Source organism: Miscanthus floridulus, chromosome 14 (genome assembly GCF_019320115.1).
Source record: "Miscanthus floridulus cultivar M001 chromosome 14, ASM1932011v1, whole genome shotgun sequence".
In the NCBI taxonomy this organism is placed as follows: domain Eukaryota; kingdom Viridiplantae; phylum Streptophyta; class Magnoliopsida; order Poales; family Poaceae; genus Miscanthus; species Miscanthus floridulus.
Genome location: NC_089593.1, coordinates 2,795,628 through 2,867,160, shown reverse-complemented (window position 1 = coordinate 2,867,160; position 71,533 = coordinate 2,795,628). Strand labels below are relative to the sequence as shown.

At 45.2% G+C, this 71,533-nt stretch overlaps 3 protein-coding genes and 4 pseudogenes across 3 annotated transcripts; 3 read left to right on the top strand and 4 right to left on the bottom strand.

Annotated features, from left to right (window-relative positions):
- The first annotated feature begins 947 nt into the window (after positions 1-947).
- LOC136502895 (wall-associated receptor kinase 3-like) lies at positions 948-1,701 on the top strand. The gene is made up of 2 exons (XM_066498146.1): positions 948-1,310; positions 1,408-1,701. The coding sequence occupies exons 1-2, from the start codon at positions 948-950 to the stop codon at positions 1,699-1,701; spliced, it is 657 nt and encodes a 218-aa protein (XP_066354243.1).
- Positions 1,702-11,210: 9,509 nt separating this feature from the next.
- On the top strand, positions 11,211-16,561 carry LOC136504694 (trigger factor-like protein TIG, Chloroplastic). The gene is made up of 13 exons (XM_066499664.1): positions 11,211-11,545; positions 11,723-11,806; positions 12,347-12,475; positions 12,945-13,033; positions 13,177-13,360; positions 14,057-14,147; positions 14,490-14,644; positions 14,823-14,915; positions 15,138-15,230; positions 15,373-15,453; positions 15,527-15,676; positions 15,815-15,910; positions 16,173-16,561. Exons 1-13 carry the CDS (start codon positions 11,282-11,284, stop codon positions 16,248-16,250), a joined length of 1,587 nt encoding a protein of 528 aa, XP_066355761.1. The 5' UTR covers positions 11,211-11,281; the 3' UTR covers positions 16,251-16,561.
- Positions 16,562-20,278: 3,717 nt separating this feature from the next.
- Positions 20,279-21,791, bottom strand: LOC136502697 (BTB/POZ and MATH domain-containing protein 2-like; annotated as a pseudogene).
- A 542-nt stretch (positions 21,792-22,333) lies between these two features.
- Positions 22,334-23,010, top strand: LOC136502894 (uncharacterized; annotated as a pseudogene).
- A 13,442-nt stretch (positions 23,011-36,452) lies between these two features.
- On the bottom strand, positions 36,453-41,472 carry LOC136502893 (uncharacterized; annotated as a pseudogene).
- Positions 41,473-48,345: 6,873 nt separating this feature from the next.
- On the bottom strand, positions 48,346-54,259 carry LOC136502892 (BTB/POZ and MATH domain-containing protein 2-like; annotated as a pseudogene).
- A 3,549-nt stretch (positions 54,260-57,808) lies between these two features.
- LOC136505442 (uncharacterized) lies at positions 57,809-61,437 on the bottom strand. Its single transcript, XM_066500594.1, has 8 exons — positions 61,323-61,437; positions 59,633-59,751; positions 59,478-59,530; positions 59,147-59,206; positions 58,860-59,060; positions 58,676-58,786; positions 58,410-58,595; positions 57,809-58,239 (listed from the first exon to the last, which is right to left on the bottom strand). The coding sequence occupies exons 2-6, from the start codon at positions 59,649-59,651 to the stop codon at positions 58,772-58,774; spliced, it is 348 nt and encodes a 115-aa protein (XP_066356691.1). The 5' UTR covers positions 59,652-59,751; positions 61,323-61,437; the 3' UTR covers positions 57,809-58,239; positions 58,410-58,595; positions 58,676-58,771.
- Positions 61,438-71,533: the final 10,096 nt, after the last annotated feature.

Here is a 71,533-nt window from a genome sequence, read left to right as displayed (position 1 = left end):
ATGCTCCGAAACTCCACCTCCATTTGCACTACAGCTCCATGGAGTTGGCAGCTCCATGGAGTTTTGGAGCTGGGGTGTTTGGCTGGAAAATTGGTTGGAGTTGCTGGAGTTCAGCTCCAGAGCCATGCCAAACAGGGCCATAGTACTACTTGGCTTATCAGTCAGCCAACAGTGTTTTTCTCTCACATCAAACCAGCCAGCAGTACTTTCAGCCATGGCTTATAAGCCAATCCAGCCGAAACGAATAAGCTGTTAATTAATTTGTGGAAACCTAGCAAACTCACTTTGAAATTAGCTAACACTCTCCTGTTGCATATTACACCTACATTTGAGACGAATTTCAGTCAACTCCATGTGTGTAAATATTCTGGGCTTAAGTGAAAATTGGAAGGAGAAAAAAAATCGAAGACGTGTAAGTTCCAAAACATAGGGCGTTGTTTGAAATGCATGCATAGATAGGAGTATCGATCCAGACCAAAGTGCAATTGCTCAGCAGAGCCGTTGCACAGCGCGGCTATATATTAACCGGTGTATGCAAGCTCTTGCATTATCCACGCATCCATACCATAGATTTTGCTAAGCTCTAGTGCACGGAAAACAACACCATGACCACGCCTTTGCAGTCGCAATTCCATTCGTCCCAGCTGCTGCAAATTCACCTTCTACTGCTACTTGTAGCAGGGGCACCACCGGCTCTCTTGATCCAGCAGGCGGCCGCCATTGCCGAAGCACAAGATGAGCTGCCAATCATCACGTCCGGGCTGCCAGGACAAGTGCGGCAACATCAGCATCCCTTTCCCGTTCGGCATGAAGCCCGGGTGCTTCCGGGAGGGCTTCCAGGTCACCTGCAACCACTCCTTCCAGCCACCTCGCGCGTTCCTTGCTTACAACGGATCAGGCATGATCACGTTGAGACGAACTACTCGGAGGACCCAAGTAACCATTCCATGGTGGACCACTACAATAATACTAATCTGGTCGTCTCTCCCGTCGAGCTCATCGACATCTCCATCGCCAAGAGCGAGGCGCGGGCATCCGGCGCAGTCACCTCCTTCTGCCGCGTGAATGCTACCCAAGGGTTCATGAGGAACCAGATGGTTGTCCTGGGATCAGAGATGAAGGGGCCGTTCCTCCTGTCGGCGACGCGCAATGTCCTCATTGGGGTCGGATTGGTAGCTCTTCCTATGCTGTTCAAGTACAGCCCCCTGAGCCCGGCGAAGGAGAACATCCTTGCCTCCTGCCGTGCAGATCTCCTGGGCAACCTGCAGTTAGCGGACAACGGGTCCTGCTCTGGGCGCGGCTGCTGCCAGGCCTCCATCCCAGCAGCCGGCGGCGCCCCCCCCCCCCCCCCCCCCCCCCCCCCCCCCCCTCTTCGGCTTCGATGTCACTGTGGCCGCCACGACCCAGAACACGGAGACCAGCCCGTGCTCTTACGCCATGGTGGCCGAGAGTTCGTGGTACAACTTCTCTACGTCGGACCTGCTGGACGGCGGACACACTACCAGCAAGTTCTTCCACACCAGGGGCGTGCCATACGTGATCGATTTCTCCATCAGGGACGCCGCCGGCGCGTCGAGTCCGGCGGAAGGTCAGCAGCCACCTCTGGTTTACGCGTGCGTCAGCGGCAACAGCTCTTGTGCCAACGTAACCAACGATGGCTACATCTGCAGGTGCTTGGAGCATTACGAGGGCAACCCTTAGGTCCCTAATACGGTCTCCAACAACCGGCAACCAAAATACAAGACTTATTCGTCCTTTGATAGCGCTACAGGCAAAAGATTTAATACCTATTTTTTTGTCTTCTCCAACAATAAGACCCAAAAGACAACCCTTTCTACAAATGGGTCTTCAGGAGAGAGGATACTCATATTTGGATTATGCCTCTCCTGGCACCCAAAATGGGTCTTCCATATAGATACTCTGTTGGAGGCTATAGGTATTGTGTTGGAGACCAATTTTAGGTTTGAGTTCCACAATGAGTCTCCTCTTGGAGACAGCCTAATGGATGCCGAGGTAGAGTAGTAGAGAGATACTCTGCTTAACCGTACCAATAATTGGCTTCTATCTTGTCTTTAATCTGTCTCTCTACTATATGTTATATACTTTTCAGACATTGATGACTGCAAGCGCCCTGATTTGTATCCTTGCTCGAGTGAAGGAATACTAGTCCATCACGCGTGCCCTTGCGCTCGTAGTATATTAGGGCGATTATCATATACAGATGTAGAATATTTTTGGCAAAGAATCTGTTTCTCCTTACCATCGCTGACTAAATAAATTCAGTTTAGTATGTTTAGAGGGAATGCTGATAAGATGAGTAAGTTAATATATAGACGCATGTAACCTGAAGATCCAAATGGGCAAAAAAGGATGAGCGCATACCTGGTTGATGCTGGTACCATTGAGAATCGACATATTGAATATGTAAGAAACCAGGATAGCAAATGTAATCAGGAAATGACATCTGCGAAAAAACGTGAACAAACTGCACATATGAATACATTAGTGAACCACTAAATCTAGAACCATTCTTGACACGTCAACATGACAACAGATTTGGCCAATTTCATTGAATGAAACTGAAAGGTGTGGAAAATCATTGTAATTCAAACATACCTCACAATTCAACCACCAATTAGCATAGATGCAAATCGCATCTTTGCGCATTTCCCTGGTCCAACTGGTTGCTGATTCCCACTGCAGATTGGATGCCTGTGTACACCATCAGTCACTACTCCATGTCTCAATTTTACTATAGACTGATGCTTTGTCAGAGGTTAGATGGATGGACAAGAAAATAAAAGAAACAGAGGAGATCATCAAACAATAACCACAGAGCTGAATGACTACTCCATAGACCGACTGGTTCACATCAGACCTTTAGATATGGTTGGGCAAGTAAATATTAAAAATTATTTATAGCTCATACAAGGATAATTGGCACAGTTGAGTCACCACTCCATGTCTGAATTTTATCTACTCCATGTCTCAATTTAAGTATAGACTTATGCTTCATCAGAGCTTAGATGGATGGGCAAGGAAATAGAAGGAACAGAGGAGGTCATCAATCAACAATCAACAGAATGACTACTCTATAGACTGACTGGTTCATAGTAGCCAAGTAAAATCCACATTGATATATGAATGAAAGAAGATTCCAGGCTGTTGTCTAAGGGGAAAAATCAATTCATTGAAGCTAAACAATGCACTGCAATAAATTTGGCTGGAACCAGCAGGTGTGAAGTATTTCCTGATAAAATGACCACGTTAGTATACAATCACCAATATTTGCAGGAGCACAAGAGACCTGAAGAAAAGGATTAAATTTCTGGAGATGCACCTTTCTCACCTTGTCATTGTGGCTGAGCATGTACATATGGATGTGTAGGAGGCCAAAAGAATATAAGACATAAAAATCATGAAACATTGTCCTTCGAAGCAATCTGTATTCAACATTTTGACTATGGAGGAGATGATTATTAGCGCATCGCAGGAAAGTTTCCATATTAATTCAACGAGCCCAAAAAACTGTATGGCAGGCAAGTTTAGTTTTTTTTCCCAGTTTCCAAAAGAAAAAGGAGGAAAAAGAGAACTCGTTTGTGCATCCTAGAGCCTAGCTACGGAGGAGATGATTGTTAGTGCCCAAAGGAAGGAGATTTAGCACAACATGTCCACGCAGTAAAACATTCACATAAATCAGGCTGAATAAATGAAATCATGTATTAACTCGGGTTAAAACCAATGGACGTATAGTTGGAGGAGCCAAACTCCCAGAACCTTTTTCACAAGGCCAGCTTGGAGCCATACTCGCACAATCAAAGTCTATGCTGCGAGATATGAGCTTCATCATGATAGATAGAGTGAGGGCAAGAGAGAGAGGAGACCTAGGAGTTTACCTCGTCGTCCACGCAACCGCCGCTGCTATCGCCGACGAGCGTCTCCACACGGGAGCAGGGCATCGCCGCCAGGAGGCGAGGTCGGCGCTGGGCGAACGTGACCTGCAGCACAGGCAGCTAGGGTTTACTGTAGCACATGAGCAAACGCGGAGCAGAGGGAGGAAAGAGAGGAGGGAGCGCCGGAGGGCAGCCACGCTGGTGGCCGTCGGAGGGCAGCCACGCGCGGTGGCCGCCGGCGGGGCCCACTCGCGCCGTGTCGTGGCTGAGGATGGCCGGTGCCGCGCCGCAGCCTAGGGGCGCCATCGTGCCCTGCAAGCGCCTGGTGCCGTGAGGGCATGGCGCGACGCGAGGGGGAGAGGAGGAGGAGGAGGCCGTCACAGCCGCCGTGGCCCGGAAGTGGCCGTCCCCAGGCACGGTGCCGCGTGAGGGAGGAGGACGAGGGCTGAAGCCGCCGGCGCCCTGTCCGCAACGGGAAAGAAAGGGAGCGAAGAAGAATCTAGAATGAGAATCGGAAGCTCGCGTATATATTTGGTGGGCTGGCTCCGGAGCAGAAGCCGAAAAGCCGACAGAAGACAACAAGGAAGCGAGAGAAGCCAACTAGAAGCACGAGAATCGGTTGCCGTCGAGAATCCGCTTCGAGCAATCTGGGCCGTCGAATGCGAAATCGGATGGCAGGGGAAATTTAGTGTGACGTGGATGGCCTGGCTGGCAGCTAAACTAACCTGCTTTGATATATTAGACGCAAGAACAGGCCCTTAGGGTATGACTGTCCATGCAAACCTGGAATGAAAGGAGACGGCAAAGCAGGAACCTGCCAGGACGTATTCCCGCTAGCAGCAATGGCTGTGGGTAAGCACATTAAGCTAATAAGCCTAATACACGCATTTTGTTTCGGCCATTTCATTTAATTATTGGGGGGTGCACTATATTATGTTTTTAAGATCTCTTTGATGGACAAGCTTGTATAAAAGTGCGTGCGCGAAGCTGGGTGATCAGGGTGAAATGGTTTCCACTCGAGCCAAGCATGGCTCAGATAAAGCATGCATCATTATGCAAGCAACGAATAAATGTAAAGAACTAGCGTATCTATGTTGCAATGCCTAAATTGGATTCTAAAATAATACCGTCATATAACACCTGCGATGTCAAGGAGGCAGTGGTATGGGTCTCTTAGTGTTTGCGTAATATAATCGACCAGAAGGGTCCTACTTCTTCGGGCCATCTAGAAGCCTGTTCACACACAAAAGGAATAAACGTGGGATAAATGTTGGGCAGTTACAAACAAGAATCAATAGGAATTGTAGTAAATAACATCCGAGTAACTCTCAAACCTATACCAGAAGATAGTTCATATATTCAGAAAAGTTCCGGTACAAGTTTCATATTTTGCTGAGTTAAAATGAATTAGTTATGAATGTTTGAAGATAAAAACATTTTCTAAAATCCAGGAAAATAGAAAGTGTCAGGGGACGGTACTTGACAAGTCTGAGGTTGCCAATTGGTAGAAAAGGAGGAGGGATATATGGCGGTATAGAAAGGTACCACGTGGCACAGCCTGTCACATGATGGTGGTTTCGGTCACTGATAGGCAGGGCCCACCTTGGGTCCAGCGGTGAATAGTGAATGGTTGCCTATTTATCAGCCAGGTTTTCTGACATGTGGGCCACCGATGGATCCCACCAGTCCACATTGCAGTTGGTGTGGCAGCTTGCGTGGCGCTGAGGCATCGTCAGTGGTCGTGCCACCGCGTGAGGGTGTGGCAATGTTGTTACAGCGTGGGTCCAAGATGATGCTAGCGGGAGCAGGAATGGCCTGAGAGAGGGTTCAGTTTCTTCGTGGGAAAGGAAGTTTATAGGGTGTTTAATTTGAGGTCTCGTGTAATTCTAGATGAGGTGATGCATCATAAGTTTATTTCTTAAATTTAGTGGAATGGCTCCGTTCCTCGTACCAATACTAATTATTAATTTGAGAGAATAAGGTGGTGATGCATCAACCTATTCCATTTCACAAACCAAACAAAAAAGTGTGGAATGAATAGATGATGGATTGCATGAAACCAAACACACCCTTAGGGTGTCCCCAACAACCGCATGCAAGCTAGCTATTTGCGTATGTGGATAACATAGGAATATTGAAGGGGTGTTTGGTACGGCTCCTCATGAGGGGCTCCTCCGGAAGAGCCTCATGGCTCCTCCAAAACGGCTCTGGCTCCTCCGGATGAGCGTCTCCTCCAAAACGGCTCTGGCTCAACTGCTTCTTACTGAAAAATGGCTCCTCCAAGAAAACTTTTAGCAGGGATCCTCTGAAGGAGCCGGAGCCGGAGCCGCAGAGGAGCCCTTTCCAACAGGCCCTGAAAAACTCAACGCTAGCAGATGTTGGTCGATCAGCTTGCACGTCTCTCAATGAAACCCGCAGTGTCCATCATTCTGACCCACCTATGTAAGGTGTGCAGCTAGACATTTATCTATTTGTTTTGATTGCACTCCTCGCCTATCGATTTCACACCGCCGTTAGACTGTCTCCAATAGCTAACCCATATGGGCATCTAAAACCAAAATGGCTAGCAGGAGATCCAAAATCAGCCTCCAGCAAAGTACCTATACGGGAGACCCATTTTGGGTTGCCTGAGAGGCACAACCCAAATATAAATATCCTCTCTCCTAGAAACCTATTTGCAAAAAGGATTCTCTTTTAAGTCATGTTGTTAGAGAAGATGTCGAATGAGTATTGAACCCTTTGCCTATAGCGCGCGCTACCCAAACATTAAATATATCTTGTATTTTGGGTGTTGTTGTTGGAGATAGTGTTATGGATGCCCTCAGGCGATGGAGCGGGGCAACTGAGGCAAGGTGGGATAGCTCCAGTACTCCACACGTTTGGAAGAAGAAAAATAGGAGTATGGTTATTTGGGAAAAAAATCAGTGGGTACAGCCGCACGGCAAATGTATGCCCGTAGACACATGTCACGAATCTCCATGCGGACGGCCTGCACTTAATATTTTTCGGATCAGTGTGTGGGGCTGACGGCGGAATCCACACCCACATGTGAGCATGGGCTTCGGAGGTCGATGGGCTGAGGCCCAAGGGACTTGGCGTGTTGGCCAGGAACAGGAATCGTGTTAGGCCCAAGGGACTTGGCTGGTTGGGTTTCGCGGCTGTGCCGAGGGTGGAGAAGAGATACAGGGCCACTTATGTAGCTTAAGTTAAATTTGAGTGTGAGCTGAGATTGAACTTTACTAACTTTTCTTTTTGAAAGAAAAGGAGATTAGCTATTGATTTCTTCTAAAACTTAACTCGGTCATACACATACTATGCAAAGTTTTATCTAAAAATATTTAGGTTAAGATCTTGAAATAGGAAAGAGGGGGATGTTTTGCAAAAGGTTTTGAGCTAAACTACATGCAATACACATATCACGAAAACCTTTAAAAGTTGGTAATTTCATATTATATAAAACACGGATTGTTACAAATATACATGTCGTATTTAAGTTCGATTGGAAAACATTACATAACCATAAGGAATAATTAATATATACATACATCTATATCTCTGTCAACCCTGTTATTTCTGAAGAATACTGTCTTCGGACCTACTATTCTACATTTCTACAAAGATATATAGGTTTCATTCAGGATGTCACAAAGTGGCAACACGAATTGTAAGTCATCCTTTTGCAACTAATGGGTAAATCAAGAGTCAATTATTGGGATCCATTGTCTAATACGAGGGTTAAGTGGGAGAATGTTGTTAAAATTAGCATCATATATAACGACGGGAAATGGAATTTAATCAACAAAAAAAAAGTAGCCGTCGCAATTGAGATCCACTGCCCAAAAGAATCCATTATTCTTGATAATATAATTAAAGCTTCAGCATATATATATAAGCCGTTATTAATAGCAGACGTCGAATTGTGGAACATGTGCTTTTATTGTAACGACGGGAAATGGAATGTAAATCAACAAAAGTAAGCGAACAATTATATTTTTATTGCGTATTCAAAACTTCTTAGTTAACATAAACCGGTTGAGCAAATATTGCTTGTATGAAATATAGGAGTACAAAATTTGTCTTTTTGGTAGCGCTTTTGGTCGTGAAGTAAAAAACTACCACATGGAAAAAGATTACTAAACCAATACTAGAAAAAAAACGATAAAAAATAATCAAATATACCACTTCCAGACTGCAAAAGTGCACAGCTAGTTACTTAGGGTGTGTTCGGTTTGAGGAATGAGGTGTCCATCGTCTTCTCACTCCTCATTTTTTGTATTTGGTTCGTGGAATGGAATGAGTTAACCCATCACCACCACGTTTCTCATAAGCTAACAATTAGTACATGCATGAGGAATGAGTTGGTTCTACCAAAATTCATGGGATGAACTCATGATGCATTACCTCGTGATGCATGGAGTGACTCCACGAACCAAACACACCCTTAATTGTCACTTGCACGCCGCCTCATGGTTTTTGTCATCAATCATTCATGACTAGCTTTTGAAACACAAATGAGTTTTAAAGTCTTGTTTTTCTATAGCTGCGCTTGGGTCAAAACCCGCCAGAAATAGCATTTCTAGTAGCTGGAGTTACGGCCTGTCCCGGAAGATAGAGCCATTTCTAGTGGCTGTCCAAAATACCAACCACAGCTCTAAATCGATTTTGGCACTAATGTAACCCACCACTAAAAATAGATGTCGCACATAAAAAATCATTTTTTTTTCAAAAAAGATAAGATAGACAAATTTTATATCAAAGTTATAGAACTTGGTGAGATTTAAAACTTTGTAATTGATGATGTTTTCCTTTAATATCATCTAGTGACCTAAATATAAGTTTTAATTTCTCATATTTGGAATTTTTTTAATTTTTGAATGACCTCGGATGGAGATACATCCTATGTACCAAAGTTATAGTGCTGAACAAAATCTAAAAATTCGTAGTTGAAAATTTATTTATAATCTTTTACGGGCTACAATAATCAATACAAGATTAGTAAAAGTTGGTGGTCGTGGATGGAACGGTGGCTATCGGCAGGGGCCGAAATTATCAACGACACCCGCAGAGGTTTCAGTGGGCGCCACCACAGGGTCCAATGCAACATCATGCACCGGTACCTCTGCCTGTACCAAATCAGCCGGTGAACCGGCAGCCGCCGGTGGTTTCAGGAGCACAGAGCATATTGATTTCCAAGGAGCACAGAGCATATTGATTGATAGCTAAAAGGAGGACATGCGATTGGTGTACTGACCATATATGGGATTTCCATTGGCTGGCGCAGTGGTACTGTGAGACGTAGCAACCCTTCAAGCAAACAAGGCTTGAGCTTGTGCCGAATTAAAGCTAACAAGAGAGACACTGATGGAATGTAAATTTCAATGAAGAGGATTAAAATAACGTGAGAAGGACTCACGTACAGCTCTGAACTTTGGTTGGGCTCGTCGATTGCTATGTGCTCTCTAGGGACGTCGCACCGGAGGATTTTCCTCGTACAAGCTTGCTGGTGGCAAAAACTGCTCGGCTATGCGTGCTCCTCGACGACGACAGCAATCAGCATCTGCAGCAGGCGATTCGGCCGTCAGGAGGCTGGGCAGCGGCCGGTAGAACTTGTAGAAGCAAAAGCAAGCGTGAGAGAGGAATTGAAGGGAGTGGGCACGGAGCGCCTCTGCGCGACTGCGCGTTTCTCACCGCAACGCGGCCGGACAGGAGAATCTCCAGGCGGCGCGTGCGTGCGGAACAAGAGCAGGGGGACAAGGCTGTATCGAAGGGACCTGTGCTTCACCATGCAGAGCTCTTCCCCGTCGCCATGGCCGTCAGTCCGCAAACCTGCTGACGCACGACGAGCCGCCTAGGCCGGCGCTGATGATCTTGAAGAATCTGGCGAGGCAGAACATAGAGCAACCAAGGTGCATGAGAAACGACGACTCGGCCAACACCACGGGCTCCATCCGGGGCAGCGTGCGGACACTGTGGATGACGCCGACGTGGCGTTGCACCGCGCCGCGATCCCGGACCACCGGGGGGAACAAGAGGGACGGCGCCGACCGGGAGTTCGAGCTGTATGTGACGGAGAGGGAGTTGAGCCATGGAATTGAGGGGGCATGGGGTAACGTAAGATCTCGTACGACGGAAGGCTCATATGATACGGTGTTTAGATCGAACGGTTATTAACGAGAGAGTATAAGATCTCGAACGACGAAAGGCTCATATGAAATGGTATCAAGATCAAACGGTTGTGAAAGAGGGATAGCCTAAAAAACTCGTTCTTTTATAGTGTGCACCTCAAGTCCAGTGAAGACTGTAAACCTGCTGACGCACGACGAGCTGCCTAGGCCGGTGCTGATGATCTTGAAGAACCTGGTGAGGCAGAACATAGAGCAACCAAGGTGCAAGAGAAACGACGACGGGCAACACCACGGGCTCCATACGGGGCAGCGTGTGGACACTGCAGACGACGCCGACGTGGCGTTGCACTGCGCCGCGATCTCGGACCACCAGGGGGAACGAGAGGGACGGCGCCGACTGGGAGTTCTAGCTGTACGTGACGGAGAGAGAGTCGAGCCATGGAATTGAGGGGTGTGGGGTAATGTAAGATTTAGATCAAACGGTTATTAATTAGGGAGAGTAAGATCTCGAACGACGGAAGGCTCATATGAAATGGTGTCAAGATCAAACGGTTGTGAAAGAGGGATAGCCTAAAAAAACTAGTTCTTTTATAGTGTGCATCTTGAGTCCAGTGAAGACTGTAAAACCTGCTGACGCACGACGAGCCGCCTAGGCCGGTGCTGATGATCTTGAAGAACCTGGCGAGGCAGAACATAGAGCAACCAAGGTGCAAGAGAAACGACGACTCGGCCAACACCACGGGCTCCATCCGGGGCAGCGTGTGGACATCGCGGACGCCGCCGACGTGGCGTTGCACCGCGCTGCGATCCTAGACCACCAGGGGGAAACGAGAGGGATGGCGACGACTGGGAGTTCTAGCTGTACATGACGGAGAGGGAGTCGAGCCATGGAATTGAGGGCGCGTGGGGTAATGTAAGATCTCGCACGACGGAAAGCTCATATGACATGGCGTTTAGATCGAAAGGTTATTAATGAAGAAGAATAAGATCTTCTACGGCGGAAGGCTCATAAAATTATATTAAGATCAAACGATTGTAAAAGAGGGATAGCCCCAATAAAAATTTTTGGAAACTCATTCTTTTATAGCGTGACGATGAAGATGATGTCGTTGTTGTGATAAATAAATATATAATAATCATTATATTATATACTATATAAATACAAAACCTTGTCTTATCCCCCCTCCCCCCACCCACACACGCCGGCCACACAAACTGCCAAACCGGGTCGTCCGCTTCACTCTCTTCCGCGCCGCGGCGACCATGGAGCTGTCCACCGTCGCCGCAGCAGTCGCCTCCGCCGCCGCGCGCCCGCACGGACCTTTCTCCTCTCCCCGCGCGGTCTCCGTCTCCGTCTCGTGGAACAGTCCCTCGCTCGTCTCCACCTCCCGCTGTCTCTCCACGCCCTCGCGACGGCGGCTGCGGCGGCGGCTCCCCGTCACCTCGGCCGCCGTGGAGCTCCGCGAGGCCGCTTCCGGTGGCGGGGACTCGCTCCGTGTCACCGAGACGCCGCAGCCTGGATCCAGTGTGAGTTCCCCGCCTCCAGCCTCCCCTTCCTTGTCTCGCCAAGTGCGATTGCTCGGTGAATGAAGCAGGGCGCCTGTTCGAGCTTGTATCGCAGTTTAGCCCCACGGAGTAGCGTGAGTCACGGTGCAAAATTCGTGCTTGATTTTTACGGCAACCTGTGTGTGCCATTCTTCGCAGGTTAAGTTCAGCGTGGAGGTGCCTACTTCCATCATCCACGACTGTTACCAAACCACGCTACAGGAGTACGCCAAGCGTTTCAAGGTATCATTTCTGTGCAAACTGGCTGCAAACACGTAGACGAGTACACACATATGAAATTTCTAAACACATTGCTTCCTTTCCGACTATGAGTTTGATTATGTTGCAAATGTTTCCTGGCACAACAAGGCATTAAGCTTTATTACTTCAAATTTTTATGGGTACATGTGTGATCATGTACCTATGAATGGGTCATGCTCTATGCAGTGCTTAGCACACTGATAGTTTTGTGGGCGTGTGGCCATGTGTATATTCAACATTCTCATGAAAATTGGGCCTCATCCTTTTTGTGTATAATAAAGCACTTTGAAACTGAAAACAGTCAGCCGTGCTTGCAAGTTCCTGATTTTGTCCACTTGTGCAAAATTCATTTCAATTTATCGTAGCTACAATAGACATCATTCAAGGAAATCAGAGTTACAAAGTGGGAGAGATATTACCCTATACAATGTTTCTTCAGAGAAGGATGCTGTCTGTCAGTTGTCATGTGATGCTATATATTATACAGTCTGTTCTGATGTTCATGCTGTTTCTTCTTGACAGGTTCCTGGATTTCGGCCTGGGAAGATCATTCCAGAAAACATTCTTATAAACTATGTAGGACCGCAACATGTACAGGACGCCACAATTGAAGCTATCTTAAAACATACACTTCCTCAAGCACTGTCCTCGGTAATGAACTCTTAGTCCTATTTGGGGAAGCATCTCTGACGTCTATCATGATAAGCTGTTGGTTTGAAAGTGCTCATGGAAACCAAAATGTAGTTATGGTAATCTATATTTTTATTATATCATCAGTCATCGGAGTGATGGTGATGATGATATGATGAATCTGTCGGTTATTATATGATATAGCCATGTCATCTTGCTTACTGAACAGACAACTGGCATGGTGATCTGCAGGCAACACTATCTACTAGCATTTATGTAGAAATTCGATGTGCACCTTTTCTGTACTCCAGATATCTCCGAAATCACTTCAGCAGTCTGAAACTCTGAATATCTTGTTGAACCATGACTTTTCCTCCCTCCCTACCGGCATATATATATATATTTTTTGCAAGACTACCGGCATATATTGTATGACATGCACTTACTACTACATCTATCCAGCTAATGTCTTTTTTTTTTGGGGTGTAAGGTAGAGGAGAGGGCATTAGAAGATTCTGTTCGCATTCTGACTCAGTTTGATGATATGAGAAATTCTTTCTCTCTCGACGATGTGTTTAGGTAGACAGTTCAGCCATATATATGACCTACTCATTTCATTTTTTAAAAATAAAATTGACAGTTCTCAACAAATAAGTTCAATGCTAATATACTATCATGTGATCTTGAGGTCATATACTTTGTTAATGTCAAATTTTGGTCAGATATGATGTTGCTGTGGATGTTGTCCCTGAAGTCCGATGGTTATCCGAAGACAAATATAAGAACCTCAAAGTTGTCGTTGAAATAGATGAAGCTGTTGATGCAGAAAAGGTGGCAGAAAAAGAGCTTCAGCGATGTCATAAAGCTCTGGGCTTACTTAGAGTTGTGGCTGACAGAGGCCTCCAGGTAATTCTATAGGCACTCTAGTATGTAACAAACTAATGACACCTTTAGTATCAGTTAGTTATTCTTGTAATCAGGCATGTCTGTTTTGAAGCGAATCCTGGGCCCACTCATTTTACTTGAAACTAGGCACTTTCAGTAACTATTGCATTATTCCCATATTCTTTGTGTTCCTCTCATACGTTTATATCCCTTATTTCTTATTTTGTCTCCACTCTGTCGAATTGACCTTAAATACTCATAGTACCAACCAGTATAGGCAATACTGTTCAAGACTGGTAGGACCTGTGACTGGCTAGCTCTCAGCTGAAGTGATAGGTTGATAGCCCTGGTTGTTCTGCCTCTGAGAAACAGATACTGACCCTTCCTGGCAATTTCCATTGAATTATTTCTATCGACAGTCAAATTTGCTTTGTTACAGTACAGTCCTGATCTGATATTGGCGCCAATACTCGTTTTATGGCATAAATCCATTTGCTCAACAAATGGTTGTAATATTTATCTGTGCAAGATGCAACTGGAGTCTAGAGTTCTTTGTTCCCTTTCCCCTTCAAATGTTTCCTTGTAATCAACAAGCTTTATTTTTGAAAAGCTACTAGCTTCAACAAAGGTGGAATATTTAATTAAATATACTTTGATGGTTAGCATCAACCCAATATTGTGTTATCTAACTGCATTCATTTTCTTGGATATATGCAGATTGGTGATCTGGTGGTACTAGATATATTTGCAGAAAGCATTAACAGTGATGGCTCTAAAGGTGAAAAAATTTCATCGGCCGAGAGTACAGGTTTGTCAATTTTTCACGCATCTGACTTGCATGTTATTTTCATAACTTCGCCTTTAAAATTTATTATGAGTTATCCCTTATTAGAAAAAATGGTATTCTAAATTCTAATGCTGTATATAGAAATTATTGTGCCTAAAAGAAATGCTGTCATGCCACACTTGTTATGTTTGGTGCATCTATTTCCCTGTAATTTGATGTAGTGATGTGAGTGGCTATTAAATATATTTGTCTGCTGAGTTTTCTTTGTGCACCAGTTAGTATGCTAACTGAGACAACTTCCTTGCATTTCTGTTTTTTTTTTTTGAAATCACAGTGCTATATTATACCTACTATGATTTTCAGGTTTCCACTTGGACACTGAGGAAACTAATAACCTTGTTCCTGGATTTCTTGGTTCATTAATTGGGATTCGTCCTGGTGAAGCTAGATCATTTCCTATTCAGTTCCCTGAGTCGTTTGAGCAAGAAAGTCTACGAGGTGTCCATGCACAATTTACTGTGAGTGTTATTTCTAAAAGAGCACAGTCAAAGATTTGTGTTCATGCTTTTCACTAATCACTTCACTTTATGCTTTATCACACACACTTTACAAGTTACAAGATCAATTAGTATCAGCAGAAGGTGTACTAATCACTGCAGCTGGTACTCACAATCCCATTTTCAATGTATTGTGTAGGTTGTGTGTAAAGAGCTCTTCTACAGAGAGTTGCCAGAAATGGGTGACTCACTTGCTGTAAAGCTTCTTCCAGGATGCACTACCATAGACGAGGTTTGTATTCTGTTCCTGTAGTAACGTATTCAATCCCGATAAAAAAAAAAGTAACATACTCAACTTTCTTGGGCATGTGCCAGTAAACCTGTTTTTTTGAAAATTAGTGCCATTTGATTCTAGTGCATCTATTCAAATATTATCTGTAAACTGTGAACAGCATATAGTTGCTGGTTAATTATCTTTTCTGTCTTAGTACTCAGCCCCTCCTGACTATTGCAGGTTCGAGAACGTATTTTGGAAAGATGTAAAGAAGTAGAGAAAACGGCCATAGAACAAGCAACCGATAACGCAATCCTTGATCAGCTCGGGAAGGTATTGCTCTTACTTGTGAGACAGCCTATCAATTCTGAAGTCTTGGTGCAGGGTAGATCATTAACATGTTATGCTTTCTTCAATTATTCAAATTCTTCCAAGATCATTTAAATTTTCACTAATCTCTCCTTGGTTGGCTTAGTTGGTTGAGGTTGATGTTCCTCGTGCCTTGTTTCAAGAACAAGGCCAACAACTTTATGGAGCCAAACTTCTGCAGCTTCAGGTACTAAACAGTAACAATCAACTAATTTTCAACCGATTCTTTCTGAATAATGTAGATTTATTCATTCCTGCAGGCAGAAAGGAAGCTAGATAAAGACCAGCTAGCATCCTTATCGACCCAGAGGTCAGTTCGGGCGTACCTAGAAGATGAGAAGGAGAATATTACAAGAATCATTAAACAGATGCTGGCTATTGGTGATGTTTTCAAATCTGAGAATTTACAGGTAACAATAATACCTGGGTTTCGTTTTTTTTTTTTTTGTGTGTGTGTGTTAGGGTGATGCTAGCAAACCTCCTAGCTTTCGCCTTTAGTTGAAGTATCTTTTATCAGCATTTACTAATAACAACAAATCATCATGCAGTACTCAACTGAACAGCTCATCAAGGAAGTTGAAAACTCCATAGCAGAGTTCAAACGGTACAATCAAGACTATGATGAGGACAACATCAGGCAGCAGGTATTTAATTCCTTGATTTTGGTATTTCTGGTTGTCAGTTCCTTCACTAGACGTCTAAACTGCAGCCTAGCTATTTTTTTGACTGATTTAACTGCAATTTTGATTTTCTTGATATTATATTTAGTGTATTTTCATCTCACAAATGTCAATTATCAGTGAATCATAAGTTCTATGCTAAAAGGGATTATCTGCCTAACCTTATCTTTTCCCATGAATGGAAAACCTCATTTGTATTATTTCTACGTGGGATTCAATGATGCAGGTCCAGGATGTTCTAGAGGCAGCGAAGGTGCTTGAATGGCTCAAGGAGAACTGCACAGTCGAGTATATCAGGCGATGAGTCTCTGATGCTGCTGGGTCAAGGCTCTCTGAACGTGAGAAATATGGCTGGTGTGGCGGTGGGCAATTTTGTGAGTGACCTTGGTCCTTGCCAACCAACCCATGCAATGAAGAATCTTGGCGCATAGCAGTCCAGTACAGTGATTAAGAATTTGTTTCTATATAGCATAAGAAAGAAGTATACTATATTTTGTAAGTAGAATGCAAGTTCGCAGAAGTTGTATCCAGTTTTTAAGAGGTTGTAATCCACATTGCAACAGATCAGTCTTACAAATATACAAATCAAGTGAATCAAGAGTTCTACATCGGCTCTGTTGTGCCGTCCCCCTTTTCCAGTTCTTCAGATTGGATGTGATGTGTTGGACTATGTGCACGATGGCTTTCTTTTGTCTCCATGAAAATGTGGAATTGGATGCATGCTTGGCAGGTTGCTACTGCTTTCCCGTGGCTTGCAATATATGCTGATGAGCAACAACTCAGTTACCATTTTATGGTACTTTAGAAGCTATTTTGCATAAAAGTTATATGGCTCAAATATCTAATGAGAAACACACATGACGCGTGTGGCGTGTGCGCACGCACACACAAGCCACACGCGCAAGCACACACACAAGCCACACACCCACGTACGTGCGCATACGCACACGAACCGGCCACACGTGCGCGCGCACGCACACACAAGAGCCACACGCCTACACACTCAAGCGCACACGCACGCGCACACATCTTTAATTCAACCAGTGTGTTGTGTTTTTACTGGCTAGAATTCAATAGTTAAACAAGGCGAAGATGGGGGAGAAGGGGGTGCAAACTAAAGATGGCAATGGGCCCGATCCACGATTCTCCCGCGGGGAATTTCCCTATTAGGGTATGGGGCCATTTGATCCCCCTTGGGGATCGTGCGATGATCAGGGACTCCTCGCGGTGGAACCAGGTCTGCTGCTTCATGATGAACGCCTCGACCACCTGACGGAATGCCTCTCCATCGTCCATTTCCAGCTCCACCGGCGCCGCCGCAGTCGTTGCCACTGCCGCCGACTGCCGTTGCCGCCGCTTGCCGTTCTCCAACTTGGTCGCCGCAGCTCAGGCAACGCTGCCCTCATCATGCTCGTACGGCCTGCTGCGCCACCGTGGGTCTTCTCCGACATGGTCCGCAATGGGGGCTAGGTGCACAGCGTCTTCACGTGCATCGCCTCCCTGTCCTCGAACACCTCCTCCGGCAGCGCCACCTCCTCCCCAGGAGGCTCCGCCCTAGTCCCCATCCCCAATCCTCGCTTCCTCGCTCTACAACAACGCAGTTACCATTTTATGGTACTTCATATGCTATTTTGCATAAAAGTTATATGGCTCAAATATCTATTGGGAAACACACACGCGCACGCGTGGCGTGTGCACGCACGCACGCAAGCACGCCCACAAGCCACACACCCACGCACATGCGCATATGCACACGCATAGGCCGCACGCGCACACAGGAGCCACACACCGACACACACGCATGCGCACACGCGCTCGCACGCATCATTAATTCAACCAGTGTAGTGTGTTTTCACTTGCTAGAATTGAATAGTTAAACAAGGCGAAGATGGGGGAGAAGGGGCGCAAACTAAAGATGGCAATGGGCCCGATCCCCGATTCCCTGCGGGGAATTCCCCTACTAGGGGATAGGGATGGGGTCATTTGATCCCCCATGAGGAGCGGGGGTTGATCAGGGACTCCTCGCAGTGCAACCAGGTCTGCTGCTTCGCGATGAACGCCTCGACCGCCTATAGGAACACCTCTCCGTCGTCCATCCCTAGCTCCACCGGCGTCGCCGTTGTCGCTGCTGCCGACAGCCGTTGCTGCCACTTGCCGTTCTCTGACTTGGCTCACCGCAGCTCCGGTGAAGCCGCCCTCATTGTGCTCGTATGGCCTGCTGCGGCTCTGCAAGTCTTCTCTGATATGGTCCGCTAGGGGGCTGGGCACACATAGTCTTCACGTGCACTACCTCATTGTCCTCGAACTCCTCTTTCGGCGGCGCCACCTCCTCCCCGGAGGGCTCAGCCCTGGTCCCCATCCCCAATCCTCTCTTCCCCGCCCCGCAACAACTCAGTTACCATTTTATGGTACTTCAAAAGCTATTGTGCATAAAAGTTATATGGCTCAAATGTCCAATGGGAAACACACACGCGCGCACGGCGTGTGTGCGCGCACACAAAAGCCTCACGCGCAAGCACACCCACGCATGCGCGCGCATACGCACACGCACAGGCCACATGCGCGCGCCCGCACACACTAGAGCCACACACCGGCACACGCACACGCACATGGGTACACACACATCTTTAATTCAACCGGTGTGGTGTGTTTTCACTTGCTAGAATTCAATAGTTAAACAAGGTGAAGATGGGGGAGAAGGGGTGCAAACTAAAGATGGCACTGGGCCCGATCCTCGATTCCCCATGGTAAATACCCGTATTAGGGGATGGGGCCATTTGATCCCCCATTTGGATCGGGCGATGATCAGGGACTCCTCGCGGTGGAACCAGGTCTGCTGCTTCGTGATGAACGCCTTAATCGCCTGTCGGAACGCCACTATGTCGTCCATCTCTAGCTCCACCGGCGCCGCCGCTGCCGCTGCCGCTTCCGCTGACCGCCGTTGCCGTCGCCTACCGTCCTCCGACTTGGGTCGCCGTAGCTCCAGCGACGCCGCCCTTGTCGTGCTCGTACAACCTACTGTGCTGCCATAGGTCTTCTCCAACATGGTCCGTCGTGGGGGGTTGGGCGCACACCATGTTCACATGCACCGCCTCCTTTTCCTCAAAGATGTCCTCTAGCTATACCGCCTCCTCGCCGGAGGGCTCCGCCCTGGTCCCCATCCTAAATCCTCACTTCCCTGCCCCGCTACGATGTGTACGAGAGATGAACCAGAGAGCATACCACTAGACGTCCATAGCTCCAGGCCCATCTAAAGGCTTCATCTCGATTGCGGGCACCCTTGCGTTGATGTATTCTTCCTTTGTAGGTCTAGTCGGTTAGGTTTGCGGGCACCCTTGCGTCCAGAGCATACCACCAGACGTCCATATTCTTCCTGACGCCTTTCTTTCTATTCTGCTGTCGTTTAGGTTCCTAACCACTTCCTCTGTGGTTCTGCAACCAACACTATAGGTTCTCCCGTAGCTGCATTGTATAAGCCGTTCTTTCGGCTCTTCTTCTTAATGAAATACATGTAAAGTCGTGTTCCCTAAAAAACACTAGTATCCTAAGTATTGGCAGGACCCATGGGGATTCAAGACCAAGTGGGTCATGCACGAATTCTGCCTCGAGAGAAAATGTAGACACAACAATACCACCCTATGCTTCAATCCATGGTATGACACTCAGTCTACTTGAGGAACGTTACTTATATAGATATGATATGTATACTTGTGCTGAAAAATATTTTACAATTTATTATGTGTCAATAAACTTTATGGGCGATTATTTTTTGTTTTATATATGTGTAGGCTGTACAGCGGGACGACGACTGAGTTCATCTCATTCTCCACGGTGTGGGACTCGATCACGACCGTCAGCACGCACCAGATCGTGAGGCAATCCCTGTCGAGGTACAGCGAAACCATGCTCTTCGGCAGCAAAAGCTCTAGTTATTTCGTGGCAGTTTTGTTGGTTGCGAACTCATTAACAAGTAGCTCGTATAGTGAGAGATCATACTGTGTGTGTGAAACGGGCATTAATTTTATATTGCAAATAAAAAAGGACTGTTATGTGTGATACACACCCATGCATGCATACACGCACAATGCGTGCACGCGCACACACACTTCTTTTTCACTTAACAAAAAAATATAATGGAAGGATACACAACTTATTTCTTACTCCCTCCATCCAAAAAAACTTATGTTTTAGGATTTTAGGACAGATTATGTTACTACTGTAGCTACTACCATAGTTGAGGAGGAACACTCAGGGAGAGGCACAACAGCAGCACAAGCACATGACTGACTGTAGATAACTGAACACTGACTAAGAATCAGTATCACTCACTTGTCACTGGCACTGCTTATCACTCCAAATGCAGGACACCTTGTCTAGAATCTCCTTCATCACCAATGGAAAGCTTGCAATGAGATGATTGAATCCATCGGTTTCCATGATTGGGCCAAGCATGTTCGGCGAGGCCATAAACCACTACTACAGAAAACTTTACCGAGGCGAGCAAAAACGATTAACCGAGGAGGGCATCGCAACCGCCTTGGACGAAAGGTCACGGTAAATGACACCTTTTCCAAGGCGATTGGATGCCCGCCTCGGTAAATCGAATAAAAAACAAAAAAAAGGAAAACCCGTGGATAAGCCCGCCGAGCCCATCCACAGGCCGCCACCGCCGTTGCTCGCTGATCGGGGCGCCGTCGTTGTCGTTGTCGGATCCTCCACTGGGGGGGGCACCCAATAGAGGCGCGCGGAGATGGCCAGATCCAGGAGCAGGGGGCGGATCTGGGCCACCCCGAGGCCGCTCCGCCCCGCCGTGCCGCGCCGCGCCGGAGAGAGAGTGGAGGGAGGAAGAGAGTGGTGGAGTGAGAGGTGAGGGAGAGGAAGCCCCGGTGAGGAACGCCGCCCGCCCACGCGCCTCTATTGGGTGAGGGAGAGAGTGGAAGAAAGAGATGGATCGGGTGAGGGAGAGAGTGAAAGACGACTAAGGGAGGGGGAAATGAGTGAGTGAACCCTAACTCTTTGTATTTATATAAGCCTGGTAGGTGGATTGGTATGGGCTTTTGCTGGGCCTAGTTTATATTAACCGACCTCTGAAAATGACCTAATTTTTGGAGGTGGCGGTTAATATATTTTAGGAGGCGGTTATTTTTTACTCGCCTCCGTAAATAGATTTTGCAAGGCGGTTAAATGTAACCTCCTTGGTTAATAAAAACGACAGCCTCGATTAAACCCAGGCATTAACCGAGGCGGTTCCAAATCCTGCCCGCCTCCAAGGCCAATTTCAAAATGCCACACAAAAGATTTTTTGTAGTAGTGAACCCAATGCAGGCTCATCGCAGCTGGGAGCAGTTGTGCTGCTCTGCTAAAGCTAGCGTCGTCGCCACTGTTTCCACATCAATGGCTTTGCTGAGCTTACTTTCGCATAACAACCTTAGCCTCTCCACTCCATACCGGTCCGCGGCAACCTGCAAGTGCGTGATCGCCGGAGTCCGGCCATCACTGCAGCTATCAGGCAGACTATCTGCGTAGATAAAGTGAAGCAGAGCCTCGAAGATTGCTGGCTCCATGTCATCGATCTTGATGAGATTTTCAGCTTTCTCCTTCATTGGACCAAAGAGCTACGCTCTAAACACCGAAGAGCGGAAAGTCAGGACACATCTATGGGCACGGAACAACTGGCCATCCACAGTGAATGTGACATCCGCCCCTTCGCCATCGCTCAGCATCTCTCGAAGTCCTGGTGCAGTCTAGACAGCGGGACGATGACAGAGTTCATCTTGTTCTCCACAGTGTGGGACTCGATCACGGTCGTCAGCACGCACCTGATCGTGAGGCGGTCCCTGTCGAGGTATGGCAAGTCCTGCTCTTCGGCAGCAAAAGTTCTAGTTATTTCATGGTAGTTTTGTTGGTTGCTAACTCAGTAAGTAGCTCGTACATTGAGAGACCATACTGTTTGTGTTGTGAAACGGACATGGATTTTATATTTCAAAAGGGACTGTTATGTGTGATACACACACATGCATGCACACACGCACAGTGCATGCACGCGCACACACACTTCTTTTTCACTTAACAAAAAAATAATGGAAGGACACGTAACGTATTTCTTACTCCCTCCGTCCAAAAAAAACTTATGTTTTAGGATTTTAAGATGGATTATGTTACTACAGCACCTACTACGATAGCCATATCTCTTCTAGAATGTGATACTAAAAACTCCACATGATAGACAATGTTCAATGTCTATCAATCCCTATAAATAGGTCTCAATGTCCTCTTTGAATACCATCCACCATGGAACGCAATAGTTACCCCACCAAGGATAAGAGATTTAGGCAGAGTGACAATGAAATTTCCCCTTTGCACGAAGCGCTAAGGGGTAAAACAACCATGCCATCTCTTTCTAGCAGTGCACCTAATGACCATGATTACTCCTTCTAGAGCTACTACAATAATAGTGAAGCAATACCACACCAACTACACTCAGTTTCTACTCCCGTACCACCAAATAGCATCATTTCATCAACAGGGCTGGAGCAAAGCTCGGAGAATGAGCAAGGGCTTATGCACATGTTTCTGACAACTCCGATAAGTGAGGACGCACGAAAGAAGGCTTTGTTCATGGAGCCCCAGTCAATAGAATCTTTGCTCCAAGGAGACCCTATGGCTATTCTCCAAGCCCACCTTGACATTGCTGGAGTTTTTGATCGTGGTCCAATCTTCCATGACCCTGCCTTGCATGTTCCCAAGGTTTTGTCTCTATCATTTTCAACCTTTTATCATTGTACTTAAATTATGGAACTCTACAATCTCTCACATCAATCTACATGTAGGAGGGGATGCACAAAACTCTTGGATCTTCATCCTCATCCTCATCCCATGATGACCTTTATGGGAAAATACCATATGTCAAGCCAACATTCTTTAATCAACCCCCCATGTCCTCACTTGTCCGAAGAGAGAAGCATGTGCCAAGTGGTTTTCCAAGCGGCAATTCTTATGATGCCATCAAAGAGGTTATGTGTCACGACCCAGTCTTGACACACTTGAAATCATCAGCATCATGATCATCATTGCCATTGAAATCCAAATTCTAGAAACTAGACTGCATTGGAATCTGCATTCAGTCTGCTCACAATTGATTTGACGGACAGTCCGCAAGGACCACCGGACTATCCGCCACTCCATCTGCACTGTCAGTTAAACTTTGACACTATCTATCGGACGGTCTGACAGAATAGCGGACTATCCGGTATACAAACCCATGCAGTAGATGTGAGGTGTCACTTATGTTTTAGGATTTTAGGATAGATTATGTTACTACAGCACCTACTACCACAGTCGAGGAGGAACACTCGGGAGAGGCACAACAGCAGCACACGCACTAAGCAAGCCACGTAGGCCCAAAACTAAGAATATCCATATAGCCAGCCCAAAATGGGTCTAGACTATGTAATAGAAGCTGATAGCAGGCCCAGAATGAGCTCCTACTCCATCAATCAATCAAACACTAGATTTGATTGGCCTAATGCAGATCCCATCGGTGAGCTACCGCCTGGATCTATGATTTCGTAATTCCCTTCCCGCCTGCTTGGAGAGTTCATAAATTCTGAAGCAAATTCTGCCCCACCCACACTACATCTTCCTGCAATGTTGCTTGGGAGCTAGCCATCGATCCTAACACAAAATCATCCTCGAGGAGGTTCAAAAGTGTTTCTCCAAGAATGACCTCAAGTGGGACGCACACTTCCAAGACTTCGAGCACCACCATGGCTCCTGTGTCATCACCCTTGAAGTCGCTGCCAAGGTGTTCGACAAATGGCGCCCCCAGATTGAGGCCTCCATAGACGACACCAAGTTGGAGGTTGGCAAGCTAGCCCACCAATGGGGATCCCTCTATGCTCGAGCATGCCACCACTAACCCTGGTCTCATCTTGCAATCCAAGTCGACGTCCGAGTGCTCAGCTCGCCTGCTTCGAATTCTGTCGCCAATGGCCCAATTGGGCACCTCATAGAAAATTCTTCCTGGGACACTAGCTTTGCCATAGACTTTGCCCATGTCTTGGGAAGGGGTGCATTCATTTCTACCTCCCCTGCTCCTGTTAATATTTCATTTGGTCAATTTGCTCTAGAGCCTCATTTTGATAGATCAGGTTCTTCCCTCGGCAATTATTGTAGCCAAATTCCTAAGCTCTATTTCTCCCCTTTCGATGGCAAGAATCCCAAGCTCTAGATGCGAAGATTAGTTTGAACTGTATCGCGTAGAACATCCAATTTGGATTTTTGTTGTGTCTGTGCTCTTCTAAGGACTAGCTACACGTTCATGGTAGTTGGTTGAATTCCATATGAAAACTTCCACCTGGTCTCAATTTGGTAGTGTGGTGCTTGAGCGCTTAGGTTGTGATCGCCTAGAGCTCTTGATTCGACAATTGTGTCATGTTTAACAATCTGGATCCATGTCTGAGTATATGCTGAGAAATTCACTATGTTAGTTGATTAGTTAGTTGCTTATGGTCACAAATTTGATCCCTTGTTTTACACCATGTGCTTTATTGATGGCTTAAGTGATGATATCTGCCCTTTTGTTCTTGTTCAATGATTGTCTTCCATGGATATTGCTTGCACTTGGGCCTTGTTGTAGGAGGAGGCAGTTGTGCCCATGCGGCGGTTGTGAATCTGTAGGCCTGATATCATGTTTTATCATAAGCAGATGTCTTGAGGCGATTTCCACTTCCCCCGCCACCACGTCAAGATATATACGCTGCCAATGTCATCCACTGAAGGTGCTGATGCTCATCATGGCACTTCATCTAAGACATATGCAGCTAAGAAATACTCACCTCTTCATTCATAATGTCGTGCTAGAGGGCTATGTGACTGTTCCTGAGAAATGGTCACACGGGCACAATTGTTCCACCACTATGTAGTTGCATGCCATGGAAGACTTGTTGGATCTGTTCAGTTTGCTCCCTGTAGATTCTGCGATAGAGCACTCAGATGTTCCTATCATTCATAGAGTTTTTGATGCCCAATTATTCTTGACTATTTCAAATGGCTCCTTTGCTTCCATTAATGGGTTTCTACCAATGGACAATGAGCATCTCTTGGTTTAGGTTTGCAGCCTCTCAGCTAACACTATTCTAGAAGCACCTGCCCTAGCCTTGCCTCTAGAAATTTAAGCTATACTTCAGGAGTTTGCTTCTATATTGGCACCGGTTAGTGGATTGCCACCCATCCATCATTATGATCATGCTATCCCACTGATTCCTGGTCCTCGACCTGTCTACATAAGACTGTATCAGTACACTCTGGATCTCTAAGATGAAATCGAAATTCAAGTTCATGACATTCTCACCAAGAAGCTTATCCAGCCTACCACTAGCCTGTTCTCATCACCAATGCTTCTTGTCAAGAAGAAGGATGGTTCATGGCAACCATTTGTCAATTATAGACACCTAAATGCCATCACTGTCCACGACAAGTTCCATCTACCAATTTTGGATGAGCTAATGGATATGTGTTAGGATCAAGAAATACCTCTGTTAGGTAGATGAGTGGAAAGCCCCTTGGACGCCAGTGTCGAGGGAGCTCGCGCGGTGGATCCAGCGTAGTGGAGTCGTCCAGTGGCGATGTAGAGGCGACGGCGTAGTCGGTTGGTGGTGGCTTCCCGTCGCTGGCAGCACTACTGTAGATCGGATTAGGTTTTCTGTTGGTGGATCACGGCGGCTCAGACCAACCTCGTAGTTAGAGCCGTGATCCCCACCTCTCTTTTATATGTGCTGTGCGACAGGGGCCCACCAACCATATTAGGGTTGGGTGCCCCCGATCAGGGCACAGAGACAAGGGCCCAATAGGCCGTTGGGCCTATTGGTGGAGATCAACTAATATTCTCCCCCTTGATCTCACTACCATCTTTTAATTTCATATCATTTACTTTTGTTCATTCCATTACAGATGAGCGCATAGAGCATGTTTCATCATCACGGTCAATTGCCGATAGATTTAACAGCTACATCACACCACTCTGTTCTGAAATAGATACTTAACTTTGGGCCTTCTTTTGTCCAGGAATTTTAGGCTTTCCTTAAACCCATGCTAGCTACATGTTCTCTGAACACGTTGGGTGGCAAGCCTTTTGTAAGCGGATCCGCGAGCATCTTTTCTGTACTTATATGCTCAAGACTTATGACATGATCCTAGACTTTATCTTTCACAACATAATACTTTATGTCAATGTGTTTGGCAGCACCACTTGACTTATTGTTGTGAGCATACTGTACTGCCGAATTATCATCGCAGTATTACTTAAGTGGTCTATAGATGTCGCCAACCACCTTCAAACCGGGTATGAACTTCTTTAGCCAGTTCACCTGCCCCGTTGCCTCATAACATGCTACAAACTATCATACATTGTGGACGATGTAGTGATGGTTTATTTTGAGCTTTTCCATGAAATAGCTCCCCTTACGAAAGTGAATACATATCCAGATGTGGATTTTCTATCATCTCCCGCATAATCAGAATCTGAATATCCCACTATATGGAGTGAATCAGATATTCTATACGTCATCATGAGGCCTTTCGTTCCTTGCAAATAACGCAAGACTTTCTTTGCCACTTTCCAGTGTTCTGTTTCCAGGATTGCTCTAGAATCTACCAAGTAACCCGGTAACAAATGTCAAGTCAGGGCGCGTACATACTTGAGCATATTGCAAGCTTCCGACAACTGAAGCATATGAAACCACTTTCATTTGATCGATCTCATATTGGTTCCTGGGGCATTTAAAATCCCCATATCTGTCGCCCTTGACTATAGGAGCAGGTGAGGAACTACATTTGTGCATATATAATTTCTTTAAGATCTTTTCTATGTATGCCTTTTGTGACAGTCCTTATACCCCTTTACTTCTATCTCGGTGACTCTCGATCCCTAGAACGAACGAAGGTTCACCAAGATCTTTCATATCAAATTTTGACAAAACCTCTTTGTCTCCAGCAGTAGACTGACATCACTACTAGCACATAAGATATCATCCACATACAAGACAAGGAAGATAAACTTCTCATTCTTAAACTTTCCATAGACATAATTGTCCTCTATATTCTCTTTAAACCTGAAATTCTTTATTGTCTGATCAAACTTCAAGTACCACTGTCTTGAAGCTTGTTTTAATCCATAAATGGATTTCTTTAGGCAGCATCCCATTTGTTCTTTTCCTTCCATGACAAAACCCTTCGGTTGTGCCATGTAAACATTTTCCTCCAAGTCCCCGTTGAGAAATGTCGTCTTTACATCCATCTGATGTAATTCTAAATCGTAATGTGCCACTAATGTCATTATGATTCTGAAGGAATCCTTACATGAGACTGGAGAAAAGGTCTCATTGTAATCAATCCCTTCCCTTTGCGTAAAGCCTTTTGCCACAAGTTGCACTTTATATCTCTCTATATTCCCTTGGGAGTCAAGTTTTGTTTTGTAGACCCATTTACAGCCTACTATTTTGGTTCCTTTAGGAATTATCTTCAAGTCCCAAACTTTATTGGCATTCATAGATTTCATTTCATCTTCCATGGCCTCAAGCCACTTTGATGAATGATCACTTTTCATGGCTTATTCAAATGAGGTGGGATCATCCTCCATTTGAAATTCCTCAGTGTTGTATACTTCATTGTCAACAGGAATAACTGATTTTCTAACTCTTTGCGACCTTCTAGGGGCCTCCACATTTGGCACATCTTCTGTTTGAGGCTGTTGTTGCTCCCCCTCATGTGTGGCAATAGGTTCTATAGGATCCTGAAGAACAAGTTCCTTATCATCATTCATTATTGCCACAGGCGGAATAACAACAGGTGCTAGCACCACAGTATCTGACACTATCGGTGCAGCGACAGCAAGTAGTGAGAAAAATGGCTCATGAATCATTGGAGTGGGTGCATACACCTGTTTCTATTCAAGGTCAATTTCTCGAGCTACCATGCTCCCCCTCATCATTCATCATCTAGGAAGACAGCGTGTCTTGTTTCCACAAACTTTGTATGTCTCTCTGGACAGTAGAAATGAAAACCTTTTGACTTTTCTGGGTAGCCAATGAAATGACAACTCACTATTTTGGGATCTAGCTTCCTAATGTTTGGGTTAAATACTTTAGCCTCAGCAGGACTCCCCCACACACGTAAGTGGTTTAGTGAGGGTACTCTTTCTATCCACAACTCATACAGTGTTTTGGGCACCGACTTACTTGGTACTCTATTGAGAATATGAATGGCGGGTTTTTAACGCCTCCATCCATAGGCTCAACTATAAGGTGGAGTAACTTATCATACTACGCACCATATCTATCAGGGTACGATTGCGTCTTTCAGCTACTCCATTCTGCTGAGGTTCGTCCGGTGTAGTATCCTGGGCTACTTTGCCATTCTCCTATAAGAACCTTGCAAAAGGTCTAGGAATATGGCCATATGAGGTATGCCGACCATAGTACTCCCCCACGGTCGGACCTGACTATCTTAATCTTTAAATTGCGTTGAATTTCAACTTTTGCCTTAAATATCTACATTTATCCAATGCTTTTGTTCTTTCTTTTATTGGATAAATGTAGCCATAACAGGAGTAATCATCTGTGAATGTTATGAATGAATTATAACCATCCATACTCTTTACAGGAAACAGAACACAGATATCTGTATCAATAATCTGTAGAATTCCTACGCTTCGTTTGGCATCTTTCTTAATTTTTTTACATACTTTCCTTTTATGCAATCTCTACATTGTTCTAAATCTGAGAGCTCTAATGGAGGAAGAATATCTTTTCTTAACTAGTCTTTCTATTCTCCCCCTCGAAATATGGCCTAAACGATAGTGCCATAATTTCGACGACGCATCGTGAGCTCTCTTATGCCACCATTTCCAGAGTAACTCTCTGTCACTAGCTACTTTATCAGCTGGGTAGCATATGTCTTTAAAGAGACAATGAACTGACTCTTTATTCTATCGAAGTATTCGGTGACCATGTCACACTCTGGGATTGAACCCACAATTGCAGGCTCAATCGTGTTCTTTATCACAGCCAAATATTTCTTATTGGCAGTGACCCACTTCCTATGCTTAAGGTCATAGGACATCTTTTGAGATTCAAAATCCCTCTCTTTAGTTGCCCAAGTGGCATCAGCCTCATTTGTCTCCCTCACCAGTGCCACAGGCGCAGTGGGACACGGTGAGGTGACTACCCAGTAAACTTCAGCCAAGATGAAAACCAGGTCAAACCTTTTTTAACATAAAAAATAACAACAATTGCATGCCTTGATTTCAACGTTGGTCAAAATCAAAACATACAACTCTTCTTATACATTAAATCTATATCACCGTTGGGCAGAAATAGAAATAATACATAAATCATTAAAATTTATGATATTGTTCATAACAACGTTGGTCAGAAAATAACAACATCATAAACACGTCAAAACCTTTTTTTCTCCAATTATACAACTGTTTTTATACACTAATTCTACATCACTGTTGGGCAGAAATAGAATTAATGTATAAAATCATTAAAAGTACGATGTTGTTATTAACAACGTTGGTCAGAAAATAACAACATCATAATCATGTCAAAGTCTCTTTTCTCCAATTAAATATCACTTTGGTTCAAAATAACTGGAGAATAAATAATTTCTTTAGCAGCGGAAAAACTCTCTTTTTCTCCAATTAAATATTACATTGGTTCAAAATAACTGGAAAATAAACAATTTCTTTAGCAGCGGAAAACATATACTCAATTTATTGAATTTTACCCATAGGAAAATTCTCTTTTCTATTTTCTTTAACCCATTAATCAATTTATAGGAAATAAACATTTACTGGAAAAAAAGAAAAAAGAAAACTGATTCATTTCTTTACTATTCTTACGGCCCAAAACGGCAAAGCGGCCCACGACCCACGCCCGCGTGCGCGCTGTCCCGCGCTCTTCCCCGCGCCCAAGCCGCAACCTGGGCCTGGGCCAGGATTTCGGCCTCGCGCCCTCGCCCGCCTAGGCCGAAAGGCAACCCGCTCTATCTGAGCCATCCGCGCCAATCCGACGGCCGCCCGTGCCCGTCGTAGGATCAAAAACGGCGACCGCCGCGGCGCCCTTGAACCCTAGCGCCATTCTGCTCTTTCCTCTCTCTCTCTCTCTTCACCGCTCTCTCTTCTCTCCTCAGCATAGCAGCACCGAGCGAGCAACGACGGCGAGAGCAAGCAGAGAGCCCCGGCGCCCTCGCCAGCCCCCTTGCCGGCGTGCGTGCTTCCCAGCTGGTGAGCACACCGCCATCGAGCGGCCTGGCCACGGCGCCCCTGTGGCCTGAGTCTGGCGAGCAGCTCCCCCCGGGCTCGGCCTTCTTCTCCCCGTGCGCCGACGAGGCAGCAGCGCTGCTCAGCGGCGAGGTAGGCCACCCCCTCCCCTTCTTCCCCTTCGGATTTGGATTCATGCATTTGGGGATTAGGGTTAGGGTTAGGGTTTCTTTTCCAATTCGATTCGACCGATTCGGTTTTTCTCTTCTTTTGATTCGGGATCGGCGAGTTAGGGTTAGGATAGGCCCCCGTGTTGTCCGTCCTTGCTTTTCTTTCTAGGGTTGGGTCTTAGGGTTCGGCCAAATCCGAACCCGTTGTTCTTCTTCTTTCTCAGGGGGTCTTCACTGGTTTAGGGTTCGGCTTTGATTCTCTTCTAAGCCGAATCCCTTTTCTTTTGTTCTTTCCTTCACCTAGTTAGGGTTAGGGTTGGGAACCACTGTTCTTCTTTCCTTTTACTCCTTTCCTCAGATTCGAACTGGATCTGTTCTTTTCTTGCCGTGCACCAGCTCGGACGGCGGTGCGGCACCTTTCCCTACATGGTGGCGGTGGTGACCGGGAGTTCAGTGATGTCCGCCACCCCCGGTCTCTTTTCAATTTGCCTCTACCCGGTTAGGGTTAGGGTTACACACTAGCAACATGGCTCTAGTACCATTGTTATGATCAAGAAATACCTCTGTTAGGTAGATCAGTGGAAAGCCCCTTGGACGCCAGTGTCGAGGGAGCTCGCACAGTGGATCCAACATAGTGGAGTCGTCCAGTGGCGATGCAGAGGCGACGGCGTAGTCGGTTGGTGCCGGCTTCCTGTCGCTGGCAGCACTACTGTAGATCGGATTAGGTTTTCTATTGGTGGATCACGGCGGCTCAGACCAACCTCGTAGTTAGAGCCACGATCCCCACCTCTCTTTTATATGTGCTGTGCGTCAGGGGCCCACCAACCATATTAGGGTTGGGCGCCCCCGATCAGGGCGTAGAGACAAGGGGGTGGAGATCAACTAACAATATGATATGTCATGAGCTAGTTGGTTTTCCTCCTTGGACCTCAACTCCTGATTCCATTAAATCCGCCTCATGACTGGTGAAGAATTCAAACCTACTTTTTAAACATAGTTTGGTCACTTCGAATTCAAGGTCATGCCATTTGGCTTGTGTGGCAGTCCAGGGACATTTCAGAGTGCTATGAACTCTACATTACTACCATTTCTACAAGGGTGTGTCCTTGTATTTTTGGATAACATATTGTTTTATGGCCGCACCTACAATGACCTTGTTGGCCACTTTTTTATGGAACAGGAGGGGTATGAGCCCCTACTTTCAGTTGTTGGCTCAGGATCAGTGGCAAGTCAGGTGTAGCAACTGCTCTTTCGCACAACACCAATTGTCCTACTTGGGACATATCATTAGTGAGGTAGGAGTTTCTATTGACCCCAATAAGATTCAGGCCATTACCTTTCAGCCCCAGCCAACAAATGTCAAGGACCTCCATGACTTCCTCAGACTTGCTAGCTATTACCGGAGATTCATCCACCAATTTGCAGTCTTAGCTAAATTGTTGACAGAGCTTCTTAATTAAGAATCGCACTCTGTCCATTTGGACCAGCGTCTATCAGTAGGCTTTTGACTTTTTGAAGATAGCACTCAGCTCCGCCATAGTTCTGGCCATGTATGACTTCACTAAGACTTTCTATGTTGAATCTAGTGCTTGTGATCATGTAATCGGCGCGTCCTATACGGTAGGGTCACCCCATGGCATACATCATCAAGCCGTTGGGTCCTAAAACGGTAGGTTTCTCCACTTATAGAAACAAGTATTTGGCCATCCTGCTTGCCATCTAGCATTAGCGCTCTTACCTTCAATAATATGCAAAGTTTTATGAATCAACGCAACTTGATCCACCTTTCTGATCAGTGCATCCATATACATTAGCATCAGAAGGTTTTCACATAGCTTTTGGGTCTCTAATACAAGGTTGTATATAAACATGGTTCTACCGATTGAGTTGCTGATGTTATATCTTCTCATCCACACTAGCCTCATTTGTTGTTGCTATTGTCTTGTACGCTATCTTGGACCACAACCATTCTTGCTAGTTATCCCCATGATCCTGACACTTAAGCAATCATGTCCAAGCTTTCTATGTCCCCAGATTTAGTGAACAACTTCTCCCTGGCAGATGCCATCCTATGCTATAAGTCTAGAATCTGGTTGGGAAATAACAATTCACTGTAGCAGTCCATCTTGGCAGCATTGCATGAAGCACCCTGTTGGTGGTCATTCTGGATTTGTAGTCACCTATTGCCATGTCAAGCAACTCTTTGCCTAGAAAGGGTTGAAAATGCCAAGCCAACAAACACCAAACTAAATGTGTGTTTGATGTGGGGGATCCTGTGTTGCTCAAGATTCAACCTATGTGCAGTTCTCTATGGCTCCTAGTGCCAATCACAAGCCATCTTTCAAGTTCTTCAGACCTTTCTAGGTGCTCAAGAAAATGGGTCCAGTGGCTTACAAGCTTGATCTCTCGGCTTCATCAACTGTCCCCCTTGTGTTTCATGTCTCCTAGTTGAAGCATGTTGCTCCGCAATCAGCCCAGGTCACCATCTCCTCCTGACCCTAACAATTTAGTTTCCTAAACAAGTGGTAGCCAAGCGCGATATTCGTTGCACGGTGTTTCCAGTCTTGTAGGCCCTCATCAAGTGGTCTAGGTGGCTTGAGTCACCAGCGTCTTAGGAGGCTTCATCGCCATCAATGAACACTTTTCCATTTGCCCCTGCTTGGGGGCAAGCAGGCCGTCAGTGGAATTCCTGCGCTCTTTATCTCTCTTTGTTCTGCCCTCCAACTACTCTTGATGCCTATCTGAATTCTCTGCTAGCTTCTCCTAACTTAACAGATTAGTACTCAACGAAAATTACACATGTACCCCTTGTTTATTGAAGGTGAACCATGTTAATTAAGGAATAAGCCCTTTATTAAAAGGAATGCATAGAGACATGCAGATCGCAATCTCAAGATGATACGGGCCCAATCTATTATTCAAGAGCTAAACTGTTTAGTTTTCTGAATCCTAGAATAACAAGTTTTATAAGATGGAGGGAGTATGCACTAATGAATTATTTTTTTACCCTATTACTACATTTGACTAGCATTCTAGCCTTTCTTTAACCTAGGAGGTACAAAATTTTGGTACCATTCCAAGTACCGAATGCTAGATACGAAAATCCATGTAATGGTGGTACCTATGGGTACCTCTTAAAGGACTACAAAAGTGCAAAAGGACTAAGATGTCTCCCATATGGGGGTGAATAGATGTTTTCTACAAAATTCTTTGGGACTCAAAATGCAGTAGATTATCAATCTTTGGAAGCTCTAGATAGAATCCTAAGCTTCCACACTTCTGGAAGTAGGTTTAGAAGTTACATAGAAATAAGAAACAACACAATTTGTTGAGTTCTGAGCAATGTGGATCAAATCCATAAGTTATCAGGTACCTTTGGGTTGTTTCTAAGCTATCCCACAAGTCATGTGTGTTTAGAACCTTTTCAATCAAGTAGATTGAACAATGTGCACAAAGCAAAAGCTAGAAAGAAAAAAACTGAAATGACACAAGAATTTGTTTCCCAAAGTTCAGCTCCTTCCAAGAAGGACCTACGTCTTCATTGAGATAGACATGAGTGGCCACCAAAGGGCAATCTCTATCTAGGCCCATTTCAACCACTTCCCTCACTTCACTATTGGACTTCTTCCCTTGTGGAGGCGAAGTCGAAGCCTTCACAAACTTTCCCATGGCTCATCATAAGCACAGGAGCTCGCTAGGCGACGTCTAGCCATCTAGAAGGCTTCACCTTCAGGAGTAACAAATTCTTCACAAATTACATGACAAAGCCCACAAGTGCTGAAGGATTTGGAATGCTATCTCATGCTCGCAAACTCCTAATTTCTCACCCTCTCAACCCAACTCACAAGATCTCACTTAGAATTCTCACAAAGAAGTTGGGGACATCTAGAGAGTCTTTTGCATTAATTCTAGGCGCATCTAGGCAGCAACAACCCCCTGAAATGAGGGGGAGGGTATAAATACCCCCACATTAATGAGCTAGACACATGTTGACCTATTCATATTGCATCCCTCTTAGTGGTACGACATACCTATACTCAAGATAAAAAGAATACTCCCTCCGTCCCAGAAAGAAAGTCGTTATGGGATACATGCATGTCAAGCTTTCTTAACTTTGACTAAGTTTGTAGAAAATACGTGCAACATTTATATCTCTAAATAAGTTTATTATGAAAGTATATTCAATGATATATCTTATAATACTAATTATGTATTATAAATATTAATATTCTTTTAAATATAATTGGTCAAAGTCAAAAAGTGTTGACTTCTCGAGAAGCGAGAACGACTACTATTTTGGGACATAGGGAGTATGTCTATTTTACTCACTTGAATCATCAATATCTTCATATGCCATTTCTTCTCGGTATATCTTCATTAGGGTTTGCAACCATCTTTGTCTCATTCTTCTTGAGCAACACAACCTTGGGCTTCTAACTTGAACCATTTCAACACGTGTGAGTTCAATTCATGGCTTCAAATCACTTATGGTACAACAATGATTTGATACTTCACTAAGAATGAGACAAAGATTTTGTGGCTAGATAGCAAGAAAAAAGGCACTTTAGTGAAGTATCAAATATGGGTCATTTTAGAATTCTACCCGGCAAAACTTTAGAATTCTATCCGGCCAAATTTTTTTTGAACTTCTCCAACCAAATATATAATAGGTTTTGTAGCTAAGTAGAAGCTTAATACTTTGTTATTTACTTACCTCTTACACCCTTGTATCCAGCTGACTGTGTTGTCTAAATTTCTAAAAAACAATATATGTACCTTGGAATGTGGTGGATGTGACTTGGTAAGTGATGTAGCTTGTTGATCCTTTTTGTTTTTTTTTCTAAAAATGTTTTGTTTTTAATTCTGTAGGCATATATCATGCATGCTAGCCATTAACTAATCGCATCTTAGCACTATGGATGCACAGAACATAAACTCCCAAGTTTTATACAGAATTACTCAAATGCAGGTGCCTGGTATTTTGTTTACCTGTCAGTTGATGCGCCCGCGCCTATGCCCACGTGCCTGCGACCCACCGGACAGGAAGAAGACAGCGGCAACGACGAAGACGGAGACCTCGCCTAGGCGTTAGGGTTCCGACATCTCCCGCTCCCGTAATCTCCCTCTCTTCTTCTCCATCTCCGACGAGCATAGAAGGGGGTTTGGGAGAGGAAGGCCGGCCAGGGACAACGGTGGAGCTCGCCGCGGAAGAAGGAGGGGGAGGGGAAGAAGGCGGCCGCCACAGGCACGCTAGGGTTTCACCGGAGCTCGCCGCGGAAGGAGGGGGAGGGGAAGAAAGTGGGGCGGTGGGCAGCGGCGGGGGCGAGGACAAGGAGGAGGGGTCGCCAGTGAGGCAAGCGACGGTGGGGCGCGAGGGCGAGGACGACGAGGAGGTGCGAGGGCGAGGAGGCGGTGGGGGCGAGGACGAGGAGGAAGGACACCCTTTTCTATAACTTTTCTTGATTTTTTTTTGGAAGTTTTGTGACATTCTAAGATAGTGGCTGGGGGATGGGAAGTTCTACCCAAGGAAATAAAATGCCTCCAGGGCTTCCCTTTCCACTAGGTTTATCACCCCCCCCCCCCCCCCCCCCCCCCCCCCATCCAAACTAGCCCTTTCGCTTTCACATTCTCCTCCCCTATCATCCCCTTGGTTTCAATGGACATAAAGATACCCTAGCCCTTCCGCTAGATCTTCTAATAGCAGCATGGGAAGATCGATCTATTTGCACGTTCTACATGAGTATATTCTTGATACGAGTTACATAGATAATAATTCAAATTGTAGCACTATGAGGAATTGAGGATCGATTTTGGCCAACAAATAAACCTAAAATGTACACTGAGAGGCTTCTCAATTTAGGCTTAAATTGAAACCCCATTAGAATTGAGAACAAATCATGTTGCTTCATTAGACTAACACACGATCCTAAAACATGTTAATCAGCCGTAAGGACCAAGGATATCATCAATTAGCCAATGTGTTTCACATACAGAGGATCAATGTATTGCAGTCTGTCACAGATTGTACATCTTGGCAACAGCGACAGCAACAATTTACAGTTTCAATTGGGACACAAGATGTAAATAGGCGTGAGCACGTGACAGATGTTTAAGTACAGTAACAAGATTTCATTTTGTTGATGCAAAGTGCCATCTTATTTGTTACCTGAATTGCAGGTTATTCACAGAAAAGACCGGGAGCCATGCTTGATCTGTTACAACACAAGCTTTATGCAAATGCGTGCAAAAGCTCAGCTAGATCTTCGTAGGGGTATGTAATGTGAAATACACAAGGCACTTTGAATAGGAAGCTAACTATATTCACAGCACAGACCAACAAATATTGGCATTCATAATCCTTGCCTCATCAAGCTATCAGTCTGATCTGCATGGAAATGAATCAAGATTCCTGGGGAGCTTCAAACCTTGATGGAGTATCAATTCCCATCATACACATGAGTCCTGATATCAAGATGATAAGAAGCACTATTCCCTGAACATAGTAGACAGGTGTGAGACAATATTGCAAGGATACAAGGTATATTGATTTGTGAAGTATCGTCTCACACATGAGCCTACATTTCAGATTAGAGCTAACCACGAATGAAACAGAGTACAGGTAACAACCTACAACAAAAGTTCCCTCCAGAAGAGTTTATTTGACTAGGCACTCTCCGTCACATTTGCCCAGGCCAGCCTTAGTAGTATTGTTCTTCCCTTCAAGAATCCTGCCTAATGGCAGGTTGGAAGGGCTTTCCAGTAAACCAGATGGTTGAGAGGCATAAAGAATGGTATATTTAGCTCCAGACTTCTTCAGCATGGCAATCAGGTCAGAAAGCAACTCTCCTGCAGTGACATTAGTACCAAATTAACTTTCAGCTGTACAGTTGAAAGTGGAAGAATAATGTAAGAAGTCCTATCCTAACCTTCTGTTTTTGCAGGGTATAAATCCTTGAAACCACCACTGCAGAAGACAATTAGATCACTCTGTCCACTTGGGTTGTTTCTCATTCGTGACGTCACTAGGTCCTTGAATGTAAATGCTGTCAATATACGAAACAGATATAGCATAGAAGAACTAACAAATTATGTAATAACTTACATGGATAGAATCCATGCCATGATGTTTATTCAGATCTTGACCAGTTACAGTGCACGTGTCTCTGTAGGAGATACGATTTCTTTCAAAGCCATTGTTACAATTCTCAGCAAAGCCAGTCAGAAATGAATTTTCCAATTTCTCATCATCTGATGTGGAAACATAGGGGTATGCGATGGAAAACTCTGAACTTTTGAAGGAGACCTGGTAGGCATAACGATTATAAGCAATTAGGAATTTGATGCTTCAGTTAAACAATAACTGAGGGAAATAAGAGTGCTAATGGTTACCTTCAGTGTATCTGCTAACGCTGGATCAATTTGTGTATCTTTAGATATGTCTGACGAATGTAGCTAAGGGGGAAAAACAAGTCAATGGTCAGTGAAAACAGAAAACATGACTATCTTAGTAATAACCTCACCATATATTGATAAAAAGGTGGAGAATTTGCTAGTTTTATGGCTTCGCGGAATCAACAAACAATATTTATCAGCACTCTGCTATTCTGCATATGTTGGAAAGGTTTGGGTTCCCGGAAAGATGGTTGTCATGGACTCGTGCTATCCTATCATCTGGCTTGTCTGCGGTGCTTCTTAATGGTGTCCCTGGAAAGTTCTTCAAATGCAAAAGGGGCATCTGACAAGGTGATCCGTTGTCACCCCTGCTCTTCGTCCTCGCAGCAGAATTGCTCCAAATACTGATGAACACGGCCGCCAGCATGGGCCTAGTGCGCGCCCCTATCCCACATGATGAAGATTAATTCCCAATAATTCAGTACGCGGATGACACTCTACTCATCCTCCAAGCAGATGCAAACCAACTATTCTTCCTAAAGGCCCTCCTGAACAGCTATGAAATTTCTTCGGGGCTCAAAGTAAATTTCAGTAAGTCGCAGATGATGCCAATTAATGTAGCGCCTGAGAAGATGCTCCACTTAGCCAACACATTTGGCTGTCAGATAGGTGCTCTGCCCTTTACATATTTGGGCTTACCAATGGGGACTACCAAGCCACGGATTGAAGACTTGTCACCGATCATGGACAGAGTAGAACGGAGGCTATCTGCCTGCTCCACGTGGTTATCCTACTCAGGTAGATTGCAAATGGTCAATTCAGTAATCACTCCTATTGTCACCTACACTTTATGCACTATCAAGGTACGAAAAGGATTCATTGATAATATTGACCGAGCACGCAAGCAATGCCTATGGCGGGGGAATGATGATACTGCAAAAGGAGGTAATCTGGTGGCATGGCCAACTGTTGTGAAACCAAAAGAAAAAGGAGGGTTCGGAGTTATTAATTTGAGACTGCAGAATGATGCTCTTCTGCTCAAACAGATCGACAAGTTCTATAACAAGGTGGATACTCCATGGGTTCACCTGGTATGGAGCAAGTATTATGACGGTAGAGTCCCCCATGAGTACAGGGAACTTGGATCATTCTGGTGGCGTGATGTTATGCGTCTCAATATCATATACAGAGGTACCGCGAGGTGCACCCTCGGTGATGTGGCTCCACAGTTTCCTTCTGGGATGACCTCTGGTTGAACTCGATCCTATCCCTGGAGTATCCCAGACTGCACTCGTTTGCAAAAGATAGTAGTATCTCGGTACAGCAAATGGTGCTAGAGCAAGACCTGAGCAATGTCTTTGCACTGCCGTTGTCTATCGAGGCGTATGATGAAATGCAGGCCTTACAGAGTCATTTGGAAGGAGTAGGATACGATGATGGTACTGCTGACATGTGGTCACCAACTTGGGGCACAAGGTATACCTCTCGACGTTTTTATTGACATGCCTTCAGTGGTGTGGATGCCCACCCGGTATACAAGATGCTGTGGAAATCTAGCTGCACTCCCTGAGTAAAATTTTTTGCGTGGTTGGTTCTGGTAGATCGACTGAATACAAAAACGATGCTGCGAAGAAGGCACTTAAACATCCAGGATGATGCCCTTTGTGTTATGTGCAGCACCGGCATGGAAGAAGACATTGAGCACCTTTTCTTCGATTGCCCATTCGCTGGTCAGTGTTGGAGTTCCATCAACTTCGCATGGGACAGCAGCCTTCCTCACACAGAAAGATTTGTCAGAGCACGAGACACTCATGGCAGAGTTTTTCACAGAAGCCTCCCTTATTGCAGCATGGGAACTTTGGAAGCTCCGCAACGACAAGATTTTTCACAGGGGAACTCCTAATCCTTCTATTTGGCTAGCCAATTTCAAAAACCAATGTATGCTGCAGTCAGTTAGATTTAGGACTGACCTTAGGTCATCCTTCTGTCATTGGTTAGATGCTTTCAGTTAATTAAGGTTTGTAATCCTCTGTACCCAATATAAATACAAAAGCTCACTGTGGCGATCTCCCCCACAGTTTTTTGCGTAAAAAAAAAACAGACAATATTTATCAGAAATATCGACTTTTAATTTTTTTGAATCTATGCACAGGCACTGCTTCAGTTCAAAAAATTTTATTTAATTCAACTGTATTTGCTCAAGATAGTTTCAAGCCAGTAAAATATAGATAGGTATAAAATAAGTACCTTTGAGCCAAGAAAAACAATTGCAACATCAACATTATATTCTTCTGAGCATCCTCCCGTGAACACTAATAATAAAATCACGATATCATGATCCAGGGAACTGATTAAACTTGCAACAGCTGATAATTAGAAGAAGTTGCGTGAGAGCTTAAGTTTCACCAGCGAGGATAGTTACAATGTCTGATAGTGGACCACTTATTTAGCATCATCAGAATGGAATCTGGATGATAAACAGAATGAGGTAAATTCTAGAGTAGTGAGCTGGCATGTGTTTTTCTATAATAATAATTTGAAGGTAAGAAATCTTTTTAATGAGCTAGCAAGTTTGGCTCAAGTAGAATCTAAGTGAACTGATGAGACATCAACGTTGAGCAAGGTAACACGGTATCTTGTAAGAAAGTAACTAACTCAAATCATTGAGAAAGGCTGATTATGGACATCACAGTATAAGAACAGTATTGCACCCATCATATGCATTAGAAACTAGGCATGCGTGACATGAACCTAGGCACTGTGTTGATGCAAAATTCTCTGATAAAAGAAACCTGGAACTTCTAAGAACTAAACACTGTTTTGTTAAATTGAACTCATGGCTTCAATCCCCATTGCTATTTAGAGGCTAAAGGTGGCCCATATAAAGAAGAGCCAAAGCTAGCACCAGTTCATGCTTCAGTACCAAAAATAAGGGCACAAAGTATTTTTAGGCACAAGATATAGTATCCCCAATGTGTAGTGTGCAACATAAAAAAATATAGGCTTGTCAGTTAATCATTCATTTCTTGAAAAAGGACATCGAATCTATGTATTCCCTAGGCATAAAGTCTCAATCTTGACTTTTCAATGATTGTATTCGGTGAACTTAACTTTCCAAAATTATAGGTAAAAATCAGCTAATGCAATGTGATATTGCACAAATCAAATATGTACTAAACAGTTGCTTGCTCCCAATAAGGTCGACTTTAACAAATGATGAGTTAATTATTCCACTGATTGGAGGCAGTTTTCTACTTAGTCAACAGGAGCGATCATGAACAAAGTTTAGATAAAGAAAGTGTTCCTCGAACAAGAATGGAAAATGTGTGCGTTTCATGAGTCATGGCAATGCTTTGTATACCGATTCATTATAGTTTATACTTTTTGGGTTATAAGCAGAGTAGCCAAAACACTTCAATAGTAATTTCACGAATCTTATCTATAGCTCAAGCTCTCTAAATCACGATAGTGACGCAAAAGATAAGCACAAGTGCGCAACAAACCCACCCGTAGTTTTTGGGAGCCCAGAGGAACGCTGGCGCCACCACCGACGTGGTCGACGCCACCTGCGCCCATGCCAGCATCACCGTCATGTACGCCCGTGGAAACTCCGCGCCCGCCCCCTCCTTCCTCCTTACCCCCTCCTCTCCTCTCCGTGAGTCTGGACACCATGCCTCCTCCCCGCACCTGCTGCTGCCCATGCGCGCTCCTTCCCCTTGAACCCCCTCCTCTCTCCGCATGGGCAAAACCCAAGAGCAGGGATGATGACGACTGGACGAGCGCGCCCTGTCTGCACGACCCTAGGTGCGTCGCACGCCTCGACCGCCAGCCCCAGCACGCCCCATCCGCTGGCACTGTCTCACCGTGCCCCATCCCCCGGCGTCCGGCCGTGCCCCACGACTCTCTACCTCTGAAATATGAAACACTTGGATGCCACATACATCTGAAGCAGATGAAAATATTTGGAACCTATGCTTGAAACATGTGTGTGAAATATATGCAGCATCCAGATAAAACACTTACAACTTGTAACATGAAAACACTTATTGCAACATAAGACTGAAACAGCTGAAACATTTCGAGCATACTCTTGCGATATATATGTGTGAAACATATGCAACATCCAGATCGAAACGCTTGCAACATACGTCTAAAACAGATGAAACATTTTGAACAAACACTTGCAACATGCCTTTGAAACACTTGTAACATATGCAACATCCTGATCTACTTTTGCAACATCCGCATAAAATACTTGCAACATACCTCTGAAACATCTGAAACACTTGCAACATACGCTTGCTCCCAATGGAGGATCATCAGCGCGTGGAGTTCACCGGTGTAGAGCTCGCCGGTGGCGCGGTGCTCGCCGCTCTGGTGGAGAAGGCCACGGCAGGTCTGTTGGAGAAGGCTGGGCGGGCGAGAGGCGTGGTGGAGAGGGAGGAAGATGGGCTATTGTGCTAGCTCTGGCACGGTGGAGAAGCCACCTGGAGGAGCGGAGGCGCGGTGGAGAACACGGCAGCCGCGCCGAAGCAGCGCGGCGGAGCGCGGTCGCGGTCTCGCGGAGACCTGTCGTGGCGCTGCGGTGAGGTGAGTTTTTTTAGAATGGTTGGAGGCGAGTGGATGAGCACATAAAGGGACGGTCGTTGGGCTGGCGCGGACGGCCCACCATCTGGAGCGTCCGGCATAGACGGACGCCCTATACGAAGAATTACCGATAATACATGTATACACTTGTGATTACTTCAGATCCAAAATTCCGAATACAAATAGGTAAATAGCTCAAGTTAGGGGTTCGGGTCCGCAATTTTGCGCAGCATCTTTTATCAGCATCTACTAATTGCATTCATGCAGTACTCAACTGAACAGCTCATGAAGGAAGTTGAAAACTCCATAGCAGAGGTCAAACAGTACAATCAAGACTATGATGAGGACAACATCAGGCAGCAGGTATTCAATTCCTTGATTTGGGTATTTCTGGTTGTGAGTTCCTTCACTAGACGTCTAAACTGCAGCCTGGCTATTTTTTCTGATTTAACTGCAATTTTCATTTTTTTTGATATTATTATTGTGTCTTTTCATCTCACAGATGTCAACTATCAGTGAATCATAAGTTCTATGCTAAAAGGGATTATCTGCCTAACTTTTTCTTTTCCCATGAATGGAAAACCTCATTTGTACGTATTTCTATGTGGAATTCAATGATGCAGGTCCAGGATGTTCTAGAGGCAGCGAAGGTGCTTGAATGGCTCAAGGACAAGTGAGAACTGCACGGTCGACTATATCGGGCGATGAGTCTAATGCTGCTGGGTCAAGGCTGTCTGAAGGTGAGAAAGATGGCTGGTGTGGCAGTGGGCAATTTTGTGAGTGGCCTTGGTCCTTGCCAACCAACCCATCCAATGAAGAATCTTGCGCATAGCAGAATCTGTTTCTATATAGCATAAGAAAGAAGTGTACTATATTTTGTATGTAGAATGCAAGTTCGCAAACGTTGTACCCACTCTTTAAGAGGTTGTAATCTACATTGCAACATATCAGTCTTACAAATATACAAATCAAGTGAATCAAGAGTTCTACATCGGCTCCGTTGTGCCGTCACCCTTTTTCAGTTCTTCAGTTTGGATGTGATGTGTTGGACTATGTGCACGATGGCTTTCTTTTGTCAACAAGAAAATGTGGAATTGGATGCATGCTTGGCTGGTTGCTACTGCTTCCCCGTGGCTTGAAATGTATGCGGATGAGCAACAACTCAGTTACCATTTTATGGTATTTTAGAAGCTATTTTGCATAAAAGTTATATGGCTCAAATATCAATTGGGAAACACACACGCGAGCATGCATGGCATGTGTGCGCTCACACACAAGCCACACACGCAAGCCAGCACACAAGTTACACAACCACGCACGAGCGCATGCGCGCGCACACACAAGAGCCACACACTGACACACACGCATGCGCACGCATCTTTAATTCAACCGGGGTGGTATGTTTTCACGTGCGCGCGCACACACAAGAGCCACACACCGACACACACGCATGCGCACACGCACGCGCACGCATCTTTAATTCAACCGGGGTGGTATGTTTTCATGTGCTAGAATTCAATAGTTAAACAAGGCGAAGATGGGGGAGAAGGGGTGCAAACTAAAGATGGCAATGGGCCCAATCCTGATTCCCTGCGGGGAATTTCTTTATTAGAGGATAGGGATGGGGCCATTTGATCCCCCATGGGTATCAGGCGATGATCAAAGACTCCTCGTAGTGGAACCTGGTCTGCTACTTCACCATGAACGCCTCGGCTGCCTGTCGGAATGCCTCTGCATTGTCCATCCCTAGCTCCATCGGCGCCGCCCCTGCCGCTGCTGCGAACCACCGTTGTTGCCGCCCGCCGTTCTCTGACTTGGCTCACCGCAGCACCGACGAAGCCTCCCTCATTGTGCTCGTACGGCCTGCTGTGCCGCCACAGGTCATCTCCGACATGGTCCGCCACGGGGGCCTTGGCACGCACCATCTTCACGTGCACTGTCTCCTTGTCCTCGAACACGTCTTCCGGTGGCGCCACCTCCTTCCAGGAGGACTCAGCCCAGGTCCCCATCCCCAATCATCGCTTCCCCGCCCTGCAACAACTCAATTACCATTTTATGGTACTTCAGAAGTTATTTTGCACAAAAGTTATATGGCTCAAATAACTATTGGGAAACACACAGGCAAGCACGCACACAAGACACACACCCACGGATGCGCGCATACGCACACGCACAGGCCACGCGCGCGCGCACAAGAGCCACACACCGACACACACGCACGTGCACACGCGCGCACGCATCTTTAATTCAACTGGTGTGGTGTGTTTTCACTTGCTAGAATTCAATAGTTAAACAAGGCAAAGATGGGGGAGAACCGGCGCAAACTAAATATGGCAATGGGCCTGATCCCCGATTCCTCGTGGGGAATTCCCCTTTTAGGGGATGTAGCCATTTGATCCCCCATGGGGATCGGGCGATGATTAGGGATTCCTCGCGGTGGAACCAGGTCTGCTGATTCACGATGAACACCTCGACCACCTACCAGAATGCCCCTCCATCGTCCATCCCCACCTCCACCGGCGCCGCCGCTGCCGCTGACTACCGTTGTCGCCGCTTGCCGATCTCCATCATGGTCGCCGCAGCTCTGGCGATGCCACCCTCGTCGTGCTCATACGGCCTGCTACGTCGCTCGGGTCTTCTCCGACATGGTCCACCGTGGGGGTTGAGCGCCCACCGTCTTCAGTGCACCGCCTCCTTGCTGTCGTCGAATACCTCCTTCGGCGGTGCCGCCTCCTCCCCGGAGGGCTCCGCCCTGGTCCCCATCCCCAATCCTAGTTTCCCCGCCCCGCCCCGCAACAACTCAATTCCTATTTTATGGTACTTCAAAAGCTATTTTGCATAAATTTATATGGCTCAAATATCTAATGGGAAATACACACGCACGCACGCGTGGTGTGTGTGCACGCACACACAAGCCACACACGCAAGCACGCACATAAGCCACAAAACCACGCATGTGCGCATACGCACACGCACAGGCCACGCGCGGGCACACACACAAGAGCCACACCCCAACACACACGCGCACACATCTTTATTTCAACCGGTGTGGTGTGTATTCACTTTCTAGAATTCAATAGTTAAACAAGGCGAAGATGGGGAAGGAGTGCAAACTAAAGATGGCAATGGGCCCAATCCCCGATTCCCAGTGGGGAATTCCCCTATTAGGGGGTGGGGCCATTCGATCCCCCATGGGGATCGGGCGATGATCAAGGGGACTTCTCGCGGTGGAACCAGGTCTGCTGCTTCGAGATGAACACCTCAACCGCCTGCCAGAACGCCTCTCTATCATCCATCCCTAGCTCCACTGGCGCCGCCGCAATCGTTGCCGCTACCGCCGACCGTCGTTGCCACCGCTTGCCGTTCTCCAACTTGGTTGCCGCAACTCTGGCAACGCCACCCTCATCGTGCTAGTACGGCTTGCTACGCCACCGTGGGACTTCTCTGACATGGTCCGCCGCGGGGGCTGGGCGCAAATGGTATTCACGTGCACCGCCTCCCTGTTCTCGAACACCTCCTCCAGTGGCACCGCCTCCTCCCCAGAGGGCTTCACCCTAGTCCCATCCCCAATCCTCGCTTCCCCACCCCGCAACAACTCAGTTACCATTTTATGGTACTTCGCAAACTATTTTGCATAAAAGTTATGTGGCTCAAATATCAAATGGGAAACACACATGCACACAAGCCACACGCACAAGCACGCACACAAGCCACACACCCACGCACGTACGCGCACAGGGCACATGCGTGCGCGCACACACAAGAGCCACACACCGACACAATCACGTGCACACAGGCGCGCATACATCTTTAATTCAACGGGTGTGGTGTGTTTTCACTTGCTAGAATTTAATAGTTAAACAAGGCGAAGATGGGGGGAGAAGGGATGCAAACTAAAGATGGCAATTGGCCCGATCCCTGATTTCCCGCGGGGAATTCCCCTATTAGGGGATGGGGCCATTTGATCCCCCATGGGCATCGGGCGATGATCAGGGACTCCTCACGGTGGAACCAGGTCTGCTGCTTCACGATGAACGTCTCAACCGCCTACGGAATGCCTCTCCGTCATCCATCCCTTGCTCCACCGGCGTCGCTGCTGCTGTTGCTGCTTCTGCAGACCATCATTGTCGTCGTATGCCGTTCTCCGACTTGGCTCGCCGCAGCTTCGGCGACGCCGCCCTCGTCGTGCTCGTACAGCCTGCTGCGCCGCCGCAGGTCTTCTCCGACATGGTCCACCACGTGGGGCTAGCCGTGCACCGTTTTCACATGCATCATCTCCTTATCCTTGAACACATCATCTGGCGGTGCTGCCTCTTCCCTGGAGGGCCCGCCCTGGTCCCCATCCCCAATCCTCGCTTCCCGCCCCGGCACAATGTGTATGAGAGTTGAGAGATGAACCAAAGAGCAGAGCACCAGACATCCATAGCTCCAGGCCCATCTAAAGGCTTCATCTCGTTTGCGGGCACCCTTGCGTTGATGTATTCTTCCTTTAAAGGTCCAGTCGGTTAGGTGTGTGGTGGAGGGCCTCTCCCTAACGCCTTTGTTGCTATTCTGCTGTTGATTAGGTTCTCCTAACCACTTCCTCTGTGGTTTAGTAACCGACACTACGGGGTTCTTCTCCCGTAGCTACATTGTGTAAGCCGTTCTTTCAGCTCTTCTTCTTAATGAAATACGTGTGAAGTCGTGTTCTCTTAAAAAACACTGGTATCCTAAGTATTGGCAGGCCCCAAGGGGATTCAAGACCAAGTGGGTCATGCATGAATTCTGTCTGGAGAGAAAATGTAGACACAACAACGCCAGCCTATGCTTCAATCCATGGTATGACACTCAGTCTACTTGAGGAACGTTACTTATATGTATACTTGTGCTGAAAATATTTTACAATTTAGTTTGTGTCAATAAACTTTAATGTGCAATTTTTTTGTTTTATATATGTTCTGGATGAATGGTTGTGTGCAAGGTACACAAACACAACAAGCAAGCCTTCCATTAGTAGTTGATCTACTAGAATGCTCGAAGTTAGCTCCATCGAGGTCAGTGCAGTCAATGAGTTCCTTGATTATTCCAGCTACTTCAGCTCCGACGGATCAGGGCAATCAACGAGTCACAGCGTAGTTGGGGTCAAAAAGCGAGGCGTGATTTGTTTCACACAACATGGCTCATGTGGCGTCAATTGGCGATATGTCTCAGTGCTAGGCTGCTACATTCTTTAGTTTTGGATTTTTGGGCTATATGCCACATGTTAGTACTACATAATATATACCTCGGGAGGGCCTTTCCTTTTGGGGCCTAGAGCGGCCACCCCTTTGCCCCACCCCCAGGACGATGGGTCCTACAAACAACCATAGCAGCTACACCTCCTCATTTTTTTACGAGAGCTACACCTCCTCGTTGAATATGCTTCGTGAAGACCATCAAGCCCTAGGAAGAAGCTACAAGTTGCATCACTAGGCAATTGTGGCGAATGCCCTAGGAGGGGCCATTTCCTTACATTTGTCTGTGGCTTTCGTGTCATGATCATTGATGAAGAATTTTAAAGCATATATAATAATTCTCAAGCTATTCCGCAGCAAAAGCTCTAGTTATTTCGTGGCGGTTTTGTTGGTTGCTAACTCATTAATAAGTAGCTCGTATATATATTGAGAGATCATACTGTGTGTGAAATGGACATTGATTTTATATTGCAAATTAAAAAGGACTGTTATGTGTGATACACACACATGCATGCACACACGCACAATGCGTGCACGCGCACACACACTTCTTTTTCACTTAACAAAAAAATATAATGGAAGGATACACAGCATATTTCTTACTCCCTTCGTCCAAAAAAAACTTATGTTATAGGATTTTAGGACGGATTATGTTACTACTTACCTACTACCATAGTCGAGGAGGAACACTCAAGGAGAGGCACAATAGCAGCACAAGCACATGACTAACTGTAGATAACTGAACACCGACTAAGAATCAGTATCACTCACTTGTCACAGGCACTGCTTACCAGTCCAAATGCAGGACACCTCATCTAGAATTTCCTTCATCACCAATGAAAAGCTTGCAATGAGATGATTGAATCATCGGTTTCCATGATTGGGCCAAGCATGTTCGGCGAGGCCATGAACCAAATGCAGGCTCGTCGCATCTGCAAGCAGTTGTGCTGCTCTGCCAAAGCTAGCTTCGTTGCCACTGTTTCCACATCAATGTGGCTTCGCTGAGCTTACTTTCACACAACAACCTTAGCCTCTCCACTCCATACCTGTCTGCGGCAACCAGCAAGTGTGTGATCACCGGATTCCGGCCATCACTGCAGCTATCAGGCAAACGATCTGTTAAGATGAAGTGAAGCAGAGCCTCGATGATTGTTGGCTCCATGTCATCGATCCTGATGAGATTTTTAGCTTTCTCCTTCATTGGACCAAAGAGCTGCGCTCTAAACACCGGAGAGGGGAAGCCAGGACACATTTGTGGGCACGGAACATCTGGCTGTCCACAGTGAATGTGACGTCCACCTCTTCGCCATCACTCAACATCTCCCAAAGTCCTAGTGCAGGCTAGACAGCAGGACGACGACAGAGGTCATCTCGTTCTCCACGGTGCGGGACTCGATCACGACCGTCAACACACACCTGATCGTGAGGCAGTCCCTGTTGAGGTACGGCAAGCCCTGCTCTTTCGCAGCAAAAGCTCTAGTTATTTCGTGGAAGTTTTGTTGGTTGCTAACTCAGTAAGTAGCTCATACGTTGAGAGACCATACTTTTTGTGTGGCGAAACGGATAATGATTTTATATTTCAAAAGGGACCGTTATGTGTGATACACACACATGCATGCACACACGCACAGTGCGTGCACGCGCACACACACTTCTTTTTCACTTAACAAAAAAATAATGGAATTTTTCCCCGTGGTGGTGACATAGATAACATATGTCTCCGCTAACGTTGATGGGGACGGGGACGGAGAATTTCCCCCCGTGGTGGTGACATAGTCACATAGATAACATATGTCTCATAGATAACATATGTTTCACTCATGCAATACTTTATTGTTTTTCCTTTACTCACTCAATGATTCTTTTTGGGACGACATCAGTGCATGTAATCACCACCGGAATGTGCTTCAGTTTTGGTGATTCGTACATTGGAAAAAGTTTGTTATAATTTATTTGTATTGTATCTGATAAATTTTTCCAAGAAACATGTGTTGATAGATAAATAGAAATTTCCTAATTTAATTTATATCAAGAAACTTTGATGTATGGTTTTTTTTTGTTTTGTATATGTTCAAGACACATGTGTGTGTATGCGCGTGCGCACACACACACAACTGATGTGGTGCGTTTTCATTTACTGAAAATCCATAGTTAGGCAAGGAGAAGAGATAGGGGAGAAGGAGTGCAATTTGTTTTTACGAAAGGGGCACGAAATACCTGATGGGTATGTGGCCCAACTACGCCACCAAGGACGGTTATTGGAAAGGACAAGAAGATGCTAAATTGGATAGACGCTACTTCTGAAGGTGGTCGAGAGGTCGGAGTTGTTGGGGGAAGAAAACACTGGTATTATACGTATGGAAATGAATAAAACACTAGTATCCTAAGTATTGGCAGGCCCCAAGGGGATTCAAGACCAAGTGGGTCATGCACTAATTCTGCCTCGAGAGAAAATGTAGACACAACAACGCCACCCTATGCTTCAATCCATGGTATGACACTCAGTCTACTTTAGGAACGTTACTTATATAGATATGATATGCATACTTGTGTTGAAAAATATTTTACAATTTAATTTGTGTCAATAACTTTATTGTGTGATTTTTTGTTTTATATAGGTTCTGGATGAATGGTTGTGTGCAAGGTACACAACAAGCAAGCCGCCAAGTAGTAGTCGATCTACTAGAATGCTCGACATCAGCTCCATCAAGAGGTGTCAGTGCAGTGAATGAGTTCCTTGTTGACTCCTTGAAGGATTATTCCAGCTACTTCAGCTCCGATGGATTAGGGCAATCAGCGAGTCACAACGTAGTGGGGGTAAAAAAGCGAGGCGTAATTTGTTTCACACAGCATGGCTCAGGTGGCGTCAATTTGCGATATGTCATGGTGTTAGGCTGCTACCTTCTTGAGTTTTGGATTTTTGGGCTATATGCCACATGCTAATACTACATAATATATACCTAGGGAGGGCCCTTCCTTTTGGAGCATGGAGCGGCCACCCCTTTGCTCCACCCCCCAGGACAGGTCCTACAAACAACCATAGCAGCTACACCTCCTCGTTGAATATGCTTCGTGAAGACCATCAAGCCCTAGGAAAAAGCTACAAGTTGCATCACTAGGCAATTGTGGTGGATGCCCTAGGAGGGGTCATTTCCTTACATTTGGCTGTAGCCTTGGTGTCCTGATCATTGATTAGAATTTTATAGCATATATAATAATTCTCAATGAAACATTAGGACCTGAATATATGCATTGCCATGGATAAATTATAGACATCAGATGGGAAATGATTCAGGACCAATGCAACACAATGCATAGCATAACACAACTTTCATTGAAGGAAAAAATTATTCTAAAGCTCCACGCACCCACAGCACAGAACCAGAACCACACACGACTTAAATACCACAATTTAACGACAAGGGGACAAAGGTGAATCCATACTGACATTTAGATAAGAGTTTTGTTGTTGATACACTATGTCTGATGTATCAGTAGTCACTTCTGGTCAGTATATATTGAGAGAACAAACGCACATATGGATAGCAACTGAACATATGCCCAAACCTAGAGAAATTTCGATTTTTATTTAGTCATTTTCCATGAAACCGATGTTACTGTTATCATTCTAAAAAACATCATGAACTCAACTCCCTAAAAGATATGTCACAGTAATACACATGACTGACTGTAATCAGTATCACTCACTTGTCACCGGCACTGCTTACCACTCCAAATGCAGGACACCTTGTCTGGAATCTCCTTCATCACCAATGGACAGCTTTCAATGAGATGATTGAATCCATTGGTTTCCATGATTGGGCCAAGCATGTTCGGCGAGGCCATGAACCCAATGCAGGCTCGTCGCAGCTGCGAGCAGTTGTGCTACGCTGTGCTAAAGCTAGCGTCGTCGCCACTATTTCCACATCAATGGCTTCGCTGAGCTTACTTTCACACAACAACCTTAGCCTCTCCACTCCATACCGGTCAGCGGCAACCAGCAAGTGCATGATCGCCGGATTTCGGCCATCGCTGTAGCTATCAGGCAGACGATCTGTGTAGATGAAGTGAAGCAGAGCCTCGAAGATTATTGGCTCCATGTCATCGACCCTGATGAGATTTTCAGCTTTCTCCTTCATTGGACCAAGGAACTCCGCTCTAAACACCGGAGAGCGGAAAGCCCGAACACATATGTGGTACATTGAGAGACCATATTGTTTGTGTTGTGAAACAGACATTGATTTTATATTTCAAAAGGGTTTATGTGTGACACACACACATGCATGCACACACGCACAATGCGTGCACGCGCACACACACTTCTTTTTCACTTAATAAAAAAATAATGGAAGGATACACAACGTATTTCTTACTCCCTCCGTCCAAAAAAACTTATGTTTTAGGATTTTAAGATAGATTATGTTACTACATCACCTACTACCACAGTCGAGGAGGAACACTCAGGAGAGGCACAACAGCAGCACAGGCACCAAGCGAGCTGCGCAAGACCAGAACTAAGAATATCCATATAGCCAGCCCAGAATGGGTCTAGAATATGTAATAGAAGCTGATAGCATATTAAGGGAAGAGAGAAGAGAGTGTGGTCAGCAATGTAACAGAATTCCTAAACTCTTAAGCTTTATTCGTTCTACCTTCAACTACTGTCGCTGCCTATCTGAATTTCGTGCTAGCTTCTCCTACCTTAACATTCTAGTATCGGATTCACCAATCCCTCCGCTCCAATATTTTGAGCTCCTACTCCATCGATCGATCAATCACCAGATCTGATTGGCCTAACATGGATCCCATCGGTGAGCTGCCGCCGGGATCTACGATTCCATAATTCCCTTCCCGCCTGCTCGATTTGTGGAGAGTTCATAGATTCTGAAGCCATTTCCACCCCACCCACACTACATCTTCCTGCAATGCAGCTTGGGAGCCATCGATCCTAACACAAAATCATCCTCGAGGATATTCAAAAGTGTTTCTCCAAGAACGACCTCAAGTGGGGCGCACACTTCCATGACTTCGAGCACCACCACGGCTCTCACGTCGTCGCTCTTGAAGTCGCTGCCAAGGTGTTCGACAAATGGCGCCCCAGATTGAGGCCTCCATAGACGACGCCAAGTAGGAGGTCGGCAAGCTGGCACACCAATGGGATCGCTCTATGCTTTAGCACGCCACCGCTGAACCTGGTCTCATCTTGCAACCCAAGTCGGCGTCCGAGTGCTCAGCTCGCCTGCTTCGAATTCCGCCGTCAATGGACCAACTGGGCACCTCATCGAAAATTCTTCCTAGGACACTAGGTTTGCCATAGTCTTCACCCATGTCTTGGGAAGGGGTGCATTCACTTCTACCTCCCCTGCTCTTGTTAAAATGTCATTTGGTCAATTTGCTCTAGAACCTCATTTGGATAGATCAGGTTCTTCCCTCGGCAATTACAGTAGCCAATTTCATAAACTCTATTTCTCCCCTTCCGATGGCAAGAATCCCAAGCTCTAGATACGAAGATTATTTTGAAATGTATCACGTAGAACATCCAATTTGGATTTGTGTTGTGCCTGTGCACTCCAAGGACCAGCTGCACGTCCGTGGTAATTGGTTGAATTCCATCTAAAAACTTCCACCAGGTCTCAATTTGGTACTGTGGTGCTTGAGCGCTTAGGTTGTGATCGCCTAGAGCTTTTGATTTGATAATTTTGTCACATTTAAACAATCTGGATCCATGCCTGATTATGCTAAGAAATTCACTAAGTTGGTTGATTAGTTAGTTGCTTATGGTCACAAATCTGATCCCTTGTTTTACACCATGCGCTTTATTGATGGCTTAAGCGATGATATTCGCCTTATTGTTCTTGTTCAACCATTGTCTTCCTTGGATATTGCTTGCACTTGGGCCTTGTTGTAGGAGGAGGCAGTTGTGCCCATGCGGCGGTTGTGAATATGTAGGCCCGATATCATGTTTTACCATAAGCAGATCTCTCGGGGGCCATTTCCACTTCCCCCGCCACCACGTCAAGATATGCTGCCAATGTCATCCACTAAAGGTGCTGATGTTCGTGATGGCACTTCATCTAAGACATCTGCGGCTAAGAAATACTCTCCTCTTTGTTCATACTGTCGTGCTAGAGGGTATGTGATTGTTGCTGAGAAATGGTTACATGGGCACAAATGTTCCACCACTATGTAGTTGCATACCATGGAAGAGTTGTTGGATCCAAAGTTTTAAATCTCCGGCTAAGCCTCTTAGCTGTTATCCTCCTCAGCAGCTAAGCCTAGCTATAGCCGGATATAGCTATAGCCATTTAGCTGTTTTTGTAAAAAAAGAGGAAAAGAACGTAGAACCAAGCCCAATCCAAATCATCGCTCGTAGCTACCTCCATGCCGATTCAAGCCGCTGCCGCCGCTGCTCAAAGCCGCTGCCGCAGGCTGCCTCTGCTCGAAGCGGTCGCCAGCGGCCACTCCGCTCGAAGCCCCCGTCGGCCGCATCCGCTCGAAGCCGCGCTTGGGGAAGACCAGAAGAGCCGCGCCGCGCCACCATCTCCAATCCACAACTGACACCGGCACAGCCGCCGCCGCCGACGGCGCCAGCCACCTCCGCTCGAAGCTGCCCCTCGGAGCCGCGCTTGGGGAAGACCAAAAGAGCCGCGCCGCGCCACCATCTCCAATCCACAACCGACACCGGCATAGATTCTGCCATAGAGCACTCAGATGTTCCTACCATTCATACAGTATTTGATGCCCAATTCTTCTTGGCTATTTCAAATGGCTCCTTTGCTGCCATTAATGGGTTTCTACCAATGGCCAATGAGCATCTCTTGGTTCAGGTTTGTAGCCTCTCAGCGAACACTGTTCTAGAAGCACCTGCCCCGGCCTTGCCTCTAGAAATTTAAGCTATACTTCTGGAGTTTGCTTCTGTATTGGCACTGGTTAGTGGATTACCACCCATCCATCATTATGATCATGCTATCCCACTGATTCCTGGTCCTCAACCTATCGACATAAGACCGTATCGGTACACTCCGGATCTCAAAGATGAAATCAAAATTCAAGTTCATGACATGCTCACCAAGAAGTTTATCCAGTCCACCACCAGCCCATTCTCATCACCAATGCTTCTGGTCAAGAAGAAGGATGGTTTGTGGCGACCGTGTGTCGATTATAGACACCTAAATTCCATCATTGTCCGCGACAAATTCCATCTACCAATTTTGGATGAGCTAATGGATATGAAGTGTCATGAGCTAGTTGCTTTTCCTCTTCTACCTCAACTTCTGATTCCATCAAATCCGCCTCAAGACTGATGAAGAATTAAAAACTACTTTTTAAACACACTTTGGTCACTTCGAGTTCAAGGTCATGTCATTTCGCTTGTGTGGCGCTCTAGGGACATTTTATGGTGCTATGAACTCTACATTACTACCATTTCTTCACAAAGTGTGTTCTTGTATTTTCGGACGACATATTGTTTTATAGCCGCACCTATGATGACCTTGTTAGCCACTTGCATGCTGTTTTTCAGTTGTTGGCTCAGGATCAGTGGCAAGTCAGGCATAGCAACTTCACCTTCGCACAACACCAGTTGTCCTACTTGGGACACATCATTAGTGAGGTAGGAGTTTCTATTGACCCTAATAAGATTCAGGCCATTACTTTTTGGCCCCAACCAACAAATTTCAAGGACCTCCATGGCTTCCTCAGACTTGCTAGCTATTACCCTGGAGATTCATCCACCAATTTGCAGTCTTAGCTAAATCGTTGACAGAGCTTCTTAATTAAGAATCGCACTCTGTTCATTTGGACCAGCGTCTATCGGTAGGCTTGTGATTCTCTGAAGACAGCGCTCAGTTCTGCCATAGTTCTGGCCATGTCTGACTTCGCTAAGACTTTCTGTGTTGAAACTAATGCTTGTGATCATGAAATCTGCGCGTCCTATACGGCAGGGTCACCCCCTGGCATACATCATCAAGCCATTGGGTCCTAAGATGGCAGAACTCTCCACTTATAGAAACAAGTATTTGACCACAACCATTCTTTCTGGTTATCCCCATGATCCTGATACTCAAGCAATCTTGTCCAAACTTGCTATGTCCCCAGATTTAGTGACCAACTTCTCCCTGTCAGATGGCATCCTATGCTATAAGTCTTAGAACCTGGTTAGGAAACAACACTTCACTGTAGCAGCCCATCTTGGCAGCATTGCATGATGCACCCTGTTGGTGGTCATTCTGGATTCCTATTCACCTATTGCCATGTCAAGCAACTCTTTGCCTAGAAAGGGTTGAAAACGTCAAGCCAACAAACACCAAACTAAATGTGTGTTCGATGTGGGGGGGATTCTGTGTTCCTCAAGATATAACCTATGTGCATTTCTCTGTGGCTCCTAGTGCCAATCACAAGCTATCTTTCAAGTTCTTTGGACCTTTCTAGGTGCGCAAGAAAATGGGTCCAGTGGCATACCAGCTTGATCTCTCGGCTTCATCAACTGTCCCCCGGGTGTTTCATGTCTCCAAGTTGAAACATGTTGCCCGTCATCAGCCTAGGTGTCACCATCTCCTCCTAATCCTAACAATTTAGTTTCCTAAACAAGTGCTAGCCCAGCGCGTCATTCATGGCCTAGGGGATAATTGCGTCGGGGTGTGCAGGCATTCGGGTCTGCGGGCGCACGCCCAAAAAGTAGCATTTGCCATATATAATAGGTTTTGTAGCTAAGTAGAAGCTTAATACTTAGTTATTTACTTGCGGCTTACCCCATTGTATCCAGCTAGATGTAACCTGTTGTCGTAACATTTGTATATCATCTACAACTTGGTGCTATTGTCTCATTGATTGTGTTATCTAAATTTCTATCTAGAAAAAAATATATGTACCGTGCAATGTGATGGATGTGAGTTGGTAAGTGATGTAGCTTATTGATCCTTTTTGTTTTGCAAAAAATGTTTCTTTTTAATTCTGTAGGCATATATCATGCATGCTAGCTATTAACTAATCGCATCTTAGCATTATGGATGCACAGATCATAAGCTTCCTATTTTTATACAGATTTACCCAAACGCAGGCGTCTGATATTTTGTTTACCTGTCTGTTGACGCACCCACGCCTGCGCCCAGCCGGACAGGAAGAAGACAGCGGCAAGGACGCAGACAGAGACCACGCCGGCGTTAGGGTTCCAGCATCTCCCGCTCCCGTGCTCTCCCTCTCTTATTCTCCATCTCCGACGAGCATAGAAGGGGGTTTGGGGGAGGAAGGCCGTCCAGGAGGTGGGGATAGCGGCAAGGCGGTTTAGGGGACCTTGCTACAGTGGAAGCGGTCGGGACAGGTCGGAGGCGGGGGAGCTCCACGGCCGGAGCTCGCCATGGAAAAAGGAGGGGGGAGGGGAATAAAACGGCCGCCGCGGGCGCGCTAGGGTTTCGCCGGAGCTCCGCGAACACCCCGACGAAACCCTAGCGCGCCACGGCAAGGCGGTGGGCAACGGCGGGAGCAAGGACGAGGAGGAAGGCGCGGTTGCCGGCGAGGCAAGTGGGAGTGGGGTGCAAGGACAAGGGCGATGAGGAGGCGTGAGGGCGAGGAGGTGGCGGGGGCGAGGACGAGGAGGAGGCGTGAGGAGGAAGGACACCCTTTTTATAACTTTTCTTGATTTTTTTAGAAGTTTTGTGACATTCCGAGACAGTAGCTGGGGGATGGGAATTTCTACCCAAGGAAATAAAATGCCTCTAAAATCCCTCCAGGGCTTCCCTTTCCACTAGGTTTATTACCCACCACCACCATCCATCCATCCAAACTAGCCCTTTTGCTTTCACATTCTCCTCCCCTATCTTCCCCTTAGTTTTAATGGACATAAAGATACCCTAGCCCTTCCGCTAGATCTTCCACTAGCAGCATGGGAAGATCGATCTATTTGCATGTTCTACGTGAGTATATTCTAGATACCTGTTACATAGATAATAATGCAAATTGTAGCACTGGTAAAGAGGAATTGAGGATCGATTTTGGCCAACAAAGAAACCTAAAATGTACACTGAGAGGCCTCTCAATTTAGGCTTAAATTGAAACCCCATTAGAATTGAGAACAAATCATGTTGCTTCATTAGACTAACACACGATCCTGAAACATGTTAATCTGCCGTAAGGACCAAGGATATCATCAATTAGCCATTGTGTTTCACATCCAGAGGATCAATGTATTGCAGTCTGTCACACTGTACATCTTGGCAACAGAGAGCAATAATTTACAGTTTCAATTGGGACACAAGATGTAAATAGGCGTGAGCACGTGACAGATGTTTAAGTACAGTAACAAGATTTCATTTTGTTGATCCACAGTGCCATCTTATTTGTTACCTGAATTGCAGGTTATTCACAGAAAAGACCGGGAGCCATGCTTGATCTGTTACAACACAAGCTTTATGCAAATGCGTTCAAAAGCTCAGCTAGATCTTCGTAGGGGTATGTAATGTGAAATACACAAGGCACTTTGAATAGGAAGCTAACTATATTCACAGCACAGACCAACAAATATTGGCATTCATAATCCTTGCCTCATCAAGCTATCAGTCTGATCTGCATGGAAATGAATCAAGATTCCTGGGGAGCTTCAAACCTTGATGGAGTATCAATTCCCATCATACACATGAGTCCTGATATCAAGATGATAAGAAGCACTATTCCCTGAACATAGTAGACAGGTGTGAGACAATATTCCTCGCAAAAAAAAAAGGTGTGAGACAATATTGCAAGGATACAAGGTATATTGATTTGTGAAGTATCGTCTCACACATGAGCCTACATTTCATAATAGAGCTAACCACGAATGAAACAGAGTACAGGTAACAACTTACAACAAAAGTTCCCTCCAGAAGAGTTATTTGTCTAGGCACTCTCCATATTGTTCTTCTCTGCAAGATACCTGCCTAATGGCAGGTTGGAAGGGCTTTCCAGTAAACCAGATGGTTGAGAGGCATAAAGAATGGTATATTTAGCTCCAGACTTCTTCAGCATGGCAATCAGGTCAGAAAGCAACTCTCCTGCAGTGACATTAGTACGAAATTAACTTTCAGCTGTATAGTTGAAAGTGGAAGAACAATGTAAGAAGTCCTATCCCAACCTTCTGTTTTTGCAGGGTGTAAATCCTTGAAACCACCACTGCAGAAGACAATTAGATCGCTCTGTCCACTTGGGTTGTTTCTCATCCGTGGCGTCACTAAGTCCTTGAATCCTTGAATGTAAATGCTGTCAATATACGAAGCAGATATAGCATAGAAGAACTGAAAAATTATATAATAACTTACATGGATAGAATCCATGCCATGATGTTTATTCAGATCTTGACCAGTTACAGTGTACGTGTCTGTGTAGGAGATACGATTTCTTTCAAAGCCATTGTTACAATTCTCAGCAAAGCTGAACAGCAATGAATTTTTCAATTTCTCATTATCTGATGTGGAAACATAGGGGTATGCGATGGAAAACTCTGAGCTTTTGAAGGAGACCTGATGGGCATAATGATTATAAGCAATTAGAAATTCGATGCTTCAGTTAAACAATAACTGAGGGAAATAAGAGTGCCAACGGTTACTTTCAGTGTGTCTGCTAAAGCTGGATCAACTTGTGTATCTTTAGATATGTCTGACGAATGCTAAGGGGGAAAAACAAGTCAATGGCCAGTGAAAACGGAAGCCATGACTGTCTTAGTAATAACCTCACCATATATAGATTAAAGGGTGGAGAATTTGTTAGTTTTATGGCTTCGTGGAATCAACAGACAATATTTATCAGAAATATCGACTTTTGGATTTTTTGAATCTATGCACAGGCACTGCTTCAATTCAAAAAAAATATTTAATTCAACTTTACTTGCACAAGGTAGTTTCAAGCCAGTAAAATATAGATAGGTATAAAATAAGTACCTTTGAGCCAAGAAAAATCATTGCAACATCAACATTCTTCTGAGCATCCTCCCCTGAACACTAATAATAAAATCACGACATCAGGATTCAAGGAACTGATTTAACATGCAACAGCTGATAATTTAGAAGAAGTTGCATGAGAGCTTAAATTTCACCTGTGGGGATAATTACCATCAAGTTTGACCAGCCACCTTCCTCAAGAATAGATTTAGCTAAACCCTTTAACAACACTGTCTGATAGTGGACCACTTCTTTAGTGTCATCAGAATGGAATCTGGATGATAAAGGTCAATGGAAGGTAAATTCTAGAGTAGTGAGCTAACATGTGCTTGCTATAATAATCATTTGAAGGTACAAGAAATATTTTAGATGAGCTAGCAAGTTTGGTTCAAGTAGAAGCTAAGTGAACTGATGAAACATCAAAGTTGAGCAAGGTAACATTGCTAGTAAGCAAGCAACTAACTCAAATCATTGAGAAAGGCTGATTATGGACATCACAGTATAAGAACAGTATTGCACCCATTGGATGCATTAGAAACTAGGCATGCGTGACATGAACCTAGGCACTGTGTTGATGCAAAATTCTCTGATAAAAGAAACCCGGAACTGCTTAGAACTAAACACTATTTTGTTAAATTGAACTCACAGCTTCAATCCCCATTGCAATTTAGAGGCTAAAGGTGGCCCATATAAAGAAGTAAGAGCCAAAACTAACACCAGTTCATGCTTAAGTACCAAAATAAGGGCACAAAGTATTTTTAGGCACAAGATATAGTATCCCCAATGTGTACTGTGCAACATAAAAAATAAAGGCTTGTCGTTCGTCATTCAACTTTTGAGAAAGGACATCGAATCTGTTTTCCCTAGGCATAAAGTCTCAATCTTGAACGCAGGCGCTTCAATGGGGTTGTTATTTACTTATTTACATTGCATGGAACTTGTGGAAGGAGAGGAATAGGAGGATCTTCGAAAATGTACACAAGACGGTGTAACAGGTGGCCTCCATGACCAACGAGGACATAGTGCAGAGACATAGGGCATTGGCCATGGCTGGGAGGAGAACTAGCAGTGACAGGCGTGTAACTCTTTGGTCCTAGGACCAGTTTGTTTGGCACAGTGGGTGTCATGTGTACATAAATCTCTTTTCCTTACTTAATTGAACGGTAGCGCTCCTGCCTTTTACTTCAAAAAAAAAAGTCTCAATCTTGATTTTTAAATGATTGTGTAGGATGGAAGGCTATGTTGTTGTTGTTGTGTAGGATGGACATAATTTTCCAAAACTAAATGTAAAAATCAGATGCAATGTGGTCTTGTGCAAATCAATCTCTGCTAAACAGTTGCTTCCTCCCAATAAGGTGGTCTCTAGCACAGATGCCAGATGGAGAAAACAGCGACTTTAACAAAGGAGCTAGTTATACCGATTCATGATAATTTATACTTACAAGCAGAGCAGCTGAAACGCTTCAATAGCATCTTATCTAGCTCAAGATCTCTAAATCAAGCCCCACCCGTAGTTCTTGCGAGCCCAAAGGAACGCTGGCGCGGTGGCGCCACCACCGACGTGGCCAACGCCACCTGCGCCGCGGCCAGCATCACCGTCAGCATCATCCATGCCGCTACCATTTGATCGAATCGAGTCCAAAAACTAGCGGAACAAAAAAAATTTGAGGATGAGCGGACCCAATAAAGACATTGGTCACACCGATAAAAAAATCGAAGTGGCCATAATACATGTATACACTTGTGATTAGATCAGATCCGAATACAAATAGCCAAAATAGCTCAAGTTATGGTTCCGGCGCTCAATTTTTCACAGCAGCGAAGGAAGAGAAGGGGCGGGCATACCTGATGTGGTGGGTTCTCGTTGCAGGAAAAGGGCAGTTAGAGGTATGACGGCGGCGGTCGCCGTAGTTGTCGCGCACTCGCGCCCGCAGCTCATTCTCGGGGGTTGTTTGCAGCTTGCTTCTCCGCACGCTATTGGGCCGATTTCTCTTTTTTCCAGATGCACAAGCATAACTACGCTCGTTTATTAGAGGAATTCCTTTATTAGAGGAAGGGAGCAAGCGGCCCATGAAACTGGCACCTTCTTTCTCCGGTTCATTTTTTCCTTTTGCTATGATTTTTTTTCTCTTTTTTCTGTTTTAATTTTTGCTTCGAACTGTTTTAATTATCATAACTTGTCACTATCATTATATTTATATATTTTTTAGATCCACTGGAGAATATTTTTTCCCTTTTCTATCACTAGCTTAGGGTAACTTTCGTTATTGGTATTTTTAAATCCGTGTTCTGGTTGGTTTTGATAATATTTTATTTCACATAAATCTCTTCTCTGTTAATATTAAAGAGCAAATCGTTTTGTCTAACTTGCTCTCTTTTTTCACTACCAGATAAATGCCCGTGCGTTGCACGGTGTCCAAAATTTTTTGAGTGAACCTTAGTATTTGGATGTGAACTTGTGAGCTATGAGGACTTTTGTACTGGATGCGGACACATAGATTTTGTCTTTGTGTTAGAATTGGGTAGGACACAAACGCGTGAGCTTTGAAGACTTCATATCGAACGCGGACACATAGATTTGGTCTTTATATCAGAGCCGGGTAGAACACAAACGCGTGTCGGGTGAAGGATGAATAGTGATCTTTACATGATCACTTGAAATCGATTAATTCCATTTTATAGTGCAGCACCTGTGTTCACCACATCTATCTAAGTCGAATTTAAGTGAATTGTTATCTGCATATGTTTACTTTAGTTAAACTTCTTATATCTTATTAAAACTATTTTATTTGATTTTTAGGAGATTGACTTTTTTGCGTCAGGAGAGTTTATTGATATGTTTTGTCAATGTCAGCAAAGATTACCTATGTATGAATATGTGCGTCCTCTGTTTAAATATGTGCCTGATTTATTTCATCGGCCTATAATCTGTTCTTTATATGATTTTGAATGTGGAAGAGTTTGTTTCGGAAATGGGTTTTTTGTCGTATATGATTTTCGATGTGCAAGAGTTTGTTTTTGAAAAAAAAAATGTCGTATATGCTTCTTTTTTGGAAACGTTTTTTTGCCATAACGATTTTTTGCCATATTTGTGTTTTTATTTTGGATCGGATTTGGGGCGGTGGTTTTTTTGCCGTATATGTTTTTGTCGATGTTTTACCACCGATAGCCTGCCACGGGGGTATCCGGGACAGTTGTTCGGGCTTCGACGAATAGCAGAATTCGGCGGTTACACAAAGAGACTCACGATTTATACTGGTTCATGCCCTCGACTTGGTCGAGTAATAACCTTACGTCCAGTTTTGGCGCTAGCCTATTTGCGTTGTATTGCTTTGAGTATCGGGTATGCGTTCTCCTCTTACAATGGGTACCCTCACCAGCCCTTTATAGTCCAGGCGCTGAGAGACGTTGTTTGTGTCCTATTCGGATACAAGGTCAGAGTCCTAAACTACGCTTCGGGCGTCTTTCCTTGTATAGTTTGCGTTGGAGTTTCGGTTTTGCACGTTGCTTTGCTCCGCGTTCTTCTTGGCGATTGGGCTGTAGGCCTTGTTACCAAGGCCTACCTCCCTGCAGTATGGTCTATGGGGGCCCGTAGGGTTCCCCATCGACAAGCTCCCGAGCATTTCATGATTGAGCTTCAAGGGCCGAGTTGTTGTAGTCTTGATCCGGGTCCTTCTTGAAGTGAAATCTTGAGATGGTCTTCTTTGATTCTTCTTTTGGCTGATGTGCACTTTTGCTTGATGTCCTCCAGGTTCTTTTTCCTTTGAGTGCAGCGAGTGCAATTTTGCAAAAATTGCACTCATTGAGTGTAGCCCCTGAGCCTTCTGTTTTTTGTACAAAAAGCTGGAGGGTCAAAAAATTTGAAAATATGTTTTTCTGTGGTAGGTAATTGCAGCCCCCGAGCCTTCTCCGGGTTCTTTTCTGTTGAAAAGAAGCCAGAAGAAGGGTCTTGATTTGTACTCCTTTGATCTTTGTCTTTTGCTGGTCACGGATGGGTCTTGTATAGCCATGAGTGAGCATCTTCTTTTACTTTTTGTCAGGAATCTTACTTTTGGGCACTATTCACCTTTGTTGCTTTGCTCTTTTGTTCTTTTCCTCTCTCTTTCTTGTGATCTTTAGCCTTGTTTACCTCTGGTTTGCTATAAATACCTTCTTTGTTGGTTGTGGTTCTGCCTTGAGTAGGAAAATTCTTCTTTAATTCTTTCTTCATTCGTAGATATGCTGGTGTGTGAGGTTGAGCAGCCCCCGGGCTTATGCTTGGTTGGTAATGATCATGCTGCTCTATCTGTTCTTCTACGTCTGAGCTGCCGCTGCTACCGCCACTAGGTTCCTTGTTGCAATATTTAAGAATCTTGTCTCTATCTTATGTCTGAGTTTATCCGGTCCTGTTTGGTCGTCTGTAACCTTTGTATTTGTCTTCGATCAATGAGATTTATAATTTTTCTCTGTCCGAGTTCTTTTTCAACTGTAATCCTTTGACACTGTAATTTTGTATGTGATCCTTCACACGTCTCTGAGTTGTTTGTTCGGCTGCTTATTGCTGCTGTCATTCTGGTTGTTGGAGAATTCAATGTGTCTTCATGGGTTGTATTGCTGCTGTGGAATATTCTCTTGGATATGCTTTATCTTGTACTGTGGTTGTTCTGGGTATGTACTGTTCCTTCGTGATGGTCTAGTCACATCTAATTTTTTACTGAAGTCCTGGCTCTGCAGTGGTTCACATGGTTGTCCTTTTGGAGTTCTTTTTTCTTCCATGAGTCTAGCATATGTGCATCTGAGTTGTGCTATAAATATGGCCTGTTGCTGATACCCTGCTGTGTAGTTTCTTCTTCTTCTTTTTGTAGTCATGGATATTATAGTTTGGGAGCTCGACGAGCCCCGGGCCTGTTCTCTTTCTTATGTTTTCTTCTGCTAGTAAATGGTGTAGGTCTTGTGATGTGAGTGATGCATGTTGTGTTGCCTCATCTTCTAGTGCCTGCCCTTTCTTTTTTGTTCTTCTTACAGTGATGATTGGCGCGTGTTCCGGCTTGTTCTTCGATAGTCCATTGTAGATCAGTCATTATTCAGTCTTCTGCTGTGCCATTTAGGTTCAGTCCAATACAGATCAGCACGTGTTGAGAGATGGTGCCGGGTTCTTCCATATTGACGTGGTTGTCGTTGTCAATCTTGGATGACTTGTGGGTGCCTTCTCTGTCACCTATAGCAATCTTGGATGTGCGCCCTTCCTTTGGAGAAAAAGTACGTTCGAGTTGTTTTATCCTACCTAGTAATATCGAATCTTGGTTCGAGGGTTGCAACCTCGTGCTGAATGATTTCCTTTGCTTTCTTCGTCGAATTCATCAGATCTTGTATTCTGTTGTAATCTCAATGTACCTTTGATGAAATGAAAAAAAAAATTCCTTTCTGCTCTATGACCGAGTTGTTTATTGATGTGGCCGAGCTCTTTTGTATGTTTGAACTGTGGTGTATTGTCATGACTAACTTGTTGCATCCTTCTTTCCTGGTTGCCTCCTTGTGAATGTGTTAATTCGTCATGTATCCGTTATAGTCTGAACGGACCGTTGCCTTTTCGTTTTGTGTGCACGGTAATTGTGGAATGGTAACTTTGAAGGACCTCTTCGGGCAATCCACGTGATTTTGGGCCTCGTGGGCCGCGTATTTTTCTTGTATAAAGATAACTGCTCTGTTACTGTTGGCTTAACTTGCCTTTGTGGTAAAAAATTCCCCAATCTCAGCCAAAACCCTAGCTCCGTTGTGCCTTCGATCTCCTGCTATTTCCGTCTAAATCTTGTCTTTGTGTTTTTTGAGATGGTGGCGAAGAACAAGAGCAAGAATAAGGGCAAATCTGTCGACGAGGAGGCGTCGCTCAAGGTGATCGAGAACACCGAATTTGTTGCGATGCGGAAAATGCAGAGACAACTCCCCAAGCCGTCGACTTCGGAGGCGGAGTTGGATCTGCTTGTTGCTCATGGCCTTCTTCAGGAGAAATGTCTCTCTAATTTCTCTAGTCCTGGTGAGCACGATGTCCCTTCTCCCACTCCGAATCAATCTGTTCTTTTTGTTCCTTTTGTGCGGGCGGGGCTCTGTTATCCCCCATCCGATTTCTTGCTTGAGTTTCTTGGATCCTATGGGATTCAAATCCATCATCTTACCCCTAACGGGGTTCTTTTTCTTTCTACCTTCGTGCATTTTTGCGAAGTTTTCGTTGGAATTCCTCCAAATCTTCTTCTTTTTCGTCATTTTTTTCGTGTGCGTTTGTCAGACGGAAATAATACTCCTTTTCTCGGCTGTTGCCTTATCCAATCCCACCCTCAGGGAGTTCTTTCCCTTCTCTACCCTTTCTGATTCTATCAAGAATTGGCGGAGAAGTGGTTTTATATTTCAAACCTGCTCTTTCCTTTTCTCATGATCTTTCTATTCTTCCCGTTCCCTCTCTATTTGGAAAGATAAAATCTCTTCTGCTGAGCGTGCTGCTCTGAAGCTATACTCGCTCGAGTTGCAGTGCTTAAATAGGCAAGCTTAAGTGGCAATTGTATAGTTGCCAGTTTCTTGCGTCGCCGGGTGCAACCTCTTATGCAGAGGGTGCATTACGGCTTTGAATATACTGGGCCCTCAGATCCTTCCCGACTTGTTCCTGATGTCGAGTTGCCTAAGGAGGTCATTCTTGAACGCCTGGGGCGTATTCGGGTGGGGTCTCTGTGATGCCTGCTCGTGTTGAAGAGTATGATGCTGCTCATCCTCCTCCTGAGGTAAGTGGTAATCTCCTCCGAGTTCTTTTGGGTTTTTGTAATTTGTATTCTGTTTTTGACTTCTTTCTTCTTCTCTTGCAGGGTTTTGGTCGGGCTTTTAAGCTTGAGATAGCTGTTGCTGGTGGTGGCGGGGCTGTTGTTGAAGAGCCCGCCGAAGAAGGAGATGAAGATGATGATGCTGTTGCTGGTCCTATGGTAGTTGCTGCTGCCGGGCCGGGGTTCTTCTTCTGCCAGGTTGATTACTGGCTTGGTTTGAAGGTCACCACTCTACGTTTGAGTATGTTCCTGATCTCAAATTGCTCAATATATCTTGTCATCCAGGAAGCAGAAGTCAGAGGTTGCTGCTAAGCATATTTACCCAAGAGGCAACGTTCAATTCGTTAGATTGCCTCAACAGGTAATGTTCTCGTAGGTGAGCTTGTGCTTTCTCCTGTGTTGTTTTTTGCCTCTGTCTTTTGGTTTGCTTTGTTTTACTGATCCCAGCTTTTGTTGTCTTGATAGAAGGCCGGTCTGTTGTCTTGAGCGAGGTGGAGACTAAGGATGAGGTCCCCTTGATCACTCGACCGTAAGTCTTCTGCTGTAAATTTTCTTGTGCTTGTTTTTTTGCTCTTTTCCTAAATAACTAAATTGCTTTTTCATTATAGTCGGAAACCGGCACCTTGTGCCCCTTCTGTGACAGTTTGTATCTGCTTCTGTCCTGGAGGCCCTCCCAATCCCCTCCTTTGAGGTGGTTGGGGATGATTTGTTCGATGTGCCTCTCCCGAATCTTGGCTTCTTAGGGGTGGCTGGAAACTTTAAGAAGGTTATCAAGTAAGTATATTTATCTTGTCTTCTGATTCGCCATTTTTTGCTTTTGTCTCTAACTGGCCCGAGCTCTTTTTTCAAATGTAGGCCTTCGGAGGATACTTCTTCTTCCCTGGCTCTTGATGCTGGTGGACCTCTACAAGATTTTACTGCTGGTAAGTTATTTTCCCCGTTTATGCTTGCTTTCTTGGTTTTTTTCTTTTCTGTCTGACGGGTTGTTTTCTTTGTAGCTTCTCTTCCACGTATTGCCTCTCCTGCTCTACGTGCTGAGGAGGAGGCTATTGGAACTCTGGTGTCTCCTCCAATGGAGCATCGAGTTGAAGTGAACTTAGGCAGCCCTTTTGCTGCTCCTATTCTGCCGACCGGGTTGTCCCTGTTGGACAACCTCGAAGCAGCTGCTCGGGAGGATGCAGTGAATGGGGAGTCGGCTGATAATAATCCTTCGTCTGTTGCTGTTGTGGATGCTGCTGGTACTTCTAGTGCCGGCCAGCCTTTGGCTTCTACTCCAAGTACTCTCCTATTAACTCAGGGTGGGGAGGAGTTGGTCCAACTCGGTCGTGTTGAGCGGTTGTCTGAGTTGGTTTCTTTGTGGGTGAATTTCTCGGGCGCGTATGGCGCCAAACTCAAGGTATTCGAGTTCTTTTTAACTTTTGATATTGGTTTTTTTCTGCTGTTGTCTCACATATTTTTGCTTTGCAGTCTTTATTTCAAGATCAGGATGTCTTGTTCGGTCCTCATGAGGCGTAATTTACTGCCATTGCTGAAGCCAATTTGAAAAGAAAGGAAGATGAGCTGGCTCAGACTGAAGTTGTCCTGACTTATGAGAAGGCACAGCGTGCTCTGATGGAGTCGGCCCTCAATGCTAAGGTGCTTGAGGCTGAGAAGGTGCGTGGCTCATCTTTGCAGGCTGTTACTGCTGCTCAGAATGAGGTCTCCGCGTTGAAGAAAAAAAAACTGGTGGGTTCTCCTTTCTTTGCCTACTTGCTTTTTCTGCCTTGTTTTTTCTTTCTTTCTTTGAGTTCTTTGTCTGCTTTCTTTTCAGCTCTTGTTAAGGATAAGGAGAGTTGGCAGAAAGAACGAGAGGAGATGGTCAATACCCTCTGTACTTCTCAAAATCAAGCCGAGTTTGTAAGTTCTTCTTCTGATATCAAATTGAAAGAGGCCCAAGATTTATTTGCTCAGGCCAAGCTGATTAGATCTAGAGCTAACCGTGACCTTGTTCAGGCTTTGAAGTCAGTGCAAGATTTGCAGGAGAAGTTAGCAGCTGCCCATGATCAATTCCGGGCTCTCCAAACTAAGCTGACAGGTGCCCAAGATCAATTACGGGCTCTTTATGTTGCTGTGAAGCCTATTATTGCTGCTGTTTGTCGCCAGGAGGACTTTGCTCAAGGGTTGAGAGGCATTATCCCGGTGTTGTCAACTCGATTTTTTGAGTTTGTCAAGGGTGGTTTTTACTGTTGTGTAAACAATGTTATATCCTTCATCCGGGTTGCCACTCCTGATGCTCCGCTTCAGTAGATTGTAGATCCTTCCATGACTGCAGAGTTTGCGCAGCGATGGGATGAGGCGAAGGTGGAGCTTGGTGGTCTTACAGACCAAATCTTGGAACAGATGGATGTGCTTCCTGCTGTGCCTCCAGCTCCTTAGATGTTTTGTGTAATGAACTTGTGGTTTCTTATAATATATACTTGTCTCTGAAAATATGATCAGGCTTTGCCCTACTTTTGAATTTGTCTTTGACTGAAATGAGCAGGCTTCAACCTGTCTTTCTTTTTATTCTGAGATGTCTTTGAATAGTATGGAAAAGTTTCGCCCTGTCTTTCCTTGTGGCTTTTTCTGCTTTGCCATAGCTTGTTTCTTCTTGTGATGTAGTAGAGTTGATGGAGTTGATTATACTTTTCTTGGGGTAATCAACTGATTTGTATTGTAGATTGCTCCTTGGGTGAAGTAGTCGATCGTACCGCTCTTTGGGTCGGCGACCGAGTTGTTTGGAGTGTTTGTGCTGCTCTTTGGGTGAAGTAGTCGATTGTACCACTCTTGGGGTAGACGATCGAGTTGTTGGAGTGTTTGTGACCCTCCTTGGGCAACGTAGTCGATCGTGCCACTCTTGGGGTAGGCGACCGAGTTGTTGGAGTGCTTGTGTCCCTCTCTGGGCGAAGTAGTTGATCGTACCACTCTTGGGGTAGGCGACCGAGCTGTTGGAGTGCATGTGCCGCTTTTTGGGCGAAGTAGTCGATCGTACCACTCTTGGGGTAGGTGACCGAGTTGTTGGAGTGCTTGTGCCGCTTCTTGGGTGAAGTAGTCGATCGTACCACTCTTGGGGTAGGCGACCGAGTTGTTGGAGTGCTTATGCCACTTCTTGGGCGAAGTATTCGATCGTACAGGCGACCGAGTTGTTGGAGTGCTTGTGCCGCTTCTTGGGTGAAGTATTCGATCGTACCACTCTTGGGGTAGGTGATCGGACCCGTATAGCACAACCGTTTCTAGGTTGGCTGTTTGCAGGGTAAGTAAGCAATCGTACCAGCTCTTGGGGTAAGCGATTGCGCCCGTATAGCAACAACCGTTTTCGGGTTGAGCTGTTTGCAGGGCTGCCCCTTTTTCCCCAACCTGATTATGGGTTGGTTCTGTCCATTGGACAGGGCTGTCAGTCGTACCATCTCTTTATGGTAGAGTGACAAATGCTAGCTTGGGTCTCCTTACCCAAGAAGCTATTTGGCCATTGGCCGTCAGTCAGACCATCTCCATATGGTTGAGTGACAAGATTGCCCGTGTAGCGCAACCGTTTCTGGGTTGGCTGTTAACAGGGAAGCCCCTTTTTCCCTAACCTGATTATGGGTTGGTTCTGTCTGTTGGACAGGGCTTATATTTGAAGCTGTTCTTCTTGAATAATCTCTGTTTTATTTCTCTTGAAACTTGAGTACAATCTGTTGTACTTAATTGTAGAATCTTTTGAGCTGGCTGATATGCCAAGTGTTCTTTACAGGTATTTCATCTGGAGTCATCAACTCGTATGTGCCGGGTCCTGTTGCTGTCTTCACGATGAAGGGTCCTTCCCATGGACTGAGTAGTTTGTGTCATCCATCTTTCTTCTGGATTAGTCATAGTACTGAGTCCCCTGGCTTTAGTGATCGGGGTTGAGTACTTTTGTCATAATGTCTTCGTAACCCTTGCTGATATCTTGCATTTTGTATGATTGCACTGTCTCTTATTTCTTCTATTGAATCAATTTCTAACCGCCTTGTTTCTTCTGCTTCGCCTTCTTCATATTGTTCTATTCTTGGAGATAGCCATATTAAGTCGGCTGGTAGTACTGCCTCTGATCCGTAGACCAGAAAGAACGGTGAGTATCCAGTTGCTCTATTAATCTGGGTTCTTAGACCCCATACTACTTTTGGTAATTCGTCGATCCATTTTCCACCATAATCTTTCAAATCTTCATATAATCTTGGTTTTAAACCTTGTAATATGAGTCCATTTGCTCTTTCGACTTGTCCATTGGCCTGCGGGTGTGCTACTGATGCAAAGTCAATTTCTATCCCACAATCTCTTGCCCAGTATTGGAATTCTCTTGCTGTAAATGGTGAACCAAGATCTGTGATTATTCTGTTGGGCATGCCGAACCTATGCATGATGTCTTGTATGAATTCCACTACCTTTTCTGCACTGTATTTGACCAAAGGTTTGTATTCAATCCACTTTATAAATTTGTCGATTGCCACAAATATGTATTCGAAGCCTCCTTTTGCTTTTTTGAGTGGTCCGACTTGATCCAGCCCCCAGCATGAGAACGGCCAAGCCGGCGGTATGCATATTAAGTTGTGAGCCGGCACATGTGATTGCCTAGCAAACATTTGGCAATTCTTGCATGTTCTGACGAGCTCTTCTGTATCTTTGAGTGATGTTGGCCAATAGAAACCGGTTCTGAATGCTTTGCCGACTAGTGTCCTAGAGGCTGCATGATTTCCACAGCATCCTGAGTGGATTTCGTCCAAGATTTCCTTTCCTTTATCTGTCGAAACACATTTAAGCAGTACTCCTGATGATGCTGCTCTTTTGTATAGTTTATCCCCCACCAGAACGTAGTTTTTGCTTCTTCGTACAACCCGGGTTGCTTCTGCTTTGTCTTCGGGTAGTTTCTTCTCTTTGATAAAATCAATGTATGTTTGTCTCCAATCACTTTGTATGACCATGATTTGTCTTGACTGGTCTGGTTCTTCTGCTTGATCTATTTCCATTGGATCTGTTGTCTCCTTCTCTTTTTCTGTGTTTCCGAGTTGTTTGATGGATGGGGCTGTGAGTTCTTCCACAAATATACCGGGTGGTACTTTTGCTCTATCTGATCCTAATTTGGCTAGCACATTTGCTGCAACGTTGGAATCTCTTAGTACATGATGGATTTCGAGCCCTTGGAAAATTTTCTCCAATTTTCTGACTTCTGCACAGTACGCATCCATATTATCTTTTGTACAATCCTGATCCTTGTTGACTTAATTGATTACTACA

Coding starts and splice junctions, on each gene's coding strand:
- LOC136502895 (XM_066498146.1), top strand. CDS start 948: ATGGTGGACCACTACAATAATACTAATCTGGTCGTCTCTCCCGTCGAG. Junction 1,311..1,407: donor CTGGGCGCGGCTGCTGCCAG/GCCTCCATCCCA, acceptor GCCACGACCCAG/AACACGGAGACCAGCCCGTG.
- LOC136504694 (XM_066499664.1), top strand. CDS start 11,282: ATGGAGCTGTCCACCGTCGCCGCAGCAGTCGCCTCCGCCGCCGCGCGC. Junction 12,476..12,944: donor TTCCTCAAGCACTGTCCTCG/GTAATGAACTCT, acceptor TTGGGGTGTAAG/GTAGAGGAGAGGGCATTAGA. Junction 15,231..15,372: donor TCCTTGATCAGCTCGGGAAG/GTATTGCTCTTA, acceptor TGGTTGGCTTAG/TTGGTTGAGGTTGATGTTCC.
- LOC136505442 (XM_066500594.1), bottom strand. Junction 59,207..59,477: donor TGATTTTTCTTGGCTCAAAG/GTACTTATTTTA, acceptor TTTCCCCCTTAG/CATTCGTCAGACATATCTAA. Junction 59,061..59,146: donor CTTTAGCAGACACACTGAAA/GTAACCGTTGGC, acceptor TATGCCCATCAG/GTCTCCTTCAAAAGCTCAGA.